The sequence below is a fragment of the Cricetulus griseus genome, chromosome 7 (genome assembly GCF_003668045.3).
Source record: "Cricetulus griseus strain 17A/GY chromosome 7, alternate assembly CriGri-PICRH-1.0, whole genome shotgun sequence".
NCBI classification, from domain to species: Eukaryota; Metazoa; Chordata; class Mammalia; order Rodentia; family Cricetidae; genus Cricetulus; species Cricetulus griseus.
The window spans coordinates 129,382,390-129,444,921 of NC_048600.1; the positions used below are offsets into that span (position 1 = coordinate 129,382,390).

At 49.6% G+C, this 62,532-nt stretch overlaps 5 protein-coding genes across 15 annotated transcripts in view; 2 read left to right on the forward strand and 3 right to left on the reverse strand.

The window, feature by feature from the left end:
* Positions 1-16,517, reverse strand: part of Mxra7 (matrix remodeling associated 7) — a 25,108-nt gene extending 8,591 nt beyond the window's left edge. The window contains 4 exon segments of the mRNA XM_027425572.2: positions 449-542; positions 4,900-4,963; positions 16,205-16,372; positions 16,374-16,517. Coding sequence (XP_027281373.2) covers positions 449-542; positions 4,900-4,963; positions 16,205-16,372; positions 16,374-16,478 — 431 coding nt within the window. The 5' untranslated portion in view covers positions 16,479-16,517.
* Positions 16,518-23,760: 7,243 nt separating this feature from the next.
* On the reverse strand, positions 23,761-30,174 carry Jmjd6 (jumonji domain containing 6, arginine demethylase and lysine hydroxylase). Of its 5 annotated transcripts, none has more exons than XM_027425567.2 (7): positions 29,991-30,147; positions 29,231-29,619; positions 27,350-27,636; positions 26,518-26,615; positions 25,902-25,990; positions 25,035-25,173; positions 23,761-24,148 (listed from the first exon to the last, which is right to left on the reverse strand). In XM_027425567.2, the coding sequence occupies exons 1-7, from the start codon at positions 30,117-30,119 to the stop codon at positions 24,017-24,019; spliced, it is 1,263 nt and encodes a 420-aa protein (XP_027281368.1). In that variant the 5' UTR covers positions 30,120-30,147; the 3' UTR covers positions 23,761-24,016. The 5 variants fall into 5 exon arrangements, 4 of the variants coding, with proteins under 4 accessions (XP_027281368.1, XP_027281364.1, XP_027281367.1 ...); XM_027425563.2 differs by having other exon boundaries at positions 25,035-25,190; positions 25,902-25,995; positions 26,480-26,615; XR_003487122.2 differs by having other exon boundaries at positions 24,010-24,148; positions 25,902-25,995; positions 26,480-26,615.
* On the forward strand, positions 30,068-37,327 carry Mettl23 (methyltransferase like 23). 7 transcript variants are annotated; one of them, XM_027425569.2, is made up of 6 exons: positions 30,773-30,787; positions 34,690-34,775; positions 35,584-35,688; positions 36,558-36,795; positions 36,863-36,947; positions 37,035-37,327. In XM_027425569.2, the coding sequence occupies exons 3-6, from the start codon at positions 35,605-35,607 to the stop codon at positions 37,198-37,200; spliced, it is 573 nt and encodes a 190-aa protein (XP_027281370.1). In that variant the 5' UTR covers positions 30,773-30,787; positions 34,690-34,775; positions 35,584-35,604; the 3' UTR covers positions 37,201-37,327. The 7 variants fall into 7 exon arrangements, 4 of the variants coding, with proteins under 4 accessions (XP_035303265.1, XP_027281371.1, XP_027281369.1 ...); XM_027425568.2 differs by lacking the exon at positions 34,690-34,775 and having other exon boundaries at positions 30,561-30,787; XM_027425570.2 differs by lacking the exons at positions 34,690-34,775; positions 35,584-35,688 and having other exon boundaries at positions 30,557-30,787.
* Positions 37,328-37,499: 172 nt separating this feature from the next.
* LOC103161710 (serine/arginine-rich splicing factor 2-like) lies at positions 37,500-40,676 on the reverse strand. Its single transcript, XM_035447375.1, is given in 5 exon segments — positions 37,500-38,533; positions 39,536-39,846; positions 40,121-40,175; positions 40,178-40,227; positions 40,229-40,676. Coding segments are annotated over 4 exon segments (648 nt in total). The 5' UTR covers positions 40,468-40,676; the 3' UTR covers positions 37,500-38,533; positions 39,536-39,542.
* Positions 40,677-41,305: 629 nt separating this feature from the next.
* Mfsd11 (major facilitator superfamily domain containing 11) lies at positions 41,306-59,969 on the forward strand. Its single transcript, XM_027425562.2, has 14 exons — positions 41,306-41,454; positions 41,535-41,711; positions 42,210-42,265; positions 45,583-45,690; positions 46,655-46,734; positions 46,846-46,942; positions 48,475-48,533; positions 49,022-49,166; positions 51,142-51,182; positions 52,981-53,046; positions 53,616-53,741; positions 56,992-57,166; positions 58,346-58,481; positions 59,025-59,969. The coding sequence occupies exons 2-14, from the start codon at positions 41,616-41,618 to the stop codon at positions 59,178-59,180; spliced, it is 1,341 nt and encodes a 446-aa protein (XP_027281363.1). The 5' UTR covers positions 41,306-41,454; positions 41,535-41,615; the 3' UTR covers positions 59,181-59,969.
* The last annotated feature ends 2,563 nt before the right edge of the window (positions 59,970-62,532 follow it).

Here is a 62,532-nt window from a genome sequence, read left to right on the forward strand (position 1 = left end):
TTGAGCTGTGCAGAGCTGAGCTGTGCAGAGCGGAACAGATAGAGAAGGAACCAGTAGGTGGGGGCCGGGAGGAGGGAGGCTGCCAGATGGATGAGCACCAAGAATCCAGCTCTGTCCTCAAGTGACAAATTGGTTTTGTCAGGGACTCTACGCGTAAGTGAGCAGTGAGGCCACTCACTGTTACTGGCATCTCTTTTCTCTTTATCCTCCAGGTTGGGGAGGCTTCGGGCAGAGAGAACACAAGAAATAGACTGCACTTTCCTCTCATGCTCTCCGTCTGTGATGCCTACCCCAGGGGAGCGTCCTCCCTTGATGGAGGCTGGCTGAATGTTACCACGACAAGAATGGATGCCCATCCCCACCCCACCCCCACACAACAGGGTAGAGGACATGCTGGGCTGGCTCACCCCCGCTTGGCCCTCACACTAGTGTTCCTGAAGCCGCCTACCTCTGCTCCTCCTCCAGTTCTTCTTTGGTCATCATCTTCTTGTACTGGCTTCCCCTCAGCTGCCCAGGGCTGTACTTAAAGGAGAAGGCCGCTCCTGTGGGGACAGTGGGTAAGTTTATTCTCAACTCAGGAGACCAGGCTCAATAGTTAGTTTATTCTCTCTCTCTCTCTCTCTCTCTCTCTCTCTCTCTCTCTCTCTCTCTCTCTCTGTGTGTGTGTGTGTGTGTGTGTGTGTGTGTGTGTGGTGTGTGTGTGTGGTGTGTATGTGTGTGTGTGTGTGGTGTGTGTGTGTGTGTGTGTGTGTGTGTGTGCGCGCGCGCGCGTGTGTGTGATTACACTCAGGGCCTTGCACATGCTAGTTTAGGCAACCATTGTTCCCTGAACTACATCCCAGCTCCCCTTTGTTCATTGTCAGAGAAACAGACGTGCAACAAAACTGGGCAGTGTGGCTCACACTCTTAACTCTGCCCTCGAGAGGCAGAGGCAGGACGATCTCTGAGTTTGAGGTCAGTCTGGTCTCCAGTGAGTTCCAGAACAGCCAGGGCCACAGAGAGAAGCCTATTGTCAGAGATGCCAACAAGACACGTGCACAGCCCTTGCACCAGCCTGAGAGCAGCCCCAGCTTCAGAGGGGCCACACGCTCAGTGACACAGTGACATTTACCTTCTCACCCCAGCACCTGACCTCTGGCTCATCCTATACTTTCTTATACATCTGCTTTCCTAAGCCTTGTCTCTAATGGGGGTCAGATGGAGCTGACAGAGCCAGACAGAAACTGTCCCCTTCGCTGCTCCATCTTTCAAATGTCATTCCCTCCCCAGGCCAGTTTAAGCCAGCCCAGACCTGTCTTCCTGTCTTGGAGCCAACAATTCAGCTGTTGCCTTCAAGGGTCCCCTCCCATGCCAACTCCCACCACAGTGGCCTCCTCAACCCCTGTGTATGCCGATCAGACCGACAGCAAATGCCATTCACATCCCAGGGAGCGCATGGGTCCCCACACTGGGCCCCAGGGACACAGACTTTCCTTCTCTTCTCCTAGGCTTGGGACAGCCAGGCTCAGTCTCTCTGTCCCTCCCCCCAGGTTATGAGCAACTGAAGGCACACATCAGGCCCGAGATGGGACGCACAAATGAACAGGTTTGGCAGACTGCCAGCACCGGAGAGCAGCCTCCAGTGTCTGCCTGCAGCCTGTTAGAAAGGGCAGATCTGCAGGTCTGACAGTGCCTGTGAGTGTGTGTGTGTGTGTGTGTGTGTGTGTGTGTGTGTGTGTGTGTGTGTGAGAGAGAGAGAGACAGACAGAGACAGAGACAGAGAGACACAGAGAGAGAGACAGAGAGAGCAGAGAGACAAACAGAGACGAAGAGAAAGAGACAAAGCAGAGAGAGAGAGAGCAGAAAGGGCCAGGGCATGTGACACAGTGCCAACACAGATGCCATGGTACCCCAGCAGAGGGAGGCAAGAGCTGCAGTGCTGCATGGAAAAGAGATGAGTCCGGATGAGGAAATCTGCTTGAAAGCAAAGCCCTCAGGGTCCCTCATTACAACCGCTGTCTGGGGAGGCTGAGAATGGCAGGCTGGCTGGCTTCTATCTGATGTCCCTAGGCAGAAAGCCTGAGGGATGGCGACAGCCAATGACACTGCTATCTCCTCTTCCGGCTACTATTCTAGAACTTTCTACTGCCTCTCTGAGAGTCTAAGACACCTCCACATCTTCTCACAGCAGGCCAGGCTCCCCGCTCAGAATAAAAGGTGGCTGGGATGAGCATTCTCTCCTGGCTCCAGGGAAGAAGGTTCTGGAAATGGTCTCAGAACCCACACATTCTGCAGGGACCATGTTGTCACCTCATCCAGCCTCACTTAGGATAGGGGTCCTCACTAGCCAGCTGCCCAAGGCCCGAGGCTTTCCTCATGAAGCAATTGCCACCTTTTACAAGGGCTGATTTGCTCCTCAAATTACTCCGCAAGCATTTAGAGCACGTGATTCCAGGTGCTGGTGTGATCCTGCAGTGACCAGAAGAAAAATGTACACAAAGACTCCTCACATCAACAGCTGGTCCTAGACTAAGGTGGCTGAGGTGGGAGGGGTGATGGGGGCAGGGGCGGTGGCATACATCTTTAGTCCCAGCACTTGGAAGGCAAATCGCTGTGAGTTCCAGGCCAGCCTGGTCCACATCAAGTTTCAGGCCAATTATACAGAGTGTCCAGGACAGCAAGGTGACTGAGGGTAAGGGGACAGGGCATCTGAGTCAGTCAGGGTTGGCTTGGCTGCCAGGGCTCTTGCTGGGGTGAGGTAGTGGCTCTTGGGGGTCTGAGGCAGCACTGGGCTGTCCTCCTTGCCTTCTCAGAAAGTCTCCCCTCCTCTGCAACCCCACCAGGCTAAGCACTGCCCAGCTAGGCTAATGAAAACTCCACTCCATCTGGGTCATCGGGACCAAGAGCTTTTCAAGTCCAGGATGTGGACAGATGAGGCTGGAGAGAGGCGCTCCTCTGAGCAACTGCAGTCTGCTGCCGGGAGTGGAGTGGCAGTGTTCATTCACACTGAGGGGCAAGGTCTTTGTTATCCGGAGACCTGGATACCCTGCATGCCAGGGACGACGGCTGGCTGTAGCCTGAGCTTACAAGCAATCCTCAGGATGGACCCAGAAGAACTGACAAAACCAGTGAGCCTCAACATCTGGGTCGCTGTGTTGCTGTTTTAGAAAAATAAACATAAAAAGTCCAGTCAGCTTGGTGCACGTCTGAGCTCTGGCTTATGGGGCAAGTCTTATTAGCTTGATGCGTTTCCAGCCCGCCAGGGCAGCTGACTGACTGACGCAGGCTTTAACTTAATCACACTCGGTGGGCCAAATCCAATTTTGTTAGAGCAGGGGGGCTGGATGTGAGAGGCCCCAGGGAGTGCATTTAGGGTGGGGGCTTCCTCTTCCAGGCATCATGAATCTATGAGTCGCTTGGGGAAGTCATTTTAGCGACACTAATCAATTAGCCTGGGAGGCTGAGCTGCTTATTGCAGAGGGGAGGGGGGCCTTGCTTCCTTCTGACAGCTGAGACCATTGGCCTCTCTTCCTCTGCCTGGTTATAGTGGCGGGCCATGAGAATTGGTGGCTGTTCAGGGACAGTGGCTCAGAGGAGGAAGGGCAAATTCAGGAGCAGGCATTGGGCTGGGTACAGGGCTTGCGGATGTCAGCTGAGTTAGGAACGGTGGCCCATAGATGTCTCTCTTTGCACCCAGGGGCATCCAGACTGTGACGTCAACCTCCCTTCATCATGCTCAAGTCACTAACAGGACCTTGGTACCCATGTCAGCAGGAACAGTCTCTCGGGCCACAGTCGCCATTAGCTCCTAACTGTGCTCTAGGAATGGAGAGCATGGGCCTGGCTGGCCAGGGTTGACGTCTCCACTGCCTGTGCCTGGGCACCTTCAGAGGCTATACCAGTAGAAACCCACAGCTCTGCCTGCTCTCTGAAAAGCCTGGGGATATCTCTGAGCCTCATCTGCTGACACCCACAGGATCCCCAGTTATCAAATCCCTGAACCCGTTTCCCATCGTTCCTGCCAGCACCTGACTTAAAACTGCAGTTGGTCTTGCTTTAAAAAGAAAGAAAGAGATATCTCTGTACACTTGCTATACTGATCCAATAAATATTAGCATTTTGTTTTGTTTTTCCTCCAGTTTCTTTTTGAAAGAAATAAAATGTGGCTGGGCATTGGTGGTGCACACCTTTATTTTATTTTATTTTATTGGTTTATCGAGACAGGGTTTCTCTGTATTGCTTTGGAGGTTGTCCTGGAACTCTCAGTAGACCAGGATGGCCTCGAACTCACAGCACTCGGGAGGCAGAGGCAGGCGGATCTCTGTGAGTTTGAGACCAGCCTGGTCTACATGAGCTAGTTCCAAAGCCACAGAGAAACCCTGTCTTGAAGAAAAAGAAGAAGAAGAAGAAGAAGAAGAAGAAGAAGAAGAAGAAGAAGAAGAAGAAGAAGAAATAAAATGTGATAGATCAGCCAGTCTGTCTGTCTGTCTGTCTAGAACACATGGGGGCCTCTTGGTTTCATATGTTCCTGTGGCTCCCTCCCTCCCATCTGAGCCACCCAGGGCTCAGGAGAAGCAGCCCCATCTCCGAGGAGGCCTCCTAACAAAATTCACCCTAGAGAGTCAACAGAAAGACAGGCATGGTTGGGAGGGGGAGAAGAGACCAGGCAGCCAGAGACAGCCAGGGAGATTTTACTTCTAAAAGAAGGCCTCCTGCCCCCACAATACTTATTTTACAGACAGAAAAGCAAGGACCAAAGTGAAGGACGTATGCAGGAAGGTGAGGGATTATCCCATAGCCCCTCTCACTCCATTCATCCTCAGGCTGCCCCGTGGTCCCCCAATTCTCAGATCCCACTACCCCCAGAGTGGCCCAGGGAGAGCCAAAGACTACAGCCTCATGGGAGTGGGTGCTGCTCACCATCCTCTTCCTCGGGCTCCTCCGTGGGTGGCCCCGTCTCACTGTCTGAGTCTTGCTCTTCATCCTGCAAGACAATGGCAGGGTCAGTGCTACTTAGCTAGCTGAACCCTGTCCTCTCAGGAAAGTGTGAGGTGTGGGCTGGGGAGTGGAGGTGAGTGAGGAGGGAGTGGGGGAGATATCTCCAAGGTCCAATGTGAGCATGTCCAGCAGCCATGGTGGAATCTGTGGTGTCAGGGCAAAGTCAAGGATGAGGAGGAGGTGACAGAGAACTCTGGGTACCACAAGCCCTCAACTTGAGCCACTCCCAAGTAGTGCCTGTCCAGGCATTTTGGTAAGTGGCCTGGAACACCCACCCTCACCTTAATAAGAGACACGGAAAAAGCTAGCTGGCTGTACTACCTAGGGCCAAGGCCAGCTCAACAGCCCAGATATTCCAAGATAGTAGCCTTCTGGCGGCTTCTAACAGTATTTTCTGTCTTCAGTCAGCTCAGTGACCATTTACCCAAAATTGGAACTCCACACCCTTAGCCTGGTCTCTCCCACACATGGATTCAATAAACAGATGGTTGGGAGAGACATCCCATCCCGTCCCGTCCCGGGATGGCCTTGGTGGAAGGAAGGAGTGACTTCAACTTGAGGAATGTTTGAGGATGAGAGAGACATGTGATCGGCCAACTATGTGGGCCTGGAGGATGTGGGGGGGAGGGGATGAGCGGTCCAAGGAAGCCTAGCAGGCCAGTGTGGAAACGTCAGGTTTGAGGGGGAGGGCATAGGTAGAGCCTACAGTGGAGACAGACAGTGATGTAGGTCTAGGGTACCCAAGGAGCCGTCAGCCTCAGTAGGAGGCTCCCCAACAGAACAGCAAGCTGAGCCTGGGAATAAAGTTTTCACAAACCCCATGGTAGTTGTTGGGTCGCAAGCGGCCAATCCGGGGCCTTGAGCTCCTGAGGATATAGGGCCAGTGCCTACCACGCAGCAGAGCTCACAGACTCGGCGCTAGCTATGTAGAAGCCGTACTGCTCCAGCACAGTCAAGGCTATGTCCTGACAGACCAGACATCTCCCCAGTTTTGAAAGCAAAGTATCTTTGTAGCTAAGGGAGGTGAGCAGGTTGAATAGGAGTAACCCTATTGATACAGAGGACTCACTCTGAAGAATCTGTTGTCTATGGGGCTGGAGAGATGGCTCAGAGGTTAAGAGCACTGACTGCTCTTCCAGAGGTCCTGAGTTCATTTCTCAGCAACCACCCACTATGAGATCTGGTGCCATCTTCTGGTGTGCAGATATACATGGAAGCAGAATGTTGTATACATAATAAATAAAATCTTAAAAAAAAAAAAGAATCTGTTGTCTAGACTAAAAACATTTATCTAGAGCTTTTATACAACAGCACTGGAAACTGATGGGGAGTTAAGAAACTCTTAGCTAAATACACTTGGCTAACATGATCTCCAAAATGTCAACCAGTCCAGTCACCACAGGACGTGCAGAGGAGGTATGTGTACACTGACTATGAGAAAGAATCAAAAGAATTTATTGGGGGGGTTGGGACACTGGGCAGACTACACAAGCCTGAGGAACTGAGTTTGGATCTTCAGCAGCCATGGAAAAGGGCAGAGCTGTGCATGTCAGTAACTCTAGAGCTGGGGTATGTGGCGGGGAGACAGGCAGATGCTCAGAACTTACCAGCTAGCCAGCCTACACAACTGGGGAACTCTGGATTCAGTGAGAGCTCCTGTCTCAAAAGATAAGGTGGAGCTGGGCATGGTGTCGCACACCTTTAATCCCAACACTCAAGAGGCAGAAGCAGGAGGATTTGAGAGTTTGAGGCCAGCCTGGTCTACATGGTAAGTTCCAAGCCAGCCATGGCTACATAGCATCGTGTGTGTGTGTGTGTGTGTGTGTGTGTGTGTGTGTGTGTGTGTGTGTGTGTGTGTGTCTACAGGCCAGAGGAGGATACCAGGTGGCCTGCTCTAGCACTCTCCATCTTGTTCCCCTCAGACCAGACAGGGTCTCTCACTGAACCTGGAGCTAGGCTGGCAGCCATGATACCCCTTTTGTCTTTGACCCCTCAGTGCTGGAGTTACAGGTATATGAGCACATGTTGTTTTTACATGGATGCTGGGGATTCAAACTCAGGTTCTCACCCATGTGCAGCAAGCACCACCTCCCCAGTCCCTAGAATGGGTCTTAATCTAAGCCCTCTATCCTTATCAGAGAGAACCCAGGCATAAAGAGACACTGGCACACACAGAAGACCACATGCATGCCAAGGAGAGACGCTCCAGAAGAAATGCACCCTGCCAAACCCTTGGTTTTGGACTTTTGACCTCAGAGAAAATAAATTGCTGTTGTTTAAGCCCCCAACCCATGGTATTTCACTGCAGTGGCCCTGGCAAACCCATACAGCAGGCTTCCGGTGACAGTAAGCCAACCTCATGAAAACTAAACACTAACACAGGCTGATGTCATCCTGGCTGGTCCCCCAGCAGGACTGGCTGAGGCTCAAAGCCAATCACCTCACAGGCAGTTCTGCCTGCTGCTCTCTGCAGTGTGCTAAATAAACCTGCCTGCTTTCTAAACAAAACAAAGCAACAGCCAATCACCCCACTGAGTCTCAGCTCAGGGTAACTGAATGGATACTCTGTTTAACTGCCTATGTTCTGGGTTAATTTTCCAGTTTAGCTTCTTCCAGGGGTGGCAAGAGACAGAAAGTCTCCAACCAGCATCCCCAAGGACCCAGGCAGACAGCACTGCAGAGGAAGGGTCAGGCTGGCTTCTGGAAGATTAGAGGAAGGCAAAGTGTGTGTGTGTGTGTGTGTGTGTGTGTGTGTGTGTGTGTGTGTGTGTGTGTTGGCTTCTGGAAGATTAGAGGAAGGCAAAGCGTGTGTGTGTGTGTGTGTGTGTGTGTGTGTGTGTGTGTGTGTGTGTGTGTGTGTGAACCCATCTGCTGTCCCAGGAGATGCTTCTGTCGGGATCCTACCAACAAGATCAGCATGAACCCCGTGTCTAGCCACCAAAGCTAACCCAGGGTGTGATGACCTGTACAAATCTGATGCCCATCTGGACTGGCTTTAGACCATGGCAGCTCCACTAGGCAGGTGGAGTTCACTCTGGTCCCAGCTCTTGGGGGGGGGTCTCCTGGAGAAAATGTAAAGCAGGAGGGGCTGGGGGAGACTGCCTGCAAGTCTCTCCCCTTAGTGGAAGGCTATTTTCATCTTTGCATGAGGCGGGGAGGGTTGGCAGTCTGGCTAGAGAGCAGAACTGGCTAGTGCCAGCCAGCCCAACCCCAGAGCCCGTCTCCCCAGAGGTCTCAGCAGATCAGTTCTGCCACCCCCACCCCCCCACCCCCGCCTCCAAACAATGCTGGGAGGACGCTTGAACCCCACTTACTAAGTCTCTACTTGCCACCAATGAGAAGGCGTACTTCTTAGGGCAAGGAACTTCTGTTCAAAGTCAAACCACTCACCCTGTCCCTTGCTGGCCCTCTCAATCCGTCCAGCTCTTCCGGGCAGCAGCCCGACACTCATTCCATCACAGCACCTGACAAGACTCCAGCTCCCTTGACCACCAAAAGTCACCTCCCTCTTCTGCTGGCCCACTCGGGCCTTCCTGAGGTCCTGGGCTCACTCTCTAATTTTCCCTACTTTGAGAACACTGTATTGACGACCCTTTAAACCAGTCTCTATTTTTTGTTTGTTTTATGCATGGATGTCGTGAATGTCTGTTCTAGTACCACGGGCATACCTGGTGCTACAGAGGCCAGAAGAGAACATTGGATTTCCCTGAACAAGAGTTACAGATAGTTGTGAGCTGCCATGTAGATGCTTTGAATCGAATCTGGAAGAGCAGCCAGTGCTCTTCATCATCTCTCCAGCACCCACAAGCTCGTTTTTTGTTTGTTTTTGAGACACAGTCTTGTAGCCCAGGCTGGCCTTGAACTTTTTTTTTTTTTTTTTTTTTTTGGTTTTTCCAGACAGGGTTTCTCTGTGGCTTTGGAGGCTGTCCTGGAACTAGCTCTTGTAGACCAGGCTGGTCTCGAACTCACAGATATCTGCCTGCCTCTGCCTCCCGAGTGCTAGGATTAAATGTGTGCACCACCACCGCCCAGCTGAACTTGCTACATAGCTGAGAATGACACTAACTTCCAATCCTTCTGCCTCCACCTCCCAGGTGGCACCGGCTAGGTGTAACAGTTTAAGGCCTGTGATCTGTCCTTTGTCATTCACTCTTGGGTCTCTTGACTCACTCTGTCTGACCAGAGGTCTCCCAGATCACAGGGCCTGACAGCTCATAGCTGTTTGGGTACCTGGATCTGCAGGACGGTAAGAGGTGTCAAGGCTTCCCTATGCGGGTAGCTCTCTTTGTCTCTCTGCACTGAGCTCCATGTCAGGCCAACGAGGGAGAAAAAGATTTAGCACTTAGGCAAACACTAGACCCAATGTAAAAAGTGCCAGTTTCTGCTTGAAAACTTCCTGCACTGGTGAGCTCACTCCCTTACAGAGCATAAGACAGGGCTGTGGCAGTGGGGGGCTAGTGAGGCCATGAGCGGGAGGGTAGAGAGATAACTGAACCTGCCTTTGGTGAAGAGCCAGATAGCAGCAAGTTTTTGTTTTGATTTTTGTGGGTTTTGCACATTCTCTATTGAAAAAGACCTGACAGGTGCCTGCTGTGTTGGACCTGTAGTAGCACTGGGGAAGGGACGGTGAATGAGGGGTGGGTAAGGGCCTGTTCTCACCCTTGTGTGCAGACATTCCTCTGCACAGACAATGTGCTCAAAAATAAAAGATGACCTCATGCTGGTTAAGTGCTCTGAGCAGAGCCAAATAGGATGATGCAGGGGGGAGAGAGCCGAGAGCGAGCAGAGAGGAGGGTGATTGCCATCTGCTAACGTGGCCAAGGGAATGGAGACAGGATGTGCACAGGGCTTGAAAAAAGATGCTGGCTGAGCATACCAGGCAGTCAGTCAACACGAGTGTCTAGACATGGGCCTGAGCACAAGGAAGACTCCGGTGGCCTCAGTGGGGACAGTGAACATTGTGATCAAAGTCCATCAGCCTTAGAGGCTGGAGTCTACTCCGCTGTAGCAGAATCTGCAGAGGGCTTCGAGCAATGAGGCTGGGATATGGTTTCTGGGTTAATGAAAGGCAGACTGGGAGCTGATGGAGCTGGGCAGCCTGGGGCACATGGGCAGCAGGAGCCCGGGAAAGGTTATCAGACAGCCTGCAAGAACACAGCATGGGACAGCAGCCAGCAAGACTAGAGGGGAGCTGCTCCGGTACGAGGAGGCTCTGGGAGACAGGCAAGAGGGCTTGTGGGGTGGAGAGAAAAGAGGAGAGCAAGACAGGCCTGGACTTCTGGCCTAAACAGCGTGGGGAGGAGAGGAAGAATCTGAGCAGACAATGACAGACACCAGAGGAGAACGGGCATCCGCAGGAGATGGGAGAGGCCATTGTGAATGCATTTGGTGTCCCTCACTGTCCTCAGGACAATGGTGGCTGTGTGTTCTCGAAGACAGCAATGGTGGAACAGGCCCAGAAGCCTTCAGTTGATATTATACACCAGAAGCTTTCCACTGGGAGGGAGGAGGGGAGAGAGAAACTCCAAGCATGAGAGCACACTCATCCACACTTACACAAACTCCAAGCATGAGAGCACACTCATCCACACTTACACACAAGCATGCACTGGGCAAGGGGCTAGCTCATAGTGCAGGGAAGGCTGGGAATGGAGTTGGAGGAAGGAGTGTGTGTGAGTGTGAGTGTGTGTGTGTGTGTGTGTGTGTGTTGGGGACAGCCTGAGACAGAGATGGACTGACTCTTTGTTCTTTCAGCTAGCACTCACACTCCAACCGTATCCTGTCCAGACATCCAGTCCAAAACTGTCTCAGGCTCGAATCACAGTCCCGTCAAGGGCACATTCTCCAGCCTGAAGCAGACTCACTCAAATGAGCAGGCATGACAGGCTCAATCCCATCAGATTAACAGTTTTGGGCAATGCTTCCATGGTAGGGTCTAGAGGACACCAAGGGCTTCATAAAACCAGAATGAAACAAACATACAAAAGCCCCAAGGGCCACAGTCTGCACTTCCCCCAGCCCCTCTGCCACATCTCAAAACAGAAAGAGAAGAAAATCAAGAAGGGATCCATGGGGTCAGAATTGAGAGAGTTGGGGAATGCAGCCACTCATCCAGGACAGCCAGCTTAGTAAACTGAACATAACCGAAGGTTGGGCTGGGCTGTCAGTCATAAGTAGGTTTAGAGCACTTGCAGGTCCATCCCCAGCAGGCATGTGCACACGTGCAGACATACACACACAGAGACAGACACACACAGACACACAGAGTAGGTAGACTGCTTTAAAAATCTCTTTAAGGCTTTGGCCAGTGGAGAAGCCAGCTTCACACTCCCTAGGAGTGGGAGTTGTGGGTGGTTTGGCTCAGAGTGAGACTTGTTGCAGACCAGCAGCCGATACTGCTGGCGGAGGAGGTACTTTCAGGTCTTGAGATGTATCTCCAGACTCTGAGTCCTCAAATAATAAGAACTTACCCAGGAACTCCCCTTATCGATGGTTTGGGGTTCAGCTTTGTGTGTATATGTGTGTGTGTAATTAAGAAGATTTTAGGGGCTGGAGAGATGGCTCAGAGGTTAAGACCACTGACTGCTTTTCCAGAGGTCCAGGGTTCAGTTTTCTGTATCAATATGGTGGCTCATAACCTATCCTTAACTCCAGTTCCAGGGATCCAATGGCCTTTTCTCTAAGGGCACTAGGCATACACATGGTTCACAAACATACATCAGGAAAAACACTCATACATCTAAAATATGATTTAAAATGTAAAAAAAAAAAATTATTCTTATGGCGAGGGGGGGGGCTCCAGATGGGGTTTCTCTATGTATCTGTGGAGCAGAGTTAGTCGGATCTCTGTGAGTTCGAGACGAGCCTGGTCTACAAGAACTAGTTCCAGGACAGCTTTCAAAGCCACAGAGAAACCCTGTCTCGAAATCCCCCCCCCAAAAAAACCCCTCAAATTTAAGAAAATAATTTCTAGGCTGGAGAGACAGCTCAGCGGTTAAGAGCATTTGATGCTCTTGCAGAAGACCCAGGTTCTGTTTCCAGCACCCACATGGTGGCTCACAACACTCTGTAACTCCAATTCCAGGGGATCTGACATCCTCTTTGGCTTCTATGGTACACATGCATATATAGGCAAAACACTCACACATACGAAATAATTTTTAAAAATAGACTATTTGCAGCCGGGCGTTGGTGGCGCACGCTTTTGTCTCAGCACTCGGGAGACAGAGGCAGGCGGATCTCTGTGAGTTCAAGGCCAGCCTGGTCTCCAGAGCGAGTGCCAGGATAGGCTCCAAAGCTACACAGAGAAACCCTGTCTCAAAAAACCAAAACAAACAAACAAAAAAAATAGACTATTTGCTATAGTGTACTCGGTGGTGCATGCCCGTAATCCCAACCAATGTTCAGGAGGCAGAAATGAAGAACCAAGAGTTCAAGGCCTCTGGGCGTTGGTGGAGCACGCCTTTACCCCAGCACTGGAGAGGCAGGAGGATCTCTGTGAGTTCGAGGCCAGCCTGGTCTCCAGAGGGAGTTCCAGGACAGTCAAGGCTACACAGAGAAACCCTAACTCAAAAACTAAAAAGAGTTCAAAGCCGAATTTGGCTACTCAGTGAGTCCCAGACACCCTTAAGGTAAATGAAACCCTGTCTCAACACAACAGACCTGGCAGTTGACTGGGTGAGATGAGTCTGGCACTGGTGTGAGCACACACATGAAATAAATAGGTGTATTAATAATAAAAGAGTTTAGCATGTATCGTTCTAGCAACAGGTCTCTCCTTTTTCAGTGCTAGCAATCTAACCCATGACCTCATCTAAACTACACAAGTGCTTTACCACTAGGCAACATCTCTAGCCTTCAAGGACATTTTCCCATATAAACTTAATGTCAGTGCTCACACACACAGAAAATCCAGCCCCCATACAGCACTTATAAATGCCTCAGAGTTGGAGATTTAGCTAGACAGTACAGTGCTTGCTTGGCATGCCCCAGGCCTTGGCTTCCACTCCAAGCATCATATACACAAAAGTCTCTACTCTGGACTGGAGAGATGGCTCAGCAGTTAGTAATACTTGATGTTCTCGCAGAGGAGCTGGGTTCTGTTCCTAGAACCCACATGGTGGCTCACAACCATCTGTAACTCCAGTTCCAGGGGAACCAGATGCCCGCTTCTGGCCTCTGCAAGTAGTGCGCATGCAGGCAGGCAAATATTCATACACATAAAATAAAAATAAATGGATCGCCGGGCGTTGGTGGCGCACGCCTTTAATCCCAGCACTCAGGAGGCAGAGGCAGGCAGATCTCTGTGAGTTTGAGGCCAGCCTGGTCTCCAGAGCGAGTGCCAGGATAGACTCCAAAACTACACAGAGAAACCCTGTCTCGAAAAACAAAAACAAAACAAAACAAAACAAAAAAAAAAAAAAAAGAAAAGAAAAAGAAAGAAAGCTCCGGGGCTGGAGAAATGGCTCAGAGGTTAATCACGCTGTCTGCCCTTCCAGAGGTCCTGAGTTCTGTTCTCAGCAACCACATGGTGGCTCACAACCATCTGTAATGAGATCTGGTGCCCTCTTCTGGCCTGCAGGGATGCATGCAGACAGAACACTGTATACATAATAAATAAATAAATCAAAAAAAAAAAAAAAAAAAAAAAAAGCTCTGCTTCCCTGCTTTACAAAGGAACAACTTTTGTCCCAACACTGTTGCCTCACAGATCTTGTGGGAACTAGGTGTGCCCGCCAGGCTTCCTGCACTGCCTGCCCCAGTAATCCCACGAGAGAGAGGAAAACACAGTCTAATAATGTGATCCTACCTCTCCTAGTCCCTGCCTGGGCTGTAAACTGACGGGGAGTGGGGAGGAAGGCCTCCTGGACCTCAGGTTGGCTGGCCTCACCCCTGCTCCTTGAATCTCCACCCAGGCCTATCTCCTCCCACCACCAGGTTCCTGGCCTTGAGGGCACGCAGCCTGCAAGGGGGCATGCTGCCCTGGTGATCTCCAGCAGCAGCTGAAGGCTGCCTCCCTGGGCTCCTTTTCAGTAATCAGCTTTGTGAGTCAGAGTCTGCAGCTGCCACAGAAGGCCCGGCCTTGCTGGGAAAGGAGCAGACTGGATTAGGAGGGAAATGGAAGAGGGGATGGATGAGGTGGGAGAGTTGAGTTAAGCCTCTCAGGGGCAGTGGGGTGGGCCCTGGAGCCTGGCTGTTGCCTTTCACCTAGGGACCATGAAGGGGCCTCCACGGAGGACATCATCCCAGCCCGAGTTATCTTCCCTGGGGCATATCCCACCCCTGCCCCGGCAGTGTGAAGAAAGAAGAAGGGGCTGGAAACACCTGGAAATGCCTGAGTCCATTTCAAGACAACCTCTAAGCCTCTGCTTCTAGCGCTGAAGCCCACAACTGTGAAGCGTGGGAGGGACGGCACACAAAGGCGCCTGTGTCTCTCAGACCCTCACCTGGGACTCTGCCCACTGGATATTTCAGGCAGGCGTACAGGGTCTGCTCTGAGCCCAGACTCACAGGCCTGATCTCCACATGAGGAAACTGCCTTAATGTTAAGGGGATTCCCTCAGGACAGCTCGGCTGCCATCTTGAACTCTCTTCATCCTACCTTGTCCTCCAAAGCCTGGGCATGGTGATGAGTGTGCCTTCGTTTTGTTGTTTCGTTTGGAATGGGAGGGGGGTTCACTATGTAGGCCAGGCTGGATTTGACTCACAGAGATCTTCCTCCTCTGTTTCTCATAAGGCTTTGGGAAGCTGAGGCAGGAGGATTTCGAGTTTGAGGTACACAGTGGGCTCCAGGTCAGCCCAGGCTACATTTCAAGAATCCACCTCACTAACCAACCAAACCCAGAAAAATCCAAAACGCCGACTTGGGTTAATTAATGAAGGCATAGTATAGCTCTAACTATAGTTCTAACTATAACTGACCCCATTACAGGATGAGTGTCTCAAAAAGCCTTGTAGAAAGTTCCTTAAGAAATCACCTATTCCAAAGGATCGAGATGGGACTGTGCCTAACTTTGGTCTAGACAGAATCTGATGCTGAGTGAGAAAGAGAAACAATTGGAAACAGGGCTGGTGGAGAGTCTGTGATAGTCTGAGAGGTACCCCAGGCCCCACCTGCCATTCACCCCAGGTTGGTGAGGCTCCCTGGGTTGAACACAATACCGCTCCTCACAGCCGGGCTCGGTCAGTTAGAAGCCACTCTAATGACACAATTAGTCACCCACTTGTCAAGCAAAGAGCCGCGAGTAGGGGGTCTGGCAGACTCAGCAAAGAGAAAGGCCTGGGCCCAGTCTCACTGCCGCCTCTTCAGTCCCACGAGCTTTAGTCCCGTGTAAACCACTGTGTCCATCAAGGGACAGAGGAGGTACCCGCAGATACGCTGACCATACAGCAAGGCAGCAAGCCCACGGCTTCAGGATGAAGGCTCAGGATGAAGAACAAAGTGTTAAAATTGATTAGAGACTGGAGTGGGTGGCGGGTGGCTTGGCCTGGCCCTTTGAGATCCCAGTAACCCGGGGCAAGCCAGGATCCAATCTACAGTGCATCAGAGAAAGAGGGGTACCCTGAAGGAGGCCTGCTCAGCTGACGGCCGGCTCCTGGGAGGTCAGGACGGTGGTGTGTGTGTTGGGGGGGGCGGGGTAGGGCCTCTTGTTGCACCTTTTGTTCCGCGGGCTCATCTGCAACCCAGGGGTGGGGACTGGGGGTGCCAAAGCCTACAAGCAGCCTGAGAACGACGATAACATGGTCCCAGTAAGTGCTCTTCCTTTCCGGCCAGTCCTCCCGGCCTCACCCACACTGACACCCACACTGACTCTGGACTCTGGATTTCAAGTTGACCTAAAAGACAGGCAACTTCCCTTCTCGCGCACCCCATCCCAAAGTACTGTTGTCAAGACTAAGCTAACTCCAATTCAGACCCTGAAGTAGGGTACGTGCCCGGGATTTGGGCACGGGTGGGCAAAGGCGGGAGGAGAGGAGGGTGCGGAGCAGAGTGTCAGCGGCGTGGGAGGCCCGGGGACGCCAGAGGTGGGGGGGGGGGCAGGGAGACAGGGAGGGAGGGAGGGGAGGGGAGGCCAGCTCCACTTTGGGGGAGGATGGAGCGTCCCGGCCGCAGGAACCCTCCTTTCCTGCCGGCCGCTGGCTCGGCCCTTCCTGGGGAGGTCCGGCCGGCCGGCCGGCGGGCTCGTGGATGTCCTACCAGGGACCCCACGGGGGGCCCGGTGCGTACCTGCCGCCCCTCGTCCGCAGGCTCCTCCGCCGCGGGCTTCCCCGGCTCCGCCGTGCGCTCGGGCTGGCGCGGCTCCGCGGGTGCGGGCTCCGGGGCGCAGGGCTCGGGAGGCTCAGGCGGCGCGGGAGCCCCGGGGCCTCGGTCGGGGACGCGCGTTCCGGGGCCGGGGCCGGGCCGGGGCCGCCCCACGCCGCAGCAGCAGCCAGGCGAGCAGCAGGGCCAGCGCCGTGGCCAGCGCCGGCAACGCGGCCAGCAGTTCCGCCGGCGCCTCCATCGCGCGGCCGCCGAGTGCCCGCCCGCCGGGACCCAGAGGGAGCCCCGCGCCCCGCGCCAGGCCACGCCCGCGCCAGGCCACGCCCCGGGGCGGAGTCGCGCTCTGACCACGCCCCCTAGCCCTCAGGGTGGCTTGGAGTCCGGACCTTGGGAGGCGCTGGAAAGCTCACCCCTCGCTGGCTGATGCTCTGGGGCACCGGCTCAGCTCCGGCTTGCTGGATGGGGTGAAGGGCTCATTGTTCATTGTCTTTACCTTGGCTTCATTTCAGCCCTGTGCAGAAGTTCGTTTTAGAGATGGTGGTGCAGACCTGTGATGCCAGCACTTGAAAAGTGGACGGGTGCAGGAGGATGAGGAGTTCAAGGTTACAGTGAGTTCTGTGCCGTAGAAGATTCCCTCTCAAAACAACACACAACACACACACAAATGCTCAGCCTTAGAGCGTTGATGATCTGGACTCTACGGAAGAAACGTGTGCAGGCAAGTCCAAGAAGGTTCATGGAAACTGAACACTAATGCCACACAGGGAAAATCACAGAGGGACATGGTGGCTCTCGCCCTTGATCCCGGATCCCAGCACTCCAGAGGCGGAGGCGGAGGCAGACGGTCCTCGGTGAGTTCAAATACAGTCTGGTCTACATAGCAAGTTCCAGGTCAGCCAGGGTTGCATATGAGACCCTGTCTCAAAGAGACAAGGGAAATCCCTCATGGTTACTGGCAGCCATGGCCCACAGCTGTGACATTTGTGAATTTTTCCTAAAGGCTTCTTTCTCATCCTGGCTTCAGCAAGAGGCTGGAAATGAGGCGGAAAGAAGGGTGTTTTTGTTTTTCTATGTCTTTTCTAGGGCTCTATTGATTAAAATATAAAACACACTGTGACCAACTGTGTATTTATTCCCCTAAAACTCCCCGCCCACCTTTTAATTACTTTGAATAAATACGAGGCAGACAAAGTTTGTCAGGAAAAAAAAGGAGTAATGGAAAACAAACAAACAAACAAACTCAACTTGTTAATGCATGTCTGTAATCCCAGTATTCAGTAAAGAAGGTCAATTCAAAGCCAGGCTGGGTCAGCCTTAGCTACATTAGACCCTGTCTTAAAAAGGAATGGAAAGGAGGTGGGCTCCCCAGGATAGTGGCGCACACCAATAATCCCAGCTATTTGGAAAGTCAAGAACATCTCTTGAGGCCAGTTAAAGGCACACCTGAGCAGTCTTAGCTCACACACAAAGTGGGGTTCCAACTTCTGCTAGATGCTAGACTGGGAAGAATCCCCCTTCCCAAGCATACTGGGTGCACCACCAAGGAGCTACATCCTCCTGGACTAAGTGTTATTTTGCCTGGAAGAAACAGTACTCACAGCTTGTGAGTTCCAGCTGTGACAGGAAGATCCCCCAGCAACAGGGAGAGCTCAGACCTAAAGCAACAAATCCCTAGTTTTAAGGGGCATGCGTCTCTCTTGGTGGCAGTTGATGAAAAAAAAAAAAAAAAAAAAAAAAAAAAACAGTTCAACCATACAGTGCAGAAGGGTTTTGTCTCTAGGCTCCTGGCTTTTGACCCCACAGGACGGGAAACCAAAGTATATGAGGCTTATTTTAGTCGAAGACAACACACACACACACACACACACAGTCCCCATCACTCCACCACATCCTGCTTTGTTTTTCATTCAGTAGCCCAGGCTGACTTTGAACTTGTATTGATCCTTCCAGTGCTGGGACTACAGATGTAAGCCACCACACCCTGCTCTCAACACCAGGTTTTTGTTTTTTAGATTTACTTTCATGTATGTATGCATGTGTGTATGTATGTGTGTATGTAAGTGTGTGTGTGTGTGTGTGTGTGTGTGTGTGTATGTATGTGTGTGTGTGCCACATTCGACCCTGGTGCCCGTGAAGGCTGGAAGAGGGCGCTGGATCTCCTAGAGCTGGAGCTAAGGATGGCTGGAGCCACCCTGTGGGTGCTAAGAACCAAACCCAGGTCCTCTGCAAGAGCAGCAGCGGCTCTTAACCAATTACCCATCTCTCCAGTTCCCAGTTCCATTTATTTGTATTGTATTTTTAGCCCAATATAATTCTAGCACCCAGGAAACTGAGGCAGGACGGTCCAAAGTTGAAAGCCAGCTGTAGGCCAGCTGTCTCAAAAAATAAATAAATAAAATGTATTTTATTTAATTTTTTTTTCCCGAGACATGGCTGTCCATTTGAGACAGGGTTTCCCTATGTAACAGCTCTGGCTGTCCTGGAACTCACTTTGTAGACCAGGCTGGCCTTGAACTCACTGAGATCCACCTGTCTCTGACTCTGAGTGCTGGGATTAAAGGCGTGCACCACCACAGCTGGCTCAAAGCATTGAAAACCCTTAATCCCAGCACTTGGGAAGCAGAGACAGGTGAATCTTTGTGAGTTTGAGGCCAGTATGGTCTACAGGGCAGGTTTCAGGACAGCCAGGGCTACACAGAAAGACCTTGTCTGAAGAAACAACAGCAAAAAGTCTGTTGTGCTAACACAGCGGATCTTAATGAACTTGACCTTAGAACTGGAAAAGATGAGAAGACACAAGGCCAATTCCAAATCTACTTGCTTTATTTGAAATGATGAAAAAGGTTTATACAAGAGCTAAAAACCTCAGCAGCAGTCACAAGCATTTCTTGGTAGAGCTCACAATAAGAGGGACACAAACCCAGATTGTTTGGTACTCTGATAACTACAAGAGACTAGGGTGCTCACTCAGGGCTGCTCTGTTCCTCTGAGGCATCTAGTTACCATGGAGACAGCAGGCTTGGGCATGCACACTCCCCCCACACCCCCGGAGATTACTGGGGGATAAGTGGTTCAAGTTCTTGAACTAAACAAGGAGACACAGTTGAGAGCCAGGAGGGATCCCACTTTGGGGAAGGAGACAGTGTATTCTGAAATCAATGTATCATCTTGATAAGGACCTGGGGGTGCTAGGAGGAGTCAAACCCCATCTTGAACTCATTAGAATACACACCCCAAACATTTCTGTGGGAATGCCACACATAACTAAGGGATCTACAGCTGCATCCTCACACCCGAGTCCTGCTGCATTCCCGTTCCATCCTCTCTCCCTGTGTAAAGCACTGGCACAAGCAACTGCCCCGTCTTTATCTCAGGCACATTCAGTTGCCCTCCAGATGTGCACATTCAGACACAGCACTAGGGTGGCTCATGCTGCTCTGTCTGATGCGTACATCTGACGGGAGCTGCTCTTGACTTCTGTGGTAAGGCACTCGCTCAAGCCTCCTACCTCTCTAGCTTCTTGTGAACAGCAGCAGCCACTGCCCACTGAGCTCCACACAGGCAGGGGCTCAGGCCCGTCCCTGATGCACCTGCAGGAACTAGAACATTTGCTCAAGGCTTGAACAACTAGGAATCGGGGCTCTGTAATCACAGCAAGCAGAGACCAGTGCTTCTCCTTCTGCACACAGACCTAAGACCACAGAGGCACTTGTGTGGTGTGGGATTCACCAGGCTGATGGTGAACCATGTTCTGCAGACTTGGAGTCTTGTCCTGCTCTTTCTTATCAACCCAAGCTGTCACTGCCCAGAACCCAGCTCCTTAACAAAGCCCAGGGGTGGCTCAGCAAACAGTCTAGTGTTGGTAAATTCACTACTGTATTACCATTCCAGCTCATGCGGAGGGAACAGTGAGAGGCTGGAGCTTCTTGTCCTGAGTACTTGGCCACTACTCTACCCCTCAGTCCCTCTGGCTTGCCTTTGCTCTGCTTATGTGACGTGTCCCATAGGGACAGTAAGTAGAGGCGGGAGCAGAGCCCCAAGCCTGGCAAGGATAAATGACACACATTTACATGGTGGCCAGGTCCCCATTCCGGGTGCTGTTTAGTGCCTGGGAGGCACCACTGGCAGCTGGGGGACAACTGGGAGAGCTGATTTTTCCATTTGCGATTTCTGTACCTCCCAGTTACTGGCTTGGTGACTCATCTCGCCCCCTGGTGGCAAAGAGATCTCTTCTTTGGTTCCTTGTTTTATTTCAATTTTAACCCACTTTGAAACAGAATCTCACTCAGCCCAGGCGGGGCCTGGACTTCTGTATCGGGGCTGGCCTTGAACTAGCGATCCTCTTGCCTAACCTGCCTGGCTTTGTGGGCCAAGCTCGTCTTGAGTTCTAGAGCTCAACTCATCTTCCAGTTCAGCTTGCCAATGGCTGCTGGCATACCATGCTCAGTTGGCTTCTTGTTTTATTAGATTAAAAAAACAAAACAAAACAAAACAAAAACATTGTTTTTCAGACGAGCTCTGCTATGTTCCTTGGAAAACTAGGAACTCACTATGTAGACCAGGCTGGCCTTCAACTCAGAGATCTGTCTGCCTCTGTCTCCCGAGTGTTGGGATTAAAGGTGTATGCCACGGGGCAGTGATTGTGCACACCTTTAGTCCCAGCACTCGGGAGACAGAGGCAAGGCGGATCTCTGCGAGTTCGAGACCAGCCTGGTCTACAAGAGCTGGTTCCAGGACAGCCTCCAAAGCCACAGAGAAACCCTGTCTCGAAAAACCAAAAAGAAGGCATGTGCCACTATGCCAACTAATTTTTTTTAAGACTTATTTTTATGTGTGTTTTGCCCGCATAGGTCAGAAGAGGATCTCCTGGAACTGGAATACAGAGGGTTGTGAACCACCATGTGGGCGCTAGGAACCAAACCCAGGTCCTCTGCCAGGACAGCAAGTGCTCTTAACAGCTGAGCCACCTCTCGTGTCTACCATGTTGGTTCTGGGGCTAGAACTCAGGTTGTCTTGGTGACACCTGGTCTTTCTTGCTAAGCTGTCTCACTGGTCATTTGTTTTTTAAACAGTTTGGGACAGGAGCAGCTGTATAGGGCGAGTGAAGCAAAGGGTTTCTGAAGACTGTAGAATGCTTTCCAAACAGAAACCACCACCTGGACATCACTTGGCAGAGACCTTGACGGCCGCTTGTGCCCCATGTCTCGGGTTGTTCTACAGGCAGCCCCATGGTTCCAGTGCATCTACAGATGCTCCCTATGTCAGCCAGCCTGACTTGGGACAGACCTGGATGAGCCTCCTCTACTGGTGTAACTTTCCTTGAATCTAGGGACAGATTAAGGCAAGCAGATGAGTCTAGAGGCAAGAAAGGAGCTTGTGGTCAACCCCCAATCCCACCAGAGCTATTCAGAACCCACAGACCCTGACAACTGCCAGGATTCCTTTCCATCCACCCTTGATGCATGTGGGTCAGAAGTATAGGGAACAGTGGTCACGATGTTCCCTGCAGACAGCATTCCTTTGTCATTCATCAAGTGTGGGAACTGACCTGTCAGAACCCGGCCTATTTACAACTCAAGTTCTCAGACAAAAACACCAGGATCACCTCCCCGAGGCCCAATCGTGTCTTTTTACTGCTCTCCCCCAAATATACCATTCCAAGACTCCCCAGTCCCCTCTGTGTAGAATGACCCTAATATGGCACCAAGTGGTTGGCAAAGGTGCAAGGCACAAGCTGGGTCACTACCCTGAATGCCACTTTGAACCACAGTGAGGTCCAGAGGACGGTGCACACTCGGGTACTTACACAGACCCAAGCCTCACCACTCTTGGCTCTGCTTGGATACACAGCTGTGTCTTACCAACAGCAGAAGGTGAGAGTAAACGATGAAATGATCAGGTCCCTGCAGCCAGGGTTGACCAGCACGCTCAAATGTGACAGCACAGAGCCTCTTACCCAATGCATCAGTGCCAGTGTGGGTGGCACTGTGCTGGCTGAGCTTGCACAGACCTGGAGACTCGATGGGAGCAGTAAGACCAGCATCTGCCAGAAGAAAGGAGCTTGGGCGAGAGGGAAGATCCAGTCAATGACAGGGGATGAGGTAGGAGCAGAAGACGAGAGCTGAGGTTGGTGGCAACCAACAGCTTACACAGGAGTCTGTCTGCTCAGGGATGAGCAGCCAGCCCCGCCAGGGTCCCTGGGCCAGCCAGGGAAAGAACAGCTGCCTGTAATTGGCAAGTAGACAGCACAGCCAGGCCAAAGCTAAATGGCAACACTAATTCCACCAGGTATGGTGGCACACTCCTTTAGTCCCAGCACTCAGGAGGCAGAGGCAGGCAGATCTACGTGAGTTCAAGGCCAGCCTGCTCTATAAAGCAAGTTCCAGGACATCTAGAGCTACAGAGAAACCCTGTCTCAAGGAACAAAGCAAACAATAAAAAAACAGAACCCCAAGGGTAGGCATGGTTGGTGGTTAGAAGGTTGAGGCAAGAGGATCCTGACTTCAAAGCCTGTATTACCACGCAATCAAGATACAGTCTCAACTGTCCCTACCTCAAATGGGCAAAACCTCAGACCTCAAATTACAGCTATCACCTATCTCCCAAGCAGGGATGGGAGTGTATGAAATGACTAGTAAGCCGGGCTGTGCAAAGGACAACCAGGGCGAAAAAAGCACACAAGCACCATAGACTCAAGTGGGGAAGACAGCCCAAGTCTCCCAGTCACACCAAAGAGAATTTAGGACGGAAGAAAGGAGCCAGGATGTTTATTCTGTGTTTAATCTCAAGTGCTCAGACAAAAGAAGGCAACAGGACTGTCATTCACCTGCAGCAGCCAGGCACTTCAAATGTCACTATCTCCCATGACCCATGACCCATGACCCCCAACTGGCACCACCTTTCACTGGGGCCTGTCAAGTCAGCAGATTCTTTTTGGTTCTGAAGTTTACTTACTCAGATCTAGTCATCTCCCTCTGCCAACCCCCGGGAAGGATTTTTCTGTGTAGCCTGGGCAGTCCTAGAACTCGATCTGTAGACCAGACTGGCTTTGAACTTGAGCTTTGTCTGCTTCTGCCTCCTGAGTGCTGGGATTAAGGCATGTGCCACCCACCCCTGGCTTACTTCAATCCAGTCTTGTTTTTCTGATTCTTACTCTCTCTCTCTCTCTCTCTCTTTTTTTTTTAAAGATTTTATTTATTTATTTGCTTCCGTGTATCTGCACACTAGAAGAGGGCACCAGATCTCATAATGGATGGTTGTGAGCCACCATGTGGTTGCTGAGAACAGAACTCAGGACCTCTGAAAGAGCAGCTGGTGCTCTTAACCTCTGAGCCATCTCTCCAGCACTGTTTCTTACTCTTTAAACAAGTCTGGAGAGATCTTTAAGACGGCTGCTCCAGTATCCCCTACTGCTTTAGTCACCCCCACAGGACACACACCACCAGTAAGACACCCCTGCTCCCAACACACACACCACAGCAAAGGAGCCCAGGGAGACACCAGCATGCCCAAGGAAAACTGTCCAAGATATAAAATGGATTGTTTTTATTAAATAGGGAAAGGGCGCTCATGGCACCACCCACACCTTTGCCCTTATGATAAGACACGACCATGGACAAAAAGCCACTGTACCAAATGCTACCAATCCCACTCTGAGTGTCCTCGTTCTCCGGGGTCAGCTCTGCCTGGTTCTGCGAATTCCGATGGGCTGCCCTCCCCAGGCTTGGGCCTCGCCCATGGCTGCGAGCACATCCTTGCACAGACAGCTGCCACAGCGGGTCACCTGGAGGAGCTGCGTTCTTTGCTCACGCAGTCATCCTGTGAGGTAGTGTCCCCATTTCCCACCGTGCTGCACGTCCTCCGCTTCTTCCTGCGGTGTGCTGTGCCGTCACCTTCAGACCCAGACTCACACTGGACACAGGGAGAAAAGGAAGAGCTCAGGGCAGGGGAGACAGCTCCACTGGAAAGGTTCCTGATCTAAGCTTCATGACTCTGGGCTCACAAGGAAGGAGAGAACCAATGCCAAGTCATCTTCTGCCCTCCACATGTGTGCTATGGCAAACACTTGCACAGGTGCACCCATAATAAATCAGTATTACAAGCTGCAGGGGCTGGAGAGACAGCTCAGTTCAAAGCACTCCCTGCTCTTCTAAAGGACAAAATTCACTGTGAAGTTTGTATGCAGACGAACAATGTTCTCTACAGAGATATTTCAAACCAGAATGTTAAAATGGAAAAGAGCCAGCAAGGCGTGCTGATGCACACCTTTAATCCCAGCACTCGGGAAGCTGGGGCAGGTGGATCTCTGTGGGTTCAAGACCAGCCTGGTTTATAGAGCAAGATTCAGGACAAACAGCAAGAGTGATACTGTCTCAAATACAAAAACAAAACAAATCCTAACACTTGAGAGTCAGATGCAGGTGGATCTACAGAGAGAGTTCCAGGACAACCAGGGTTACACAGAGAAACCCTGTTGCTGAATTACTGGGCATTGAGCACATGGTCTTCCTGGGCTAGGCAAGCACCAATAATGGTGACAGTGTTATCTAAAGCAGGTCACAGGGTTTGCATGTTTCTGGGCTTCAATGTTACCATCTGTAGTGAAAACTACCAACGAGGGCTTTGTGCTCAGAACAAAGACTGAAGCCCCACCACTGCCGTACAAACCTCCCAACACCCAAGCACCTCTGCAGAGATGTAGCTCACACATGTGTAAGGCTGTAAAAGGGAGAAGTTACAGGAGTGGCCACGCCCCCCCAGCCTGAGGGGCCCGGGTAGTGGGCTGGCGGGGCCTCACCTCTGAGTCTGTGTCAGAGGAGCTGGAGCTGGAAGAGCTGGAGGAGTCGCTGGAGCTGTCAGAAGCGATGCCTGTAGACTCTTGGAGGTCAACGGCATCAGCCAGCACGGCCAGATCAGGGTGCTCCTGCTTCAAGACCCTGAAGGGCAAGAGGTGCTGTTTTCAGGATGGTAACAGCTGGTGGCAACACCCACTCAAAATGGCACACACTCAAAGTGGAGGACTCCACTGCTTACAGCACCTGGAAATGCCCAGTGCATCGGCTGGAGTGGCTCCAGGAGACACGACTGGGCTGGGACAGACCACACCAGCTGCCCACATTACATTTGCTGAAGGAAAACTACATCCTAGTGCCACACGCCCGCATGAGCACCAGGCACACCTCTGGAGGTCGAGTTCCCTGGGGGACAGGGAGGTCCTTAAGAGTCTTCCCTGGAGAGAAACGGCTCTTTTTCCTAATTTCATCCCTAAGCCTTGCCTAGCTGATTTTTTCTTTCTTTCTTTTTTTTTTTTTAAAAAAAACCTTTCCTTCCCTCAGTGCAGTGCTAGCAAACGGGGTGGGAGCTGGTTAGATTATTCTAGAAAGAGCAGAAATAATTAGGTTTATAAGAAATAAGACGTCGCACAAGAGAAACCATCCCCATCTCTCGGAAGACACTGAGCTGACGCCTAAGAGCAGCAGCCCTCCCCAGCAGCAACCTGATCTGGTGTCCACTGGGACCAGCAACAAAGGACCTGCGTGTATGCTGAGGTCTTGGAGTGGCCTACAGGGCAGAGTGAGTGAGTCCAGGGGAAGAGAAGCCACCACCCTTGCTGGCCTCTCAGCAGGGAGGCAGAGCACTGAGCAAGCCAGAACCCCTCTCTTACCCCGAGAGCTGGTCCCTCCAGGTCAGGGTTGGGACACAGTGGCACGGGGTGGCTGGGGGTGGCTGGCACTGCCGCTGCCCGTGCTGTATCTGTTCTGTGGATAAACAGAGGACCTAAGTCTCCAGGGCAGTTGCCTCACAAGAACTGAAGGTAGTAAGTTCAAATGAATAATGTTTCTAGGGGGAAATAAAGAAAACCTCAACAAAGGCTTTTTTTTTTTTTTTTTTTGCTAGTGCTAGTAGTTTTTATTTTTTAAAAAAATAACAAACCAAAAAAAAAAAAAAAAAAAAAAAAAAAAAGGAATAAGGAAAATGGAGAAAACAGAGTGAAAACAAAATGAGAAGCAATCCCAATTGTGACCACATTTTGCCTGTGACTTGGATCAACCATGCAGAGCCGCTCCCTGGCACCTGCAGGCTAGCAGACACCCTGATAACTAGCCCTGACCTTGGGCCCTCTCTACCACAGGGTTACAAGACCCCGCTGCTCCCAAGTACAGCGCTGCGGCAGACAACTCTTCCCTGTCCACCTCTAGGGAAGGAACTGGAACAAAGCAGAAGAAAGGAAAAGTTTCTCACCTGTACCACTTCCTTGACAGCTTTGGCCTCCCTCTTACCGTCTTGTGCCACACAACAGGGAAGTTGGTGCTGCTGGCAAAGTTCTGGGTGATGGCGATGGTGGTGTCAAGATTGAGAACAACATGCCACCAGCCCCCTGCAATCAATCCAACAGACACATAAGACTGAGAACAACATGCCACCAGCCCCCTGCAATCAATCCAACAGACACATAAGACTGAGAACAGCATGCCACCAGCCCCCTGCAATCAATCCAACAGACACATAAGGCAGTAAGGGCCAGCCCCGCTGCTCCCAGTCAAGAGACTGCAGGTGGGTGACCTGATGTCTAACTTCGCACAGGCATGCCCTTACTGTTTCTACTGTTTACCGATCTTTCCTGCTACAGGGCAGAGTGACAGACTGTCTGCCTCCAATGTGCTGACTCCTGGTAACCCAGTGTGCCTAACACTGTAAAAGCCAAAGTTTTAGCCTTTAAATACTCTCACTTCTGGAAACTTCATCCATCGAAATCTAGCTTGCTCTGGCTGGGATTTTCCAACTTGACCCAGTCAGTTCCGTACTCTAGCAAAAGCCACAGAACGCAGGCAGAACCCGGAGCACTACCTCGAGACACCAGGTAACAGACAAAGTAAATTGTATATGGACTGATGTCTAACAGACACCAGGTCCAGACACATGGAATGTGGAGATGCACTCCCTTTGGACTTAAAACCCTAGACCTGTCACCACAGGGAGGAGTGCATGTGCTCAACAGATAGGAAGGGACTTTTTGTCTGGTTCTATAATTCTACTCCAAAATAACAACCCAGTGCAATTGCAGAATGTAGTCAGAGCTGGGAAGAGCAGCTGCTTCTAGCTCATCTATACCTGGCACAAAGACAGTCTCTCCTGGTTTCTGTAATATCTCCAGGGGTTTGAACTCAGGTGGCCAGGTTGGAAGCTGTGTCCGTGGATAAATAACATTAAACCAGGTAATGGCTTCATCTTGCTGGTTCCCCCCTTCTTCTCGGGTCACCTTGATGAGTTCTCGGGGAGTGCTTGTGGGGAACAGACACCAACGCTTGTGGCCCTGAACTAAGGCATTCCAGGCACTCGTTCCCAGAGGGTCAATATGAATCCCGGTTCCAGAACGTGGTGGCCCCATCACAAACCACCTACAGGACAGAAACATGAAGACATGAAGGGTCATCTGAGGTGTACATGACAGTAAAGGCTCTGTAATATACCATCAACATTGTGCTGTATTCATTTCAGAGACTGTACAAGTGCTGGGACACAACATAAAGTAAATTGTATATGGACCCATGTCTAACAGAGAAAAAGAAAAATCACTGATGTAAATTATTGCTGGACTTAAGACAGTTTACCTATCTGCTGGCTGTGGTGGCCCAAGTTTTTAATCCCAGCACTCTGGAGGCGGAGGCGGGTGGATCTGTCAATTCAAGGGCAGCCAGGGCTACAGTGAGACTGTCTAAAAAACTCCAAACCTAGCTGGGCCACACACACAAATTAAAAAAATGAATATATAAAGCTGGGCAGTGGTGGTGCACACCTATAATCCCAGCACTCAGGAGGCAGAGGCAGGAGAATCTCTGTGAGTTGGAGGCCAGCCTGGTCTACAGAGGGAGTTCCAGGACAGCTAGAGCTACATAGTGAGACCCTGTCTCAAAGAAAACAAAATAATCTTCAAGACCCACATTATGGAAGGAGAAAAGCGACTCCCACAAGTTGTCCTCTGAACTCCACATGGGCACTGCAGCACATGTGCCCCTCAAATAAATAACATAGCTAGCTGTGGTGTCAAACATCTTTAATCCCAACACTCAGAAGACAGAGGTTTGGAGGCAGGATCTCTGTGAGTGTACTATACACAGTGAGACCCTGTTTCAAACAAAAACAAACCAAAAGACCCCAAAACAAAGCAAACATAATAAATTACAGGAAATCACACTTGTAAAAATATAAACAAAACTTCCTTTATAAAGCAGTGGTCTCAGCCGGGCGTTGGTGGTGCACGCCTTTAATCCCAGCACTCGGGAGGCATAGGCAGTCGGATCTCTGTGAGTTCCAGAGCAGCCTGGTCTACAAGAGCAAGTTCCAGGACAGCCTCCAAAGCCACAGAGAAACCCTGTCTCAAAAAACAAAACAAAAAAAAAGCAGTGGTCTCTCTCTCTCTCTTTTTGTTTTGTTTTTTGAGACAGGGTTTCTCTGTGGCTTTGGAGGCTGTCCTGGAACTTGCTCTTGTAGACCAGGCTGCTCTGGAACTCACAGAGATCCTACTGTCTCTACTTCCTGAGTGCTAGGACTAAAGGCGTGCACCACCAACGCCTGGCCGGTTGTCTCATTTTAATTCTACATTTAAATGCCCTGGGGCTGGACTGGAGATGGCTCAGCTCAGGAGAACTGAAAATTCTCAGCACCCACACGGTGCACGGTGGCCCACAACTATCCATTAATCCAGCCCCAGAGGATGACGACGCCTCTGACCTCCTTCTCAGCCAGTAGGCATCCACGGGTACACATACTTGCATGGGGGGGGGGGGTGTGTGCAGGTAGATGCCTGGAGAATTTGAGGAATCCAGCCAGATGTCTGGGCGGACCCCAGACCATGGAAATCAGTCTTCCCAAGTAGGGCCATAAATGAGTCACTGTGCAGGGAGGAGGAGCCACCCACCGCTTTCACAAGGTTAGCCTGAGCTCGGCTCGTCAGTCTAAGGTTCCCGAACACCTGACCGTGGAATACTTTACCTGTAAGGGGGCCTGCGCTTCTCCCCTGCGTACTGGAAAAGGTCATCCGTGAAAAACTTGGGCACCTTGTAGTCTTCCAAAAGTTTCCTCCTTTTGGGGTGTTCGCCGTAGCTGCTGTCAAAGATGTAAAGGGGGCTGTCATCACGGGTGCTCTCCATGTACTCGATGTAGTACTTCATCTTCATCTTCACCGAGTAGCCGTCGTTATCCTCACCGCACTTGAACTTCTGGTTCCGGTATTTCCTTTTGAGGCGCTCCAGAGTCCATTTCTCCTGCGCGGACCAGCCCTCTTGTGCGTTGAGCAGAACCACGGGCTTGTAGGGCCTTTCGTACCGCTCTACAAATTCTTCCACCGACAGCTGTAGAGCGTCAGCCCTCTCCACGTTATCCTGGGGGAAACAACAAAAGACCCGTCCCGTTAACACGCAGGAGGAAGTCCGCTGGCGGATAAAGGTGTCCCACGGGGCCAATTAGCGACGACACTCGTCAGCCACGGCACGGCCGAGCCGGGGCCGAGCCTCGGGCTCCCCCAGGGGCAGGGCGGCCCACGTGCGTGAGAGTGAGCACGTCGGCCAGAGCCTCCCCTTCGAGGGCGAGCGGGCGAGCGGGCGAGCGGGAGGGAGGGATGTGCTCGCAGCGCCCCTAAAGAGCGAGCGGACGGCCCGGCTGCGGGCCCGGGCCCAGGCGTCCGGGGACGGGCGGCGTCCGGGGACGGGCGGCGGGCGGCGCTCATGGGCCCCGCCCCGGGCGCCCCGCTCACCGGCACGGCCGCCGGGCTCAGCGGGAAGCTCTCGTAGTAGTTGTGCCGGGTCCAGTCGAGCGAGTCCTTGAGCTCGGGCCGCGCACTCCGCTTGGCCTCGCGGATGCGCTTCTTGCTCTTGTGGTTCATCCCGAGCAGGTCCCCGTCCGGTTCCGCCACGACCTCGACGCCGCTCGCTCCCGGCCACCAAGAAACGCGCCCTCTGCCTCCCCGGCCGGCGCGGCCCCGAAACGCCCTTCGCTCCGGCCAGGCGCCTTCAAAGTCGCCTTCCAGAAAATTCACTTCCCGGCCACCTCGGGCGCTCCGGGTTGGGCGAGCGGCGGCCGTCCTCCCCGCCCCACCGCCTGCCGCGGGCCGCCATTGGCCTCAGCGCCCTGCGAGATCCGCCTTCACGCGCGCCGATTGGGCGCCATGTTGGGAAGGTCGCTTCGCTGACGTCCTGCCCCTCCCGGCGGCGGCCCGCACCGCTTCCGGCTGCGCGTCGCGTCCCCCGCGGTCCGCTTCCGGCCAGGCCCGCTGCCGCTGCCGCCGCCGCTGCCGCTACTGCCGCCGCCCCCGCCGCTTCCTGTGTTTCCTTTGGAGAGCGTCCGGCAGGCTCGTCCCGAGTCGCCGCCACGTGGCGCGGCCCCCACCGGCTCGGCGCCCCTGCAGTGTAGCGCCTTCCACCGCCCCCCTGGCCTGGGGTCCCCTGGCTTCCCTCCGGGCGCGGCCTCATGGCCGGGGCTCAGCGCTTTCGGTTCCGGGAGAAGCCCGGCCCTGGAACGGACGGGGCGGTGCTGGAGCTCTGCGTCCCGCAGGTGCGTGCTGCGGCACCCACGTGGAAGCGCTGCCGGGGTGGGGAGTAGGGAATCGGGGTCCCTCAGGGCTCCGCCTCGTTCGTTAGCAGCTGCAGGTTTGGTGTGAAGCCCGGGGACTGGGAGACACCCAGGGAGGGACGTGCCAGGAAGGAGGCCCTGAAGATTGATTTCTTGGGAAGGGACGTGGCTTTCTTGGCCTGTGTTGCTAGCTCTGAACTTTTTTGAAAAGCGTTTATTAATATCTCTCTCTCTTTCTTTTCGAGACAGGGTTTCTCTGTATATATAGCCCAGGCTGACCTCTCTGCCTCAGGAGAGCTGGGATGCGCAACCACACCCGGCTAATACATTCTAATTATTATTTTTTTTTTCCGAGACAGGGTTTCTCAGTGTAGCTTTGTAGACAGGGCTGGCCTCGAACTCACATAGATCCTCTGCCTCCCGAGTGCTGAGATTAAAGGCCAGCGCCACCACAGCCCGCCTTCTGGCTGATGTATCTTAGCTACCCCCTTCCCTCGGAGAACTCTTAATTGAACCCAGCCTCTACCTGTTAGGCAAGTGCTCTAGCACCGAGCAATATCCCTAACACACTTGTTCTATTTTTGAGCTCAGGCAGGCTTTGAAATTGAACCCCAGTTCCTCTCCATAGGATTGCAGGTGTGTGTCACCGCGCTGTTTCGTGCAATTCTTGGGATTAAACCCAACACTTCATACAAGCTAGGCAAAAGTTACGCCACTGAGTTTATCCTCAACCCCAGAATTCTCACTTGTAAGTTTTGGGACCAGAGATTCCTGTCTCCAACACACCAATAAAATCTTTTTGCATCAGCCGTGGCTTGTTCCTCTGAGTTTATAGCTACCGTAACACTGAATAATAACTATTCCTGATAGTCGGGTTTTACAAAGGGTTTTCAGGTTGTAGTGCTAGCAGCTGGCCCAGTAGGTGTCCCTGAGAGTAGCAGCGGAAGCAGAAGGTGCAATCCTACGGTGCAATCCTACGCTGCCACCTGGAGCAGCCTGCATTCTTTGCAGAGATTTCTACCCAAGTGAAGCAAAGATTGTTTTCTTTTTGGTGTTGAGCCGGTGTCCATATGTAGCCCTGGCTGCCCTGGAACTCCCTCTGTACAACAGGCTGCCGGCTGCCTCCTCCTCCAGCACCCAGCGGAGAAGCAGAGATTCTTGACTATATACTACAGAAAAACACTTTAGGGCAAATCAGTATGAAGCAGAGTGGGAAGATATTAACATAAGGGATTTAAGTTTGGGGATTAATAGACATTTGGAAAAGGACATAGAAGGTGTGGATACAGGCTTTGCAAGTGCAGGAAACTGCACTTAGCTTTTCTTTCTGTAATTAAGATCACAGAGTGGGGGCTGGAGAGATGGATGGCTCATTGCTTAAGGAGCACTGCAGCTCCTCCAGAGGTCCTGAGTTCAACTCTCAGTTGAACTATACACGGTGGCTCACACCATGTATAGTGGGATCTGATGCCCCCTTCTGGCATAAAGGTGTACATGCAAGTGGAGCACACAAATCTTTCTAAAAATGGTCACAGGATGAGATTAGTGAGGTACATTGGAAGGGAAGGCTTACAGTGATGTCATGCTACAAGGGCCAAAGGACCCTTTGATTATCCTCGGTCCCTAGGGTGCTGACATGTTTATAATCTTGTTTGTGAGATTCACAGAAAGTTGCAGGTTGCAGCTGGTAAAGCTGTGAGGTTTCATCCAAAGGTCAGATGTATTTTGGCCACAAGAAGTTCCTCTCTATATTATTTAACCATTTTAATTTTTCTTATATAGTCTCATTCTGACTGGTTGTCCTGGAACTGACTAGGCTGATCTTGAACTCACATAGATTCACCCGCCTTTGGTTCCTGAGTGCTGGGATTAAAGGTGTGCATCACTACACCCTGCTGGTTCTTTGTTATTTTAACTTTTGGGTTTGGAATACCTCTATAAAGATCATTGTTCCTCTGCAGACAAACGTCACCGTGAATTTTGTTAGTTGTACTGGAATTTGACCCGGTGAGAGACTTCAACCAGACTCTAGGATGGGATCTTTATTTTCCCATGTCCTTTCCTCACCCTGCCTCAATAGTTCAGTGTTAAAAAGAAGGACAGTGTAAGAGGCCAGCCAAAACAGAACTTGTTTCCTGTAGCCACCAAGTGACTTCATGTAAACACTTGTTACTTTGAGTCAGGGTGTTATGCCGAGGCACTGATAATTATTTGAGAAGATTTCAGTATGTAGCTTTGGCTGGCCTGAAACTACCAGAGATCTACCCTCTGTTGTGTTTAATTCGATTAAAACCATACACTATTCCCCCCTTCATTTTTATTTATTTTTTTTTAAGATTTATCTTTTGCTGGACATAGTAGCCCATGCCCTTAATCCCTCCTTTAATCCCAGCATTCAAGAGGCAGAGGCAAGAGGATCACTGGTAGTGATCCTCTACCAGCATGAGGCTAGCATATTATCATCTGCATAGCCAATTATTGGACATCCAGGACTGCATACTGATTTTGTCTTGAAAACGAAGAGCAGGAAGCACTCAGAACTGCTAAATCATCTCCCTAGCACCTATTTCCTCCCCCCGTAACTCCATTTAAATCATGTATACATGCTTGTGCATGTACATATATATTTTTATGTGCACTGATGTTTTGACTGCATGTATATCTATGAGAATGTCAGATCTTGAAGTTATAGTGTGAGCTGCCATGTGGGTGCTGGGAATTGAACCCTGGTTTTCTGGAAAAGCAAAGCTGTCTTTCCAACTATTATTATTATTATTTTGATAATAAAATTTTTATTATTCATTTTAGTCTTCGTTTGGGGCCCTCCTGTCCAGTGTTGGAATGAACAGTGTCCAACCACAAACATCCATGCACTGTTCTTGAGTGGACTGAATAAGTTTGGACCTCTGGTTCCTTTACGGCTTTGCCCTTGTCTGTCACCCCATGGGGGCACCCTTGTTGATTTTTGTTGCTAATATGCAGTGCTTTGTGCCCGGCATTATTTTTATTACTCTATGGAGACGGTATCTGCTGTTGAGCCTGCAGCCCTGACAAGTAAGTAGGTCGTGTGAAATCACACAGCTGCACCTGGTTTGAGTCTGGGGTGGAGTATGTGAGGATGGGGTGGGGAGGCGCACTAAACGTTCCCCAGATTCTACTTTGTTTGTTTTTGGAGTTTTATTTTATTTTTTTAGACAGCAATCTTGGAAGTCTAGCCCTGGCAGGCTTTTGATTTGCTGTGTAGATCAGGTTGATCTTGAACTTAAAATAATGTTCCTCCTTCCTAGTGGATGATAGGATTACAACTGGGAACTATATCCTGAATGATTCAAGTTCTTTCCAGAGGTTTTCTTTGGTCTTTCAGGATTCAGCTCCACATATGCCTCCTTTTGTGGGACAACTACCTAGGACTGCAGGGTTTGTCATTGGTATCCAAGTCATGCTTGAGGTAAAAATCTCCCAAAAAATAGCTAGGGACATAGTTGGTACAGTGCTTGTCTAACGTGAATGAAGGGCTGGGTTTGATTCCCAGCACCTCATAAAACTGGGTGTCCTGGCACACATCTGCAGTGGCAGAAGCTCATAGGCCTGGCGGTGGTGGCACAAGCGTTTTAGTTTTAATCTCAGCACTCAGGAGACAGAGGCAGACAGAACTATGTCTATAGAACGAGTTCCAGGACAGGCCTCAAAAGCTACACACAGAAACCGTCTGTATGGAAAAAAAGGAAGCTCAGTCATCCTAGGCTACATAGTGAGTTGGAGACCTGCTTAAACTATGTGAGACACTGCCTTGCCTTAAAAAAACAAAAATAAGGCTGAAGAGATGGCTTAGGTAAAAACACTTTCCTCCAAACTGGACAACCTGACCTGAATTCTGTCCCTAGATCCCACATGATGGAAGGAGACAACTGACTCTTACAAGTTGTCCCCTGAACTCCATGCATGTACCCTGTCCTCCAACAAAGTAAATGTAAGTTAATTTTTTTTTTTTTAAAAGAAACTTTCCAACATCATCTTGTACTTAGAGTTCGAAATTTCTGTGGCCAGCTGGGCGGTGGTGGCGCACGCCTTTAGTCCCAGCACTCGGGAGACAGAGGCAGGCAGATCTCTGTGAGTTCGAGACCAGCCTGGTCTACAAGAGCTAGTTCTAGGTCAGCTTCCAAAGCCACAGAGAAATCCTGTCTCGAAAAAGAAAAAGAAAAATTTCTGTGGCCAATAAGGTGCACAGTTAATAAACTTCCACTCCCCCACTCACAGCTGTGAATATGGTCAGACCAGAGGCACTTGTTTGGGCAACCCTGTCTCCGTGTGTTATACCCTTCATCCTGCTTTATTGTTGTAGCATTTATTACCAACAAAATTACTTTTGTTTCTTGCCCATCATTGCCAGTATGTAGTATGTACACTGTTTTTAACTATCCTGGATTCTCAGTTTAAATGCTTGTGGAGGGGCCTAGGTTTGGTTCTTAGCACCCATGTGGCTCAATCATGTTTAACTCTAGTTCCAGGGGATCCAATACCCTCTTCTGGTTTCAGAGGCACCCTGCATGCACACAAAACACTCATATACATCTTGTTGAGGGGCTGGCACTGTCACCCACAAAGCCCTCTCTTCATTTAGGAGGCTGAGGCAGGATTGAGGCCAGCCTGGTATACAAAGAAAGCATTGTGGTGTCAGTCCTGTAGGTCAAGGACGGAGAACAGAACCATCTAATAATGGATGTCAGTGACTTGACAGTACATAAAGGTAGGCTTTCACGCAAATATTTTCTTTGTAGGTCCTGCATGCCCAATATGGGATGTATGTTTGGCCCTGTGCTGTAGTCCTGGCCCAATACCTGTGGTTTCACAGAAGATCTCTACCAGGCAAAGCTGTCTTAGAGGTAACAGGAGCCCCTTGAATTTCCAATGTTGACCTATATTTACATCTATTAATATTTATTTTTAAATCAGGTAGTTTGGCTGGCTATAAAATCCCACATTAGTAAAATGTTTTCATATTTTTTAAAATTATGTATACATTGTTCCTCCTGCATGTATCCTATAGACCAGAAGAGGGCACCAGATCTCATTATGGATGGTTGTGAGCCACCATGTGGGTGCTGGGAATTGAACTCAGGTCTTCTGGAAGAGCAGCCAGAGCTCTTAACCTCTGAGCCATCTCTCCAGCCCCATAATTTTAAGTGGCAATGTGGTACACAGCTTTAATCCCAGCACTCAGGAAGTAGAGGCAGGCCGAGTGAGGATAGCCTGATATACATAACAAATTCCAAGATGGGCAAAGGGATAGAGAAACCCTGTAGCCATAAAGGCAAATGACCTGTTCTAGTGTAGTCAGTATGATTTTGCTCATACTGGTAACCATGGTAGGTGGCATTTCAAACTCATCCAAGCATTGTAAACTGTTTTGCAACATTTCTTTTTTTTTCTTGGCACTCGCTCTGTAGACCAGGCTGGGCTGGAACTCAAGAGATCCACCTGCCTCTGCCTCCCGAGTGCTGGGATTAAAGGAGTGTGCCACCAACACCCTGCAGAAGCAAAATTCTTTAATAAATCAGGCATGCACTACAAGCAAATTAAACCTTGATTTCCCACGTTCAAAATTTCAGACTGCTGGTCGACAGAGGCAGTGGTACCGGCCTTTAGTCCTAGCCCTCCTAAGGGGAGCAGGCAGATTTAAATTCAAAGCCAGCCAGTCTCAATTGGGATACATAGAAAAGCTCATTCATTCCAAAATTCCCTTTCCATATAGATTGGAGCTGGAGTGAGCCTTCCAGGGATTTTGGCTGCCAAATGTGGTGCTAAAGTAATACTATCCGACAACTCAGAGCTGCCCCACTGTTTGGACATCTGCAGGCAAAGCTGCCAACTGAACCACCTGTCCCAGGTACAGGTTGTGGGGCTGACGTGGGGCCACATCACTAAGGACCTCCTGTCTTTGCCACCACAAGACATCATTCTTGCATCTGATGTGTTCTTCGAACCAGAAGGTAAATTTAATCTGCAACAAACTAGCAGATTGTGTTGCATAAAACTCAAAAGTCTTTCTCCCCCCAGACTTTGAAAGCATTTTAGCCACAGTATACTTCCTGATGCAGAGGAACCCCAAAGTTCAGTTTTGGTCTACCTACCAGGTCAGAAGGTGAGTATGGCTAATTTCAGTTTACTAGCTTTTTGACATTAAGGAAAACAAAAAGCATGAGTCATAAGACAATTTATTACTTTTAAGTGCTGACTGGTCACTTGAAGGCTTGCTCTACAAGTGGGACATGAAATGTGTCCACGTTCCTCTGAAGTCTTTTGAGGCAAACAAGGAAAACATAGCAGGGTCTACCCTCCCAGGAAGACACACTATCGAGATGCTGGTGGTCTCCTTGTCGAAGAACAGCTTCTGAATTAGTGTCAAGTCCGACAGTCAAGGTTGTAAGCAGATGCACGCAATGGGCCTGAAGATGGATTTAAGACTTTGATGTCACACTCACGGGCAATGTTATTTTTAACAAATTAAAACACTTGAAACAACTTGGGCTGTTGTCATTAACCAGGACTGGGTTGGGAAGTGACACTTTTAAAAGATCTCAAGAAAATGCAACCGAAAAGCTCCAACTGGCATTATCCCAGTGAGAAGAGGTACTCATGATTTACTTTTCTACTGCATATGGGGGCAGGGGGAGAGAAAGACCAGGACACAGTCTCAAAAAAGCTAACACCAAGAAAACACTTTAATCAAACTACAGAAACAATGGTTATAGTACAGAATATTCATAAGCAAGATACACCATGTACTTACAAAGTTACAAACCATTTGCTTCCTTAACATTTTCTGATTAAGTTCATACATGAGGACAATCAGATTTACCATTTTGGGGGAAAGGGGGGTGTGTATTTATCATCAGCTAGATGTGCTCACTGTATGCTCCATTATCTATATTGCAAGGCCCGGGTGACTGGAAGTGCAGTTGTCAGGCATTTTAATAAACTGGACAGCCATTTGTTTCTGCACGACAAGGCATCTTTACACAGGAGCAATCAGGAGAAAACAGGAAACAGCCAAGCACTCTGCACTGCAACACGCCACCTTAACAGCTAACCAGCATTACTCAACTGCTACACAACTGCGCCTAGTGCACAAAAATACATAAGAGAAGAGATTAGAATTGTATTTGGTAAACAATCCTTTAAAAAAAAATTAAGTCTTTTCACCTGAAAAGTCTTTATACAAATTTGGGTTCAGATTATCATTTAGACCTGAAGGTAAATAACATATATAAACAAATTACACCAACTTTCGTAGGTTTTTAATTTTAAGGAGGGAAGGCAATGTTGAGTCAATCTGCTGACAGCTTTAGGCTGTGTGTAATGGCTGCAAACGTTTCCTTATTAAGTCAGGAGGCCACAAATTAGGTTACCAATCTGTTTAATTTCAAACAAAAAAAGTCAGCACTATAAACAAAAATGAAATTTTACCTCAAATATCCAATCCAATAATGAAATCTGAAGTCGCTCACCTCACTAAATTACAAGAAATTTGAATAACAGCAACAAAATGGCACATAAAATGAAGTTTGCCACCTGAGGCAGATTAAAACAAGTAAAAAGTTAGACAAATGTTACAAAATAACCTTTTCAATAGCCAGTTGCTTGTTCCAAGGACTCTTCCATGGACCGATGGACTGAGTTTCTGGTCCTTTCCCTCAAAGTCCTCTGTTAAGCTGCTTGTCGATCCATCTAGGTTTGAAAAGAGAAAGGTTCAGCTTACCTTCTACTACAAGGCACATGGTCTGTTTCAGGTAGTACTTACTAAGGCTCTGGTGAAACAAGTGGTTACAGAAGGTTCCACCGGGCCATAGTCACTTTTTAAAGGCCCAAATGAGAATTCTTCTAATGCCTACCACCAGCACAAGCTTGAAATGTGATTCTTGGTCAAATAACCAAGGCAAAAAAAAATAAAAAAAAATGGCAAGGGGGAAAAAAAAAAAGAAAAAGTGGGAGGGCAGGGTGGGGCTGTATCCAAACAAAAACTTGCTATCAGAAATTAGTCTACACTTTAAGATGTTTGAAAAGGAAACGTTTGGCAGTTGAGGATGTTCTTAATCAGCTACTTAGGGCCCTTTCCTTAAAAAAAAACAGGACCAAACAATTTGAGAGTTAAAGACACACTATCCTCTTCCCACCCAGTGCAATACCTGTAACTTTCTTTTGGGGTTTTCCAAAAGTTCACTGCTTCTTAATTGCAATTCATTTGCCACATCCATTAGAGTAAGAAGTCCCAGTCAGTACAACAACAGTTGAACTGATTGTTTTTCTCTATGAGGATAGTGCATCTTTAACGTTTAAAGACAAACCTGCTCCAACACACGCCCACAGAAACTGGTCCCTGGAGGATCAGCCAAATCAGTTAAAATCTGCAATACTGGCCAATATTCTTTTATCAAACAGGAGACCGCAGCTTTAAAGGGGGAAAATGCAGACGTTGGATAAAAACAGCAAGAAATAGTCATTTTCATTAATAGGTCTCAAACAGTATGAAACAGCCATTATTACTTAAGCTTTCTTTACACAATCCTCTCTGAAGACCCCTCTCTTCAGCATCACTCCCAAAGCCGAGTAACTGCAGAGCAATGCTCTTTAAACACCACGAGTCACTCTTACCGCTATAGCATGGCTCAAAAAAACCTACTTCAAACCCCAGGGGACTCAGGGTGTGTCTCGGATCCCTGCAGACATTACCATTTTCTTAAGAGGACACCGCGCCTTCTTCCTCTGGAGACTTGGGGGGGCTCTTCGAGCGCGACCGGGACTTGGATTCCCTCTTGGACACGGGGGGAGGACTTCTGGATCTCGACCTGGATCTGGATCTCGAGCGGGATCTGGAGACGGACGACGACTTGGACTTGGACCTCCGCGCGGATCTGGACTTGGAGGTGGAGCGTGAGCGCGACCGCGTGCGGGACCGAGACTTGGAGCGGCTGTAGCGGGATCGGCTTCGGGAGCGGGAGCGGGAGCGGCTCCGGGAGCGGCTGCGGCGGCGGCGCCGAGGGCTGCGGGGTGGTGGGAGCAGGAGCGAGAGAGAGACAGAGAGAGAGAGAGGGTGAGCCGCAGGCCGCCGTTCCCACCCCGGCCCCCCCCGCCCGCCCCGCCGCCATTATCTGGCTGCCGGCGCCATTTCCCTCGGCGCGCGCGAGGCGGGGTCTCGCTCGCTGCGGCCTGGTTCGGGGCCGCCGCCGCCGCCGCCGCCCAGGCCGCGAGGAGGGCCCGGCCCGCTCCACGTGCTCCGCGCACCTTTGTCAGCCCGCGGCCTCCCGCCCCGCTCACCTGCGGCTCCGGCGTCCGTAGCCTCCGCCGCCGTACCTGCGGGGCGGCGGGCCCCCGGCTTCGGCGGGCGGCCGTAGCGCGCCATCTGCACCCGCAGCTCGCGGCCCCAGCACGGCCCCGTCCATGGCGTCCATGGCGTCCTCGGCGTCGCGCTTGTCGTGGAAGCGGACGAAGGCGAAGCCGCGGGACTCCTTGGTGTAGCGGTCCCGCGGGATGTACACGTCGCCGACGCGGCCGTACTTCTCGAAGACGCGCCTCAGCGTGTCGGGCGAGGTGCGGTAGGTCAGGTTGTCCACCTTGAGGGAGGTCATGCCCTCCACGTCGGGGGGCGGGCGGCCGTAGCTCATGGCTGCCGAGCGGCCCGGGGCCCTGCGAGCGAAACGCGCGCCGAGACCCTAACGCCCTGAGCGGAGCGGAGCGGAGCCGGCCTCGGCTCGCAGCACGATCCGCGGCTTCCCCTGGCCGCCGCGCCGTGGAAACGCGCCTGTCCCGGCGGTGGCGGTCCGCGTGGAGGAGCCCGGGGCGCCCAAGGCCGTCAGGGAGCAGCGGGCCGCACAAGCTCGCAGCAGCAACTGAGCGGACGGCCCCGGCCCCGCCGCCTCTTTATAGCCCGCCTCACAAAATGGCGCCCGCGCCACCCGGAAATGAATCTCCTGATTGGCTCGCTCTGCCGGGCCTCGTAACGTCGCCGCCGCGCGCCCCGCCCCGGCCCCGCGCGCGCCTGCGCAGAGCGCAGCGGGCGGGCAGAAAGCGCGCAGTCACTGCGGCCGGGCGGGGGAGCGGCCCGGGAAGGCAGTTGGAAAGCCCGCCAAATGCTCTTTCCGCCGCCGGCGAGGCCCGCGGAGGGGGGAAAGGGGGGAGGAGGGAAGAGGAAGCGCTACCCGCCGGACCCCGCCTGCTTCCCCACGCCAATACCCGAGCTCCACGCACCGTCCTGCCCAGCCCTCGGCCCCAACTCCGTCACTGGTTTCGCAGCTGCCTCTCTGCGTCCCCCGCCACCTCAGTCCCCTCCCTCCCCGCCGACCTCGTCTTCAGCTCGCGGCACGCGGGTTCGCTCCCCCCGGGGACGAGGAGCGAAGCACGCGCTCGCCGCCTTGCGCAGACGTGATCCCCCCCATCCCCACCGGGACTACATTTCCCAGCGGGCCCTGCGCCCACGCTGCGGTCAGCTGACCGGTCTCGTGATCCCCTGTGAGCCAGGCCGGGAGGGCGGCCCCCGCGGCTGCTGCTAATCGTCCTTGCCCCGGCGAGCCTTGCAACTTGGGAGCTGCTGCGTGCGGGCCCCGGGTCTCCTATCCACCCGGCCACGTCCCCCGATCGCCGGAACTGTGCGGGTGCGGAGACCTTTCTCCTAAGGCCGCCGCGTTTCGGGCGCTCTGGCTGCCTGGCTCTCTCATCTCGTTTCTTCCCTCAGGATCGTCCGGGGCTTCGGCTCCTGGAGGAGGAGAGGTGACTGCCCCGGGCTGCTGCTGATCTCCGACCAAGCGGAGCCAGAATGTCCCCGGAATCTAAAAAGCTTTTCAACATCGTTATCTTAGGAGTTGCCTTTATGTTTATGTTCACCGCCTTTCAAACTTGTGGAAATGTGGCGGTGAGTTGGAATTTGTCCTCCCCCCTCTGAAATACCTATCAGGATGCACTCCAGATGTGACAATAAACGTTGATGTCCGCTACCACGCCAAGACTGCACCTCCTGTTCTTTTAGCCTACTCTTCCTTGTTTTCTGTGATTTAGTTTGATGTCGTGTACCAGACATTTCTCCTTTACGGGGTGTTAGACACTGCCGTTTGTGACTCAGATGCGGCTTGGAGTTTGATTGCTCCATAGTTACTTTAATTTTTGTCCGTATTAAACTCTGCGTTTAGTGCTTGAGTGGCTGAGGCACGAAACCCCAGTGTAGGTACATCTGGTTGCGGATTCCCCGTCCCAAGTTTTTGTTCTGCAATTGAGTATCTTTTCTCCTCTCATGATGGACTTGGGTGGTACATAGTGAGCACCGTGAATCATAAGAATTTCCAAGCACTTAGTTTTTCCAAGGGGGAGGGAGATGGCAAGGCGTTTTCGTTGATTAGTTTTATCTTCCACACAGCAAACTGTCATCAGGAGCTTAAATAGCACAGATTTTCATGGCAGTGGATATACCAGGTATTGTACTGTGCATGGTTTTATTTTGCATGTCATAGTCCCATACATCTCTTCAGGAAAGCCTGCAATAAAGTGTTGTAACTGAATAGTAGTAATTCCTTTTGTACTTACATGTGATTTTATTCAAAACTCTGAGAAGCAGCGGTTGTGTCAAATCTGTCTTTTGCTGACTTTAGGGCCAGCCAGATACAGCCACCCTTGCCTCCAACGCTATTTGAATTAATCCCCAGAACCTGCAGATTGTCATGTGACTTCCACACGGGAACACATCCTTACATATACATAAATTGAAAAATGAGACATTAAAAAATGATAGGCCAGGAATGCCTCCATCCCCCAAAATAAGTGACTGTGATGGTAGGGTTTTTGTTTTTATTTTGTTTCTAAGACGATGACTTCAGGTTTTCTGTAGACTCAGACTTTGGGATTGAAAACCTGGCTTCAGAACTTGAGTGCTTTGTGCTACCTTGCGCTAGTTATTTCAATGAGCCCAGTTGCTTTGCTGAGATCATGGCACTAAAGACAGTGGAGTGTTCCCTGTTCAATGTGCATACAAGCCTTGTCTATCACATTCTAATCTTAGACAGTGCTGTAATTGCTGAAACATCAGTTCTTCGTGGCTTTTGTAATTTCATGATCATTGTAGTTTCATTTTCAATTTGTAATTTTTTTTTTCAAGACAAGGTTTCTCTGTGTAGCCCTGGCTGTCCTGGACCTCACTTTGTCAAACTCATACTGTATGCCTCTGTCTCCGGAGTACTGGGATCATCTCCAGGCAAAAGACTTTTAATTGACAAGGATTGTACATGTTTATCTCTAGTATGTATACGTGTCAGGATTCTGGGTTATACACACACACACACACACACACACACACACACACACACTATAAATTTGATTGATTTAAAAACTTTAGAAAGGTCTGGGCGTTGGTGGTGTACGCCTTTACTCGGGAGGCAGAGGCAGGCGGATCTCTGTGAGTTCGAGGCCAGCCTGGTCTACAAGAGTGAGTTCCAGGACAGCCTCCAAAGCCACAGAGAAACCCTGTCTCGAAAAATCCCCCCTCCCAAAAAAAAGAGAGAGGGAAAAAAAACCAAAAACCGAAACTTTAGAAAGAGAAATAAGGTCTTACCCGTAGCCTAGACTGGACTGGAGCCCGTATTGGTATCACAGCATGCATTACCGTGCCTGGCTACTTTTCTTAATTTCTCCGTGCTTATAGCTTTGCTATTACCCTGTCCCCCAATTCCAAAACTTTTTTAAGGTTTTTTTTTTTTTTTTTTTTTTTTTTTTTTTTTGAGAGATTTCTCTGTGTAGCTCTAGCTGCCCTGGAATTCACCCTGTAGACCAGGCTGCCTTGAACTCAGAAATGTGTCTGCCTCTGTCTTCTGAATGCTGTAATTAAAAGCATGTGTCATGGCCACCCAGCCCCAGACTCTTTTTATTTTGGTTATTACCCAAATCTAGTATATGGTATCTGAGGATAAGTAGAAGTTAGTGTCCATTTTTTAGGTGGTTAGTACTGTTGGAACTTTGTAGTACTGTGTCTTCTGTGTACTTTAAAGAACAAATGAAAGAATACATTTAATATCTGAGCAGCTTATGGAAGCCAAAGAAACATTTACTTTGAATTTACAGATATAAGCACTGCCTAATAAATGAAATCAGGACCCTCAAGATGGCTTTAGTAGCTGGGTATTGGTGGCGCACGCCTTTAATCCCAGCACTTGTGGCAGACAGATCTCTGAGTTCCAGGCCAGCCTGGTCTACCAAGAGAGTTCCAGGACAGGCTCCAAAACAATACCCTGTCTAAAAAAAAAAAAGCTTTAGTGCCCCTCTGTTCTGTTCAAGATATATGTAGTAAACAGGATAAGGTGGTGGTGTAGCCTTAATCTCAGGATTTGGGGTTGGGGGGGAATCTCTGAGTTCAAGGCCAGCCTATACCAGAGAGTGATTTCCAGTACAGCCAGAGTTATGTAGAGAGACCCTATCTCCAAGAGAAAAAGAAAAAAGATACGTGTAGTAAGGGGGAGAAAAAGGAGATATGTGTAGTAGGGTTTTAGGCATGCTGTGTGTGTTTGCAATCCCAGTACACGGGAGGCTCAAGCAGAATTGTGGATTTAAAGCCAGCCCTGGCTATATAGTGCTGTAACAATTGTCCATATAAATAATCTACATAGATGATGTATGCATATAACCTAAGTGAGTATATGTAATAGGGCTGGGAGTGACTGAAAAATGTCTAGTGAATAAAATAAATTCTAGAGTAAGCAAGTTCTAACTCAGCTTGTCATTTATAGCAAAGAGATGCCGTTCAGCTAACAGAAGTTGTCATGAGTAGTAGACTGCTTAACTAGACCCCTGGAGCAGATCCCCAGGGCTGGATCTATACTCACCTAACTTATGATTGGTTGAACCGGGGCAACTTATTCACTGCAATTCTGTTTTCTACAAAGTGTGTAGTAATGCGTTTTCTATAGCATCTAGATTTTAAAGAGGAAGTACCTGTAAAGTCCTTGGCACACTGCTTGTTAACATTCACTGTTGTTAAAACCAGTACCTGGAATTATGTTACAGGCAAGCTTGCTGAAGGAAACATGGTACAAATATTCAATACAAGACAGTTGGTGGTGGCACATGACTGTAATCCCAACAGTGTCCTGGTACAGCCAGCCAGGAGTATTGCTGCAGGTTTGAGACCAGACAGGCCTAGCTTTAAAGAACATGTCATAGCAAACAAAAACACCAGTGTTACGTTGTATGTCTGTGATCCTAGCACTTGGGAGCCTGTGGCAGGATTGCATGAGTTCAAACTCAGGCTGGGCTATATGCAGTGAGTTTCAAGCCAGCCAGGGCTACATAATAGGACCCTGTCTCAACAAAAACTCTATCCATCTATCAATAATGAATATGTTTACAAAGTAAATATGTATTTCTGTATGTCGTGTAAGTGAGAACTTCAATGTGGTCTTTACGGATATACATATAAATTCTGACTAAAGTCTATGGAAGTTTTTTGTAAAATTATAAAATTTACATATCATGAATAGAATTTTACATTATCTTAGTTTGTACATGTGTATATGAGTTCCCACACACCAGAGTGTGAGTGTGGAGGTCGGAGGACAAACTTTCAGGAGTTGGTTCTCCCCTTCCACAGTGTAGGTTCTGGGAAACTAAACTCAGGTCGTCTGGCTTGGCACCAGGTGCCTTTACCCGATGAGCCATCTGGCTGGCCACAAGTAGAATTTTAAAAGTGAACCTTTGAGATGTTACTTAAGGGTTTTGTTCTTTTCCCTTCTGTATGTTGTGAGCAGCCTGGCAATTATTTACGGCGTGTTCTCTGCTTCCAATTTGATTACTCCCTCTGTGGTTGCCATCATAGGACCTCAAATCTCTATGTTCGTCAGTGGCTTGTTTTATAGGTGAGTAATTCTTCCCCCCCCTCCCCTGTTTAATTTAGGGCACACACTTTAGCCCATCTTTCAAGTACAGTGGAGAGTAGTTGTTTCTGGCGCTCTGCTTTTTGCTCAGGAACACTGTATTTTTATTTTTATCTTTTTAAAAAATATTTATTTATTATGTATACAGTGTTCCACTTGCATGTATCCTTGCAGGACAGAAGAGGGCACCAGATCTCATTACAGATGGTTGTGAGCCACCATGTGGTTGCTGGGAATTGAACTCAGGACCTCTGGAAGAGCAGCCAGTGCTCTTAACCGCTGAGCCATCTCTCCAGCACCAGGAACACTGTATTTCTAACCAATGAGTGTGTGTCAAGTTGGATTTGTGTTTGAGACAGGGTCTCACCATAGCACAGACCCAGGCTGGCCCTGAACTGGCCATCCTCCTGGCCTAGCCTTCAGAGGCCTGATGTTATCATCAGGTTCCTGCATGTCTGGCGCATATCAGCTTTTGTCTCACTATTAATAGTTAGAATGCAAAACCCTCTTTCTGTGAGGGTTGAAAAGAACCTTCCATGAAATAAGTTCCCTTTCTGTTAAGTGAGTGAGCAGACTTATGTGAAATGGAGAAATGTTTCTAGCTTGAGCTTCATCCTTCATTGAGCTCATGGTGGAAGCTGTTGCAAACCTGTGAAATCTGCATTTACAAGCTTGAGGTGGTAAACAGCAGTAAGTGGCTTGGGCTGCAGGAGGCTCAGTGGCCGAGCATCTGCCTGTCATGCATAGGCCTGAGCTTGATCTCTATTCTGGGAGCAAAAGAAAAAAATTTTTAAAATTCCAAAATCAATTCACATGTATCCTTTTCCAAAAGCACAATCCAAGAAAGTGCTTTCCAGGTGGAAGCTGAGGCTGAGAACCTGTGAGGACCTCAGCGTTCTGTGTCACGTACTGTTTGACTGTAATGCACTGACCTGTTGTATTTTAGCATGTACATTGCCGTTTTTATCCAGCCTTTCCCATGGTCCTTCTACACGGCCTCTGTTTTCATTGGAATTGCAGCTGCTGGTGAGCATGGATCGCCTTTGCCTGCTTTCCCGGGGTATGGGTGCTGTTTACATGATACTCAGGAAACTGCCTGATGTCCTTCCTTTGACGAGCTTTTGGTTTGAATTTTAGTGCTTTGGACAGCACAAGGAAACTGCCTGACCATAAATTCCGATGAGCACACAATCGGGAGAAACAGTGGGATTTTCTGGGCACTCTTACAATCCAGGTAATCCCTTTGGAGCTCAGTCTGTCTGTGGGTTTCTCTATGCATCATTTACCTGTACTTTATTGTGTGGGGTACAGATTCATACTTTATGAATTGATGTGACTATTTTACTAAAATTTAAAGTTAGGGAACAAAATATTAACCTCCATGTATTTAGCATCCTCTGCATCTTAGGTCTTTTGGGTTATTTGTTTAATTTCATATTATCTTCACACAAACTTAGGTAGAAGGCATTATCTGTATCCTACAGATGAGAAAATGGAGACTGAAAGTTAACCCATGTAAATATGGTTATCTGGAGTCCGTTAGCCATGTCCTTCCTGCCAAGCTGGGCTGTCTGACAGCTGTTAATAAATACAGCAAATTCAGAAGGGAGAACAGTGGTGCTACTTCCGAACAGCACAGCATAGGAGATGTTTCAAAGGAAAGAGCAGCAGCATTGGCCACTCTGCTTGGGACTGTTGGGTGTCACTAGTGTGTCCTGAAAGGCTTGGAGTAGTGTGGTGGACTTGTAATTCCAGCACCCAGGAGGTAGAGGCAGGGAGATTGCAGTAAGTACAAGGCTAGCCTAGAGCATGCAGATGGCTCCGTGGATAAAAGCCTGCCACCAGACCTGAGGACTTGAGTTCTATCCCTAGACCCTCATGGTAGGAGGAGAGAAGGACTGTTCTCCTATTGTATACTGTAGCACTGCCATATGCACCTCCTGCCATCTGCAAACGGCCAAATGTAATACAAATTTTTAAAAGAATTTTGGTTTGAATGTTTAGTTCATGGTTGGTGGTAGGGTGTGTGTGTGTGTGTGTTTGGTTGAAGCTGATTAGGAGTCTCACTAGGCTGGCCTTGAACTCCTCCACTCAGCGTGGTCATTTTGCTTCAAGCCTCCCAAGTAGCTGAGGCTGTAGGTGCACCTCACCATGCCTGGTGCAGTTTAGTCTTAAGGGGTAGAGATTAAGAAACAGGACAGTCAGTGACTGGCCATTCCTCAGGAAAGTCTGCCAAACAGTTGGAGATGGATATTTAAATCCCAAGCTTGTTCATAGAGTCCTTAAATTTTAGGGTTTTACAGGTGGCATGAGTTTGCTTCCAGTTTACTTGGAGAGTCCCAGTAGTCACATGTGTCAGTGAGTCATGTCCTCTAGGGCGGGGCTGAGTCACATGCATCTGGGTCGTTAAAGTCTCAGAAAAGTCAGGTGGAGTTGATAATGTTAAGTAACCTAGGACAAGCAGGGTCTTTAAAATCACACACACACACACACACACACACACACACACACACACACACACACCTACCTCTTCCCCTCTTCCCCTCTTCAGATAATGGCAGTGATGTTTTAAAAGCCTTAAGTATGAGCTGGGCACAATGGCCCGAGTCTTAATCCCAGCACTGGGGGAGGCAGAGGCAGGTAGGTCTCTGAGTTCCAGGCCAGCCAGAGACCCTGTTTTAAGTAAATGAACAAGTAAACGTAACCCCACCCCCACCCCCAAGGATTCCAGTGATCCCCAGCGTCTTCTCCCTTTCTCCCCCACAGCTTGTTCTTTGGAAATCTCTACATATATTTTGCCTGGCAAGGGAAAACTCACATTTCAGGTTGGTCTTATTCACATTGCTTTATTGAGATGGTTTTGACAGCAGAGCAGCAGTTCTACAGAAGTGTTGGTCACTGCTCTGTCATTCCTGTGACCTTTAGCACCCTGAAGGTCCCTACAGATACTTGCTTTTTCATAAGCTTTTGCCTCAGCTTCATTAAGTGAAGGTCAGAGTTCATGGTTGTGCTTTGCTGAGTGTGCACATGGTAGCCAGGCTCCTGAGGGTTTGTGAGTGTTCCGTGGTTGGATCTGGGCCCTCCTGCAGTTGGAAGAGACAGTTCTGTTCTTGTTCTGTTGCTTCTTTGGCTTGTTAGCTTACCTCTAGCTGAAAGACAAACATAAAAGTGGCTATTTCTTCCTAAATTTTTACTGATGCCTTGAAATAAAAATATAACAAGGAAGTGTTTTGCTGCCTAGCAATAACCAGCGGACACGGCACTAACTGGCATTGTTTCATCATCGCCGTCCACTCTCTCCTCTTGTCCCTAGAGAACGACCGGAGGACAGTATTCATTGCCCTGACAGTGATAAGCCTCGTGGGGACAGTTCTGTTCTTTCTCATTCGGAAACCGGACCCTGAGAATGTCCTTGGGGAAGAGGAGTCTTGCGATGACCAGGACATGGAAGCCCCTGAGTAAGATGCCTGGAACATTCTTCTTAGTGTTTGAGTAGATTTTGAGCAGTCGTGGTCTAGGGATTACTAGACTGTTTACCACAGCTGACATGTGATACTCTCAGACAGACAGACAGACATAGGGGAATGTTAAAGATGAAGGAGAGCCATGGAGGACAGAGAAAGGGAAAGACTGTAGAAGAGAGGCTGTGAAAGGTTTCCAATACTATAATTACCCAAACACATTTCTTTCTGATTTGGAGATAGGATCTCACTACTAGCTTAGGCTAGCTGATCCTCCATCAGCCTTCTGCTGCTGGGATCACAAGTGAGTGCCAGCATACCCAGTTACCTGACATATTTCAGTAGTGACATTATTTCAGGTATGGAAGGCCACCAAGCATAGTGGCACATGCCTGTAATCCCAGTACCTTGGGCGGGCAGAGGCAGAAGGATTAGGTTACCCTCTACTGCACAGCAGGTTCAAGGCCAGCCTGGGCTATATAACACTTGTTTCAAAAACCATACAAGCTGGGCATTGGTGGCAGCAAACGCCTTTAATCCCAGCACTCGGGAAGCAGAGGCAGGCGGATCTCTGTGAGTTCGAAGCCAGCCTGGTCTCCAGAGCGAGTGCCAGGATAGGATCCAAAGCTACACAGAGAAACCCTGTCTCGAAAAAAAAAAAAACAAAACAAAAAACAAAAAAAAGCCATGCAAACCAGAAGTCATAGGCAATTTGTCTTAAGTATCATTTAGATTCAGGGTAGGGGGTGGGGTGGAGAAAAAGACTTAATTTTGTTTTTGAGTTGACAAATCATGAAGAGTTTTCGAGACAGGGTTTCTCTGTGGCTTTGGAGGCTGTCTTGGAACTAGCCCTTGTAGACCAGGCTGGTCTCGAACTCACAGAGATCTGCCTGCCTCTGCCTCCCGAGTGCTGGGACTAAAGGCTTGCGCCACCACCGCCCGGCCTCATGAAGAGTTTTCTTAAAGCTCATCGTCCATTGTTAAAATTTTACATTGAGCATTCTGTGTTGCCTTTTGTTTTTGTTTTGTGAAACAGGAACTCACTATGTAGACCAGCTTGGTCTCACAGAGATTGAATTGCCTCTGCCTCCCAAGGGCTGGGATTAAGGGTGTGTGCCACTCCACCCTGCTTCTGTGTTGCCTTTTTAATGAGCAAGCAAACAAACAGCGCATAAAACTGTCCATTTTCAAACATGTACTGAGAGTATTTAAAGTGAAGGAGAGGTCTCGTCCTTGGCTTGAGTATATGTTACATGCAGTCTGTGTTACATCCATACAGTCATGCATCACATGTAGGGTTTCTGTTAGTGACAGACTGCTATATGACAGTCGAGCCATAAGATGATGTCACCAAGCACGGCTGACATGCTGTGTAGGTGCACTCTGGGATTGGATTATCAGCACTGTGTGTTACAGCATTAGTCAGCAGAAATTGGAGACCGGTGTGGTGCACCCGTGGCAAACCCGTGGCACGGTGTAGTTCTTAGGAACGTTGCTCAGCCTGCTCAGCCTGCTCTCATCTTGAACTGTCTCCTACGCAGGAAACTTCTGGGCCTTTGTTTTGCCAAAAATGCTGAGCATGTGCCAGCCCTAGCAGTGGACTAGCCTCTGCTCTTATTGTGCCAGCCCTAGCAGTGGGCTAGCCTCTGCTCTCATTGTGCCAGCCCTAGCAGTGGGCTAGCCTCTGCTCTCATTGTGCCAGCCCTAGCAGTGGGCTAGCCTCTGCTCTCATTGTGCCAGCCCTAGCAGTGGGCTAGCCTCTGCTCTCATTGTGCCAGCCCTAGCAGTGTAGACCAGGCTGGCCTTGAACTCCCCAAGATCCACCTGCCTGTGACTCTGAAGTAGTGAGCTTAAGGTAGTGTGCCATGGATTTTACAAATCTAGATGGAAGTCGGGTGGCCATTAGTCACATACTGCTTTTGTTCTCTTTGTAGTTTCCAAAGAGGGCAAACGGTCTTCTTTACCTTCCCAGGTCTGCCCAGAACAAAGTGACGAAGGCAGTAGATGCGTTTAGTAAGTATTCTCTGTCTGCAGGAAGTTACCTCCCCATTTCCCTGGTAACTTTGGATCGATGATCCCCCAGTGTTTTCAGTCTTGCAGGTACGCACTTCTAAAATGTATCGGTCTTTGAACCACTGTCTCTCTAATATGGGGATGTGAGGAGTGAATGATTGCTGCCCACCTAAGGAGGTGCAAGGGTGGGGTGGGAAGAGGCCTCAGGTATGGGGGGGGGGACTCCGTGTGCTGACATTGGGAGTTGAGAGCAAGCCGCAGCAGGCTGCTCCTTGGAGCAGAGCCATGGCTCCAGTGAGCCGGGAGCTAGCAAGAGCAGCCACACTTGCTCACTGAGCATTCTTTTTCCGGCCACAGACTCCAGTAAACTTTCTGTATGGTTTTTTGCTGCCGTGCTCATGGGTGGTTCTGAGGGTTCTGTAGCCAGCCATGATTGACTCTTCCATTCCAGAGAAGAAAGCCGAGCTTTCCGGGACCTGTATGAATTCCACTAGAGCTGTTCACAAGTAAACACAGTTCTGGAGCGTGGAGGGAATTTTATCCATTGGCCATAAGATGAGATGGAGAGCACGCCTTGCTCCTGAGATTGGGAGTGGGCAGCTTAGTAGTTGGCAGCCGGGAACGTGTGATTATCAGTGTCCAGGCGGGCACTTTTACAAACAAGTAGTGCCATCTCACTGACTGCACAGCAGGCTGTCAGGAAGTGCCACCAAAGGGCAACCAGAAGATGGTCAGAGGTGGCTGGAGTGGATTTGAGCCTGGATTGACTTAGCAGGCGGTCAGTGATTCACACGGAGTCAAGCATTCCCTTGGACACAGGCCGGCTTCTGACTCCGGTGTCTGCCCACGGCCTCTTTGCTTCCCAGGAGAGACCCTTGCTGAGGTAGTTACTCTTCTTGGGAGTAGACTGCTGTAGGCCATCAGTTCTCAGGACTCCCCAGTGCATGTGGCCCTTGGGGATTTATGAGTCGTGAGGTCTCTTTTTGCCAGCTGTGGCCTGGCTCAGATGGTACAAGACCTGTTTTTAGGAAGGACCTAAGACATGGATGCCCTGTCATTAGAGCTGTTTAATCTGGCTTTTATACATTTCCTGTGTTGCAGGGATGCATTCTTAATTACAAATTGGGGTTTGGTTATAAGTAAATAGGTTATAGCCAAGTTCCCCGACTAAAACAGGAGGTCACCACCATTGGAGCTCTGGCTTTCCAACCTGTAGTCTAGGAACTTGTCTGCCAGAAGATCTGCTTGTGGTCAGAAGACTGAAGAGAAACTCACGGAAACAGCAATTTAGCAGCTTTTTTTTAAGACTGGTTTTCACTGCGTAGCTCAGGCTTGCCTGACACCTATAGATCCCTCCATTCAGCCTTGTAATTCTAATTCTTGGGGGACAAAAGGGTCAGGAACCTCAACTGCAGACCTGGGTCTGCCGTCAGACTCTGTGAGTCAGGAAGCTCCAGGTGGTTCCAACCCCAACCTACAGACTCCCTGGGTATGTCTGCGTGTCTACTCAAGTATTTTAGTGTGTTTAGTGTTATTCTGGCTTCTTTCCTCTCCCCTCTGGTTATTAAGAGCTAAAAACCCATGAGGACACTGTGTCTCTAGACCATATTTAAGCACTGTGAATAAACATTCTATTTACAGGGCAGACTTAGTTCATGCCTCCTGCATTTTAATCTGAAAAGTTAGGTTGTTTACTGGCTTTGGTGATGAAGAATGCTCTGGCTGAGGGAAATGGTTTTTAGAACTTTTGGTTGCCAATTAAAATCTAGCTAAGGCTGTCCAATTTTTCTCCTTCCAGAAAAGTCTCTGAAGTTATGTGTCACCAAGGAGATGCTCCTTCTAAGCGTTACGACTGCCTACACAGGTAAACGAGCTGTGTGACAACCATGAGACTGGCATAGTAGCTCGGCATCAGAACCTAGGAAATCGGAGCAGGTGTCAGCGCAGTCAGGTTCTGGGGAGGGCTCTTCTAGCTGCCATCCTGCTGTGTGGTCACCGGGCTGCAGAGAGCAGGAGGCAAGCCACCCTGGTGTGTCTTGTCACCAGGGACCCATCCTGTAGGCCATCACCTGAAGGCTGTGCCTGTAAAGCCACTGTGGGGAGTTAAGTTGGTGTAGGCTTTCAGAGAGGACCATCAGGTCATTTACACAGCATAAAGCTGTTCACCTGGGAAGTACTTTAGTCTCTGAGTTATCGTTTATTGTTCATGTGGTATGTGTCGAGCTCAGCTGCTACTGGACACAAGCAGAAGTCAGAAAAGGAGACAGTGGCTGTGTAATGGTTAAAGCTGGTTTCCCTCCCTGAGACAGTGACTGTGAAATGGTTAAAGCTGGTTTCCCTCCCTGAGACAGTGGCTGTGTAATGGTTAAGGCTGGTTTCTCTTCCCAAGACAGTGGCTGTGTAACTGGTTAATGTTGGTTTTCTCTCCCTGAGGTCTGGAGCTCACATTCTTCTCTGGGGTGTACGGGACCTGTATTGGGGCCATAAACAAATTTGGGACAGAAGAGAAAAGCCTGATTGGACTCTCTGGAATTTTCATCGGCATTGGAGAAATTTTAGGTAGGTTGGTTTGCATTTTGTTTTTTAGTTTAAAAACATTTTATGCGCTGGGCGGTGGTGGCGCATGTCTTTAATCTCAGCATTTGAGAAGCAGAGGCAGGCAGGTCCCTGTGAATTTGAGGCCAGCCTGGTCTATGGAGCTAGGTGTTAACAAAGTAAAACCCTGTGGGAAAAAAAGCAACAACAACAAAATAAAAAACAACAGCTGAGCGGTGGTGGCCCATGCCTTTAATCCCAGCAGAGGCAGAGGTAGGTGGATCTACAAGAGAGTTACAGCCTCCAAAGCCACAGAGGAACCCTGTCTCCAAACCCTCCAACCCCCCCCTCAAAAAAAAAACTCTTTTATTCAAAGTCAGACTAGAAAGCTGGTTCTGTAGGAGTTTAAGGTTAATCTTAGCCTGGACATATTTCCGTTTTAAAAAGGAAGAAGGGACAGATATGATGACTCAGGACTACGCTCTTGAGGTTTTTTGTTTTTTTTGTTTGTTTGTTTTTTGTTTTTTTTGGGTTTTTTTTTTTTTGGTTTTCTTTCGAGACAGGGTTTCTCTGTGTGGCTTTGGAGCCTATCCTGGCACTTGCTCTGGAGACCAGGCTGGCCTCAAACTCACAGAGATCCACCTGCCTCTGCCTCCCGAGTGCTGGGATTAAAGGCATGCGCCACCAACGCCCGGCTCACTCTTGAGTCTTGAGAGATGGAAGCAGGGTGATAGAGGAATTCAAGGTCATCCTTGGTTGTCTGATGAGTCTGGGGTCAGCTAGTTAAGACCTTGTCTCAAAAAGAAAGGAAACCAAAAACATATAATAAAGATAGAAATCTTAAGTCTCTGTCCTTGAGTTTGTGTTTTCCCTCCTTATTTTTAATACAAATGGTACATTTTAATTTCCTATCATCACTATTTTCTTTTAACTTACTTGGGTTTTTATGCAGTGTGTGCACACAGGCCACTAGCGGATGTCTCTATCACTCTCCATCTATTTCTTTGAGACAGGGTCTCTCCCTAACCTCCAACACTCCCCCACCCCCGACCCAGTCTTCCCTGCCCTCCTTGTTGCTTGGGTGATGGGGCCTGGGCTGGAGGTGTGCAGTTAGGCAGCCTTAATGCTCCATGGTCAGATTTGCAGTTCTGGCTCTGCAAGGCAGTTTAGAGAGTTCTTTATTGCTCGAGGGGACCATCTGGTGCTCATGGAGGGAGTGCTCCTGCTTGGGGTGATGTCATCACAGGGTGAACTGTCTGTAAGGCTCTGCTGTTTCTACAGTTCAGATGGTTGGCTGGAGACTGGCTGGCACCTTTGTGGGGGTCTGGAGTAGGACACTGACAGTAATGTCCCTTAGGACTCGTAGCTTTGTGCTTTCAGTCTCAAAGTGGGATGAGACAGGTTGGATAGCGTCAGTTTTCACAGACTCTCATAGCAACTAATGTGTGTGTGCAGGGTAAGTCAGAGTGCACTCAGAGTGCCGGGTAGCAGAGATGGCCAGAAAGTAAAGGTGGGGCCAGGCTTTCCCCTGCCTTCAGTTCCTGTGGGCACAGGTGAAGTCAGTGCTGTAGTTAAAGCCGTGTCTAAGTGCCTGTGACAGTCCCGTAGCTCACCCCCCTCAGACTAATCACAAGCTGGGGGTCCCAAGCCACCCTGTCTCACTTGGCTTCAAATTCAGGGTTAAAAATACCTCATGGAGTTCAGGAGAATGGTGTGTACTCTGTTCATGAAGAGGAATACAGGTTAACAGACTGCTAGGGACCCCACCCTGTTCTCCAGAGGGGCTTTACTACGAGCACAAGTGGCTGGGGTGCAGTGTGACAACCGGATCCCAGGTCAGGGTACTGTGCACATCAGCACTTCAAGTGTTCATCATTTCTTTGTGTTATGGAGCTTTCCAAATCCTTCCTACCAGCTATTTTGCAACCTACAGACAATTGTCATTAATCCTAGTTACCCTAGTTACTTTTTTTATTTGTTTTGAGATGGTCTTGCTATGTAGCTCTTGGCTGACCTGGAACTCATTATATAGAATAAGCTAGCCTCAAACTTTGTTGCAGGTATGTATCACCAAGCCCTGTTTACATTAGAAGGTTTTTTTTGTCTTGTTTGTTTTTTTATTTATTTTTATTATTTTAGTTATGTGTATGGGGAGGTATATGCACATGAATTCCAGTGCCCACAAAGGTCAGCAGTGTCAGATTCTCCTGGGACAGGGCTTGTAGGCAATTGTAAGCCACTGATGTGGATACTGGAAATTAAGCTCAGGTCCTCAGGAGGAGCAACATGAGCTCTTAACCAAACACTGAGCTGGCTCTCCAGCCCAACATTAGAAGGCTTGTTTTGTTTTGTTTTGTTTCGAGACAGGTTTTTTCTGTGTAGCTCTGGCTGTCCTGGAACTCACCAAGACCAAGTAGACCAAGCTGGCCCCTAACTCATAGAGATCCACCTGCCTCTGTTTCCCGAGTGCTGGGATTAAAGTACACCACCACTGCCCGGCTCACATTAGAAGGTTTTTGACTGCTAACTTTTTTTTATTTTTTACGTTCAGAATTAAACCTGGAGCCTTGTACATACGAGACCAAGCACTGCACCACTGAGCCAGCATTACCCCACTCCATTTTTAAAATTCTGAGACAGAATCTCACAAAGTTACCCAGGCTGGCTTTGAACTCACTGTAGTTGGGGCAGGCCTTGAATTGTTGCTCCCCTCCCCCTTAGTCTTCTCAGTCACAAGGACTCACAGACATGCTGGCTGCCTTGGCACTAAGCTATGATGGGTGAACCGTCCTGAAAGCCTCTGTTGCCACTCGGTAAGCTGGTAAGCTTATAGCAGTCTGCGGGTTCCCAGTGATTGCTTCCAGTCCTGACTCCTGGACAAGCTATGATTCTAACAGAAGTTTGGGGTGGGTGACATGCGTCCGTCCGTGAATCCACCACAGAAGGTGGAGGCAGGAGCAGCAGTTCCAGGTCTGGGCTACCTGAAACCTGGTCTCAAAACAACAGTAGTAGTTGATGAGCTGCGCCCTTTTAGTTCTCTGATTAGCAGAAATGCAAAGGAAGTTGTTTAGATAATGTAACTGCCGAAAAGAACAGCAAGAAGGGTGCTGTCTAGAAACACACTAATGTTGATGGCTAGCTGTGAATGCTGTGCTCATTCCTACTGTTTGGCCTGTTTGGGGGCAGGTATTGGACATCTGAGATTCATTCATCATAACCTGTGACTGGTTTAGCGATGGGTGGAGACCTCTGAAATGTTTGCCCTAACCCACAGGTGGAAGCCTCTTCGGCCTGCTGAGCAAGAATAATCGCTTCGGGAGAAATCCAGTGGTTCTTCTAGGTACCCTGGTGCACTTTGTAGCCTTTTACTTGATCTTTCTCAACATGCCTGGAGATGCACCCATTGCTCCTGTGGAAGGAACTAACAGCATTTCATACATCAGGCCCAGGTACAGTGGCTGCCATTTTTGAGTGGTTTGGGATGGGCAGGAGGAGTGAATGGCTGGAGGTTTGAAATGGAGCACTTAGTCCTCCTCAGAGTCTGTCGGCTTTGTGGAGATGGAGCTAGGGAGGAGTTGACTCAGACCCAGAGTGTCCCAAGGGAGTTTTGCAATGGGGTTGCATTTAACCTTTCCCCTACCGGTCTCCCTTGGTCTATGCTGGAGTGCAGAAGGGTCTGATCAGTATTTCATTCTCTGCTTTTTGAGCAGGGAACTATCCCAGTGCTAGAGAAGGGACAAAGAGAAATGACATAAGGATGTTGGTTCATTATAGATGCAGTGTCTGTGGATAAACCCACAACCCAAGAGAGCCCAAAAACAGTATTTGCTTTCTAGAGAGTAGACCAGAGTTTGCTAGAACACAAAGATCTGTGCACTTGAGCATAATTTCTTACTGCACAAATTCTAAGAGGTGGGCTGGATTCCTGATACTGTGAGTGTGAAATGTTGGCCTGGAATTTGCAAGGCCCCAGGTTTAATCCCAATAGCACAGACAAGGCCTCAGAAATGTTAGTGTTCATTTGCTCTTGTTTGGGGTATGTGTGCACACTTGTGACTTTAGCTCTGAGGAGGCTGAGGCTGGAGGGTCATGCATTCCAAAGCAGGGCTGTGAGGTAGTACAGTAGCAGGGGGCTGCCCAGGGTTCAGTCCCCAGCAACCCCTTCAAACAAAAAACAAGTGTAAGCAGTGCTTTTGCTGGGAGCCGTGTTTGTATATTCTGGTGGTAATAATATTGGTGCTATACATTCAATTTCTTTTAAAGATTCATTTTTATTTTTGGTTTTTTTGAGACAGGGTAGAGATCTACATAGTTTGGCTATCCTGGAACTCACTCACAGAGGTCTGCCTTACTCTGCCTCCTGTGCTCTGGGATTGAAAGTGTGTGCCTGGCATATTTTTTATTTAAATTATATGTGTATGTGTTTGTGAGGTTGTGAATGTTTGAGTTCAGAAGAGGGCATCAGGTTATCTGATACTGGAGTCACCAGTGGTTGTGGGCCAAGCTCAGGGCTATTGCAGAAGCTGCACACGCCCCTAACCACTGAGCCGTCTTCCCAGGCCTACACCCCTAACCATTGAGCCATCTTCCCAGTCTTATGTGTATTTTTTTTTTTTTCTTTTCTTCAGCAAAGAAGTTGCCATTCTCTGTAGCTTTCTGCTGGGCCTGGGAGACAGCTGCTTCAACACCCAGCTGCTTAGCATTTTGGGTTTTCTCTACTCGGAAGACAGTGCACCAGCCTTCGCAGTCTTCAAGTTTGTTCAGGTAACCTCTGGATTGCACTTCGTGTTTTCATTGGTCACTCTTCCCTTGGGTTTTAAATGAAAGTAAAGTAAGTAGAACCAGGTGTAGTGGGCTTGGTTAGGTGACAGTTGTTTTGTTTTTATTTTTCAAGACAGGGTTTCTCTGTAGCCCTGGCTGTCCTGGAACTCACTCTGTAGATCAGGCTGGCCTTGAGCTTAGAGACCCACTGCCTCTGCCTCCTGGGTGCTGGGACTAAAGGCTACGCCACCACGCCTGGCTGGGTGAGAGATTTTAATTGTGGTCTCTGCACTCAGGTGAAAGACCCTTTCTTTCCTCACACAGGCCATCCTTCTCACTCTGGGCACGTTATCTTTACTGTAGCGCCCACCACTTACTTGCTTGTTGCTTTTGGCCAAGCTTGGGGTACAGTCGTGGGCTGGTGACCAGTGAAGTCTGTCTCCATGGGCTCTGCCAGTCACAGGTGTCCTTTGGGGCAGAAGTAGCAGACTGGCTGGAGCTGCTGTGGCGCTGGGCTCACTTGGTCGTCTATCTGGTTTCTTCTAGTCGATCTGCGCAGCTGTCGCTTTTTTCTACAGCAACTACCTCCTCCTTCACTGGCAGCTCCTGGTCATGGTGATATTTGGGTTCTTTGGAACCATTTCATTCTTCACTGTGGAGTGGGACGCTGCTGCCATTGTGGCCCGAGGCTCTGACTACTGAAGTATTCGATGAGGCCCATGTCTCCGGGAAACACAGCTGGTCATATCGCAGAGCTGGTTCAAGCGGCTGCCTGTCGTTACTGTTGAATGATGTTGAGTCCGGCAGAGTTGGTGTAAAGTTTACAGATCCTCACAGTGTAAAGCTGGAGAATAAGGGAAGCTTGTCGTCAGTTATAACCCTCAGAGGTGTTTGCCCACCCACTTTCCTCAGCTTCTTACAATCATGTCTCCCTCGTCCTCAACCTCGTCCCTCCTCGTGGGAAGATTCTGCCTTGAACGCCATGTGTCACTCAGGATTCTTGCTAGCTATGGAGTATGTTTCATGACTTAGGACCAGGAAGCAGATGCCACTCCACATGTGGATCTGGGAAGGACTTTCAAATAGTGAAGATGCTGAGACACATTGTTTTGAGATAGGGTCTCACTGTGTAGCCCAGGCTGGCCTTGGACTTGCAGCCCTCCCCCTGCCTCCAGTGTTGGGTTATAAAGTGTGCCCAACACAGGGTTTAAAGTGCAGCAGTCTGTTTTGAGATAGGGTCTTGATGTGCAGCCTTGGCTGGCCCAGACTCTGTACTCCGTACAACGCCCCTGCCTTTGTCTCTGCAATGCTGGGATGGTGAGAACACGCCACCACACACACTCGGCATGAGACTTTAGCTTCTCTTGAATTGCTTTGTTGAACAAGTCCTCTTACCCCGCCATTCCTGGCAAGGAGTGGCCAGTTATGTGTCATAAAATGAAGTAAAGACTGTCATCTGTTGATTAATAAAAGCATATTTAGAGAAGTAAAGAATGTTTACTGGGGACTTTTGCTGTGGTTTTCCAATGACAACATTTTATCTTTTAATTCTTTTTATTATTCCATTTGTGTGTGTATGTGCTTGCCTGCTTGTCTGTATGTGACTGTGTGCTTGCAGAACTCATGGGAGTCAGAAGGACAATGGATCCTGGTGAACTGCAGTTATAGGCAGTTGGGAACCATCTGATGAGTTTGCAGTGTCTTAGTTACTTTTTTCTTCCTGTGAAGAGACACCATGACCAAGGCAACATATTTAAGGGTTTACTGGGGCTTAAAGTTCCAGATGGTGAATCACGGCAGCGGGCAGGCATGGAATGGTGACAGTTACATTTGATCTGCAAGCAGGAGGCAGAGCTAACTGGAAATGCCTTGGGCTTTACAGATTTATTTATTTATGTATTTTATGTATAAAGATGTTTTATTTACATGTATGCACACCAGAAGAGGGCATCAGATCCCATGGAACTACAGTTATAGGAACTGAACTCAGAACCTCTGGAAGAGCAGCTGGTGCTCTTAACCACTAAGCTACCTCTCCAACCCCTGCCTTGTGCTTCTGAAACCACAAAGCCATCCCCAGTGACACATCTCCAATAATACCACATCTAACCCTTCCCAAACAGTTCCACCACCTGGGGGAATCAAGCATGCAAATATATGAGCCTATGGGGGCGTTCTCATTCAAACCACAAGCAGCAAGTTCTCTTGACCCTGAGCCATCTCTACAGCCCCATAATGACAGAAACCCCTTGCCTTTTCTCAGCCAGCACCCCTTGTGGGCAGGAATCCAATGAAAACCATCCTCTGTCCCTTGTCACAAGGGGCTATCCTGGGCGACTCAGAACAGGGCAGCTGTGTTCACCAAAGCAAGCAAGTAAGCAAAGCTACAGACAGAGCAAAAACAGGACAAGCCCTGGTCCTTCCTAACTCATAAAAATGCCATCCTGTCACTTCTGCTGGGATGCTGGTCACTGCTTCCAGCATGCATGAAGGGGCAGGGCCACATAGGCCAGGAACACCAGGGTTAATGGTTGACTGTCACACTGAAGCTCCGGCATGAAGAGAAACCAGTCCTGCAAATCCCCAAGCTTGTGTTCTCCCAGGCGCTTGCTGAGGACAGGCCGTGCTTGTGCGGCTGTGTGGGCAGAAGGTGGCTGAGCAGCCTGTCCCTAACAGCCAGTGTCTTCATTGGAGGAAGCCGTATCTTATCAGCGCTTATAGGATTCCTGGTGATTACTGTCAACAGGGAGAGGACATGGGTTGAATGTTGGGAGCCCAACTCTGGTCTGCTTCCTGACAGCTGTGCCATGTTCCTCATTTCAAGCTGTGGGAATTCAAAGCCAGCATAGGGAATTCTAGGCCATCTAAAGCAATATGGTGAGGCCCTGTCTCAAAAAAAAAAAACAAAACAAAAACAAAAACAAAACCAGAAAACAAACAAGAAATGTGGTTGCTGCACAGAGTGGAATAGTATTTATCCTTTAAAGGGGAGTCTGTGGAGAGACATCCTACAGCGAGAGTAACCCTGCAGGGTACTGTGTTGAGTGACCTAAGCCAGACAGCCAAGAGTTAACTGCTATATGGCTCCCCTTACACGAGATACCTACCAGTCAAAGCTTATAAAGACAACAGAGTGGTGGGCTGTAGGAGATGGAACAGAGAGACTGTTAATGAGTTTAGCTTCAGCATTGCCAAGTAAAAGGCATGAAGATCAATGGTAGGGGTTATACACTGTGGTGGATACAAAAGACGATAGGTTTATGAGGCTTCATTAAAAATAGTGTCTTGTGAGGGAGGGTCCCTGAAAGTGTCCTACAGGGAAGTGACCGAGGGAAGAGTGAAAACCCCGTACAGATTGACTTTGGCAAGTCTAATGCCAGGTGTTCATTGTCGGCATATTTAAAATGCAGTACAATTCCGGAGTAAGGTTTCCAGGCAACAGTGAGGTTCAATTCCAGGTGCACAGTAAAGCTTACGGTGTGACTACATAGAGACTCCTTTATACAGTCAGTGCATGTGACCTAGAATCTAGTGTGGTCTCTGGTCACACAGACATCAGCTGGCCATAGAGTACATGTGTCGTCTCCCTAAAGGACGGGTAATGGTCTAGGGAGGAAGAGTCTGGGATAATCATTCTTGGGGGTTAGGGTGACATCTGTCCCTTCAGATAGCAAAAAAGTCACCGGGTCATTCACAACTTCCACTTCTCTGAGTTCAAGGCCAGCTTGACCTACAGAGTGAGTTCCAGGACAGCCAGGGCTTCATAGTGAGGCCCTGTCTCACAAATAAATAAGTAAATAAATCTTGAAAACAATGCGATATTGGGTTAGAGCTAGGAAGTTAGCTTAGCGGCACAGTGCTTGTCTAGTGTGCAGGAGGTCCTGGGTTCTCTCCCCAGTGCTTAGGGTAGAGGTGGCAAGGGGACAACGGCAGCAACAGGGCTCTAGTCCCAGCTGGCTGTTTGGGAGGCTCAAATAGGGAGACTGAAAAATTCTAAGACCTGTTGAGGCAACAGTTCAAAGATAATTTGAAACCCTGCCTCAAAAAGTAAAAT

Bases quoted from the DNA above. Each gene is read 5' to 3' on its own strand.
- Mettl23 (XM_035447374.1), top strand. From the start codon at position 30,094: ATGCGCTTCTTGCTCTTGTGGTTCATCCCGAGCAGGTCCCCGTCCGGT.
- Jmjd6 (XM_027425563.2), bottom strand. From the start codon at position 30,119: ATGAACCACAAGAGCAAGAAGCGCATCCGCGAGGCCAAGCGGAGTGCG. The intron at 29,620-29,990 runs GTGAGCGGGGCG...TGTTTCCCCCAG, and splicing joins TGAGCCCGGCGGCCGTGCCG to GATAACGTGGAGAGGGCTGA. The intron at 24,149-25,034 runs GTGAGGCCCCGC...CCCTGTGTCCAG, and splicing joins CCTCTGACACAGACTCAGAG to TGTGAGTCTGGGTCTGAAGG.
- Mfsd11 (XM_027425562.2), top strand. From the start codon at position 41,616: ATGTCCCCGGAATCTAAAAAGCTTTTCAACATCGTTATCTTAGGAGTT. The intron at 42,266-45,582 runs GTATTGTACTGT...TGTTGTGAGCAG, and splicing joins CATGGCAGTGGATATACCAG to CCTGGCAATTATTTACGGCG. The intron at 58,482-59,024 runs GTAACCTCTGGA...GGTTTCTTCTAG, and splicing joins CAGTCTTCAAGTTTGTTCAG to TCGATCTGCGCAGCTGTCGC.